Below are 72,089 nucleotides of genomic sequence, written 5' to 3' on the forward strand. Positions count from 1 at the left end.
AAAAATGTAAATATGTGAAAATACACAGAAGCTTTATAATTTACTTAAAAGCACAGTTGCTGATAATTAAAGAACAGCACTTAAATTCGAGACCAGGCACAATTGTCTTTTTTCCAATTTGAGGTTGTACAGCATTTTCACTGACAGCTTTGCTAATCCTGGTTCTGTCTTTTCAGCCAAATATGATTTTTCTTTCTTCATAACAGCAGCAGCTATGTTTTTGTTTTATTCTGCCCACACATTTGCATATTGATTTTTCAGATGGCCCTGTTGGCCCTGGTACCAAAATGTCCACCATGGTTGTGTCCTGCTGGAAAAAGACTAGTGTTTTGCCAGCCACTCCCACGATGGCTGGCCCATACACCCACCCCACATCCATCCAACACAGGCATCACCAGTCATGTGAAACTACGAATATAAGAGCCCGAGTGCATGTGCTCGTGGCCAGTTTTGAGTACCCTACTGACGGTGTCTTTGACAATCATTTACCAGAATGTGGGCAAAGGGCCCACAATACAACAACCATGATGAACTTTCTTGGCAAAATGTGGATTCTGCTATGAACTCCTCTTGTGGCCTGAATGTAAGGAAGTTTCAAATTGGAAAGGAGAGATTTCCTATGATGCCAAAGCCCAAAGAACTCGAGATGGTGGAGGGTTTTAGGGTGTTGAAAAGTTGGAAGCAGATGGTTTTGGTGGAACTACAGGCTAGATTTATCAAGGCTATGTGTCGCCCTTGCATCACACTAGGGGCACAAGGGCGATGCAAAACCGAAGTAAGATTTATCAACCCACGCAAGACCATCTTGCCTGACGATGCATGTCTTGATAAATATGGAGTAACGCAAGGCAGAGCTGCCCTGCGCTACTACGTCCAAGCGAGGCGGTCCATTGATGTTCTCACGCATATCCCCATTGATTTTGGTGAATTCCAAGATTTACGTTTAGTGGTAGACCTGGGAATGCGTCAACATGCTATGTCTCCCCAGATGAGAAGTAAGAAGAAATATGTTTCTTTCTCTCTGTTTTTTCCACACATAAAAATGGAACATGCAGTCTTATAACATTTTAAAGCCGGCAGCATATCTTAGCATGACGTTCCAGGCGTAGTCAAAGAGAAAGCTGTTGGACATCCGGCTAGGGGTCCTGCCGTCTCTGGCCGACCAACCTGCATGGAAACAGAAAGGCCCAAAAGTATTCAGACTATGTGATGCTGCAAAGGAAGATATCATGCATCTGGTTTGCATGTGCCTAGCCCTAAAGAAATCACATATTTTATTACTGAAATCCATCTTTAGTGAAAGGGGGATCCAAACCTGCCGGATAACCATAATAACGAGCCTTGATCCCTCAGATCTCCAGATTAATTGTAAATTGATGAAATGTCTGACACTACATGGAAAACTACTTAAATGAAGTTTCACTCCTCTGGGAATGTGCCGAAGGTGCACCTAAGGCAAGCCCATCTGTGCCCTTCCACGCTTGGACCCCACCGAGCGCCATACCCCCTGGCCCTCACGAACACCACAACACCTGACGCCGCTACGACGCCAGCACCCACCACACACTCAACACCGGCCGATCACACACTTGCTTCTGGGCAACCGCGAAGGGCTCTCCTGTCGGAATTGCAGCTACACTAACCTCCAAATCACCACCACGCCCACCGGTGTAGGATGCACCAGCCTCTAATGCATTCTACTCAACACCCGCTGCGCCTGCAAACACGTCATCGAACTCTGGGACCAACTCAACTCCTCCTCCCCAGACGTTGCCTTCCTTACGGAGACCTGGATGAACCGCTCCTCGGCACCGGACATCGCTATACCCATCCCTTACGGCTACAAGATCACCAGCAGGGTCCGCACCAATGGAACAGGAGGAGGATTCTCCATCATCCACAGACACACCCTCAGAATCTCGACGAGCACCGATGACATGCTTATCGCCGCCGGACACCTGCACTTCCAGATCAACACCGACCCCAACACCACCCACAGAGAAACCTTCATCTACAGACCTCCCGGCCCCCTGCTGCAGTTCAGCGACTCCAACGCCGACTTCGTCAGCATGCACGCCCTTGCATCCACGGACTATATCTTCCTTGGAGACCTGAACTTCCACCTCAAGAACAACACCAACAGCAACTCTACCACCCTGCTCAACACCCTCGCCAACCTCAGACTCAAACAACTTGTCATGACTCCCACCAACTCCGCCGAACCCACGCTTGACCACATCTTCTCCGCCAGCAACCATATCACCTACTGCCACACCACCGAACTCCACTGGACCGACTACTGCTGCATCCACTTCACCTTGGAGAAGCCTACCACGCACCACCATACACAATGGGCCCCCCACCACAGCTGGAACAAAGTCACCAAAGACCAGATAGCCACCACCCTTGCCTGAAACCCACCAACGGCCACTGCCAAGTCAAGTCAAGTCAAGTCATAAAATTTGTATAGCGCACTACATACCCAGAGGGTTTCGAGGCGCTTAGGAAGGGGAGGAGGATTATTTGTCAAAAATCCACGTTTTAAGCTGCTTTCTGAACGCTAGGTGGTTCTGGGTGAGGCGAAGGTAAGCGGGGAGTGAGTTCCATGTTTTAGCAGCCAGGTATGAAAAGGATCTGCCTCCCATGGTGGTCTTGTTGATGCGAGGTACAGTGGCGAAGGCTTGGCTGGAAGAGCGAAGTTGGCGGGAGGGGGTGTAGAAGGACAGTCGAGAGTTGAGGCAATCTGGTCCGATGTCGTAGAGTGATTTGTGTGCGTGGGTAAGCAGTCGGAAAGTGATCCTCTTATTGACGGGTAGCCAGTGGAGGTCTTTAAGGTGACCAGAGATGTGTTCGTTGCGTGGGATGTCTAATATCAACCTGGCTGAGGCGTTTTGGATTCGTTGTAGTTTCTTCTGGAGTTTAGCGGTGGTACCTGCGTAGAGGGTGTTTCCGTAGTCCAGCCGGCTCGTGACTAGAGCGTGGGTGACTGTTTTCCTTGTTTCGGAGGGGATCCAGCGAAATGTTTTTCTGAGCATGCGAAGAATGTTAAAGCAGGAAGAGGATACGGCACTGACTTGTCTGATCATTGAGAGTGAAGAATCCAGGATGACGCCAAGGTTCCGTGCGTGGTCTGTCGGGATGGGTGCTTTTCCGAGGGCTTCCGGCCACCAGGAGTCGTCCCATGCAGAGGGGGATGTACCTAAGATGAGGACTTCTGTTTTGTCTGAGTTCAGTTTCAGACGGCTTTGTTTCATCCATTCGGCGACTTCTTTCATTCCTTTGTGTAAGTTAGTTTTGGCGGTGCTGGGGTCCTTGGTGAGAGAAAGGATCAGTTGAGTGTCATCCGCGTAAGAGATGATGTTGAGGTTGTGTTGGCGGGCGATGGCCGCGAGGGGGCTCATGTATACGTTGAAGAGGGTGGGACTGAGTGAGGATCCTTGAGGTACGCCGCAGATGACTTCAGAGGCCTCGGACTTGAATGGTGGGAGGCGGACTCTCTGGGTTCTTCCGGTGAGGAACGAGGTGATCCAATCAAGTGCTTTTCCTTGGATTCCGATGTTATTGAGGCGTTGTAGAAGGGTGCTGTGGCAGACTGTGTCGAATGCTGCAGAGAGGTCGAGGAGGATGAGGGCGACTGTGTCACCATTGTCCAGTAGAGTTCGAATGTCGTCTGTTGCTGCGATGAGGGCGGTCTCAGTGCTGTGTTTGGCTCGGAAGCCAGATTGTGAGGGGTCGAGGGATTTGTTGGCTTCGAGGAAGGCGGCGAGCTGGTTGTTGACGGCTTTCTCGATGACTTTGGCCGGGAATGGAAGAAGCGAGATGGGGCGGTAGTTTTTGAGTTCGGTGGGGTCTGCTGTTGGTTTTTTCAGAAGGGCGGTGAGTTCAGCGTGTTTCCAGTCTTCAGGGAAGGTGGCGGAGTTGAAGGAGCAGTTGATGACGTCTCGGAGGTGCGGTGCTATGACGGAGTCAGCTTTGTTGAAGATGTGGTGAGGGCATGGGTCTGTGGGGGATCCAGAGTGGATGGAATTCATCAGGCGGATGGTGTCCTCAGTGGAGATTGGGTTCCAGGCGTTAAGGGTGTTTACGGGGGGAAGATGGTCAGCAGATGGTAGGGTGGGTTGGCTTCCGGGTTGGTTGTCAAAGCTGTTGTGGATGTCAGCAATCTTGTTGTGGAAAAAAGAAGCTAGGGAGTCGCAGAGGGTTTGAGAGGGGGTGATGTCGTTGGAGTTGGCCGATGGGTTGGAGAATTCCTTGACGATGTTGAAAAGTTCCTTGCTGTTGTGGGCGTTGTTGTCAAGTCGATCCTTGAATGCTGTTTTATTGGCTTTTCGGATCAGTTGGTGGTGAGTGCGGGTGGCGCTTTTGAAGGCGTCCTTGTTGCTGGTGGATGGGTCTTTTTTCCAGGCCTTTTCAAGGGAGCGGCATAGTTTCTTGGACTTCTTGAGATCATCGTTGAACCATGAGGCCTTCTTGTTGCCAAGTTTGTGTTGACGTTTTTTCAGTGGTGCTAAGGAGTCGGCGGTGTTGGATAACCAAAGGGTGAGGTTGGAGGCGGCTTCGTTGGCGTTAGAAGAGAGGGCTGGGGAGGTTCGAAGGAGCGATGCGGAGATCTGATCCGTGGTGATTTTGTTCCAGTTTCTTTGTAGGGTTGGTTGGAGGTGGATGATGGGTTTCGGCTTGTTGTAGGTGAAGTGAACGCAGCTGTGGTCAGTCCAGAGGAGATCCGTAGTGTGGCTGAAGGAGATATGATTGCTGGAGGTGAAGATAGGGTCGAGTGTGTGACCTGCGACGTGGGTGGGAGAAGTGACCAGTTTTTTAAGTCCGAGGTTGGCGAGGTTGTCTAAGAGGGTGGCGGAGTTGCGGTCGTTGATCTTTTCGAGGTGAAAGTTGAGGTCTCCCAGAAGGATGTAGTCTTTGGAGGGGAGCGCGTGCTATGGATCAACGACTGCGCCAACACTCTCGCCTGATCAAGAAACCCCCGAACAGACGCACCAACAGAAAAGCCATCTGGTTCACCGCCAACCTCCAGGCATCCAAGCTGGCCTTCCATAGCCTCGGGAAGAAGTGGCACCACGAACAGACACCGGACAGCAACACAGCCTTCAAGAGTGCCATCCGCAGACACCACCAACTCATCCAAACCGCCAAAAGGACCTCCTTAAAAGAGTGTATTTCACAACAACGTACACAACAGCGAAGAGCTCTTCAACCTCGTGAAGGAAATCTCCAACCCCAGCTCCAACTCCAACGAGACCTCTGCGACTCCCTAACCACTTTCTTCCACCACAAAATTAGAGACATCTATGAGAGCTGCAGCAACCAGGCCACCTCGACAGACATAGACACCTCAGACTCCGCGCCCCCCAGCCACATCGACCTCTGCTCTTGTGGACCCACGTCAATGATGCAGACACCATCAAAATCATGAACACCATCCACTCTGGCTCACCATCTGCCCAGCCCACACCACATCTTCAACAAAGAAAGCTCCACCATCGCACCCCATCTCCACAAGATCATCAACAGCTCCTTCGAGACCGCCACCTTCCCGGAGAGCTGGAAGCACTCTGAGATCAACGCCCTACTCAATAAACCCAAACCAGACCCCAAGGTCCTGCCGGCCCACCAGCAAAAGTCATTGAGAAAATTTTCAACAGGCACCTGACCTCCTTCCTCGAAAAGACCAACATCCTGGACTTGTCCAATTCTAGATTCCCCAGCAACCACAGCACCAAAACTGCCATCATTGCTGCCACCGATGACATCAGGGCCATGATGGACAACAGAGAAACCTCAGCCCTCATCCTCCTAGACCTCCTGGCCGCCTTTGACCCTGTCTGCCACCACACCCTCCGCACACACCTCAACATCACAGGGAACCACGACAAAGCACTGGAATGGACCACCTCCTTCCTCACCGGCAGAACCCAGAGTGTCAGCCTGCCCCCATTCTGCTTTAAAGACACCAAGATCATCTGCGGCGTACCCCAAGGATCGTCCTTCAGCCCAACACTCTTCAACATCTACATGGCACAGCTCAGCAACATCGTTCGATCACACAACCTCACCACCGCCAAATCCAATCTCCAAGAAGGAATGAAGGCCATCGCCGAATGCATGAGGATAAACTGCCTGAAACTGAACTTCTACAAGACAGAGGTCCTCGGCATCGGATCCACCCCCTCCGTCTGGGACGACTCATGGTAGCCGGCTGCACTGGTAGCAGCACGACACCCACTGACTACGCACGCAACCTGGGGGTCATCATGGACTCCGCATTGTCAATGACCCAGCAAGTGAACACCATCTCCTCCTCCTGCTTCAAAACCCTTCTCCGCATAATCTACAGATGGATCTCCACCAAAACCAGAAGGACAGTCACCCAGGCCCTCGTCAGGACCAGACTGGACTATGGCAACTCTCTCTACGGTAACTCTCTCTACGCAGGAACCTCAGCCAAACTCCAGAAACGACTACAACACATACAGAATGCCGCTGCACGCCTCATCCTCAATGTCACACCACAGCCACATCACAGCCCACCTGAAAGACCTGCACTGGCTCCCCGTCAACAAGAGGATCACCTTCAAGCTCCTCATCCACGCTCACAAAGCACTCCACAACACCGGACCAGCGTACCTCAACGAAAGACTCACCTTCTAAACCCTGAACCGTCTGCTTCGCTCTGCTGACCTCGCCCTCACCACTGTCCCCTGCATCTTTCGAACGACCGCTGGCGGCAGATCCTTCTCCCACCTCACCGCAAAAACCTGGAACACCCTCCCCATCCACCTACAACAGACCCAGAACCTGCTGGCCTTCATGAAACTCCTCAAGACCTGGCTGTTCGAGCAGTAGAAGCAACCCCGCCCCCCCCACCTCAGCGCCTTGAGACCCTCACCGGTAAGTAGTGCGCTCTACAAATGAACTGATTGATTGATTGATTGATTGATTGGGAACACCACAAATTATGGATGCTTTGGACAATTTTATCAGCACTGCAGCACTTTTTAATGACCAAGAAATTATATGATCAACGCACTATGGCACTTTAAATATTCCTTAGTGGTTCAGGAGCAGATTTTGGAATGCTCAGATTTCCAACAACATTAGAAGAAAGGAATTTGAATTTAGAGTACTCAGGCCAACAGCAGTTTTAGAAACAATTACCAACCACCTAACATTAACATGTTCTTTATGAAGGCTGGTGTAAATGGTAACTTTGCGGGACATTTAGCAATTATGTATTATCAGCTAAGATTTTATGTGTTTTATGAAATTTTATGTTAATGGTAATATTGTGATGGTTTGTATTAACTTCAAACAATAAAATATTTGCTGGACTGTTCACATGTTTTACCTCAATGGTCACAATCATCAAAGTATTACGTGTCATCTGTAATTGTAGCTCATGCCTTTTATCATAGAAGGCGGTTGCTTCAATACATAGATTGAAAGCTATCCTGCACTTCTTTGTTTGCATTTGCATGTGTGAGACTTTGTGTAACTTAGAGAAAAGTGTACAATCCGTTGACCACAACTTCCATGAGGAGTCAGTGTCATGTTTCTAGGCTGCCACAAATCACCTTAACTTTCTAGGTTTGAGTGAGGTATTGCTAGCTAGCCGAGGAGGTCAGGCCGACCGCTTGCAGTTGGTGTGGGGTTTACTCAGTCAACCACACACGGTGGTGCTACTGCCCGAAACCAAGCCATCCTATCCCTAATGGAAGAGACCTATGATGGAAGGAAGCAGCATACAATTTGTCAAATGTAATCTGGATTTGTGACTAAAACTAACAAAAGTTCTGCTCATTTATGCAGGTGACTTTCCATTTCAATTTACAGCATTCACAATAGGAATACAACAGCAATAACACCAACAGTGAAACTCATGGTAGCACTTCATTTTGTGGCCATGGGATTTTTCAATACACTGTGGCAGTATCTGTTGGTGTGCTACTAGAAGTTTTTTCTTCAATGATGAGTCACATCTGTAGCTTCATCCAGTTTCCACATAAATCCAGCATTTTGCAAATGTGAAGGGATACATTTATTCTTTGGTTGGAATACCACATGTGGTTGGGGCAATAGATTGTATGTATATTGCCTTGGTGCCACAACATGCCAGGGAACAGGTCTACCGCATGTGGAAGAACTTTCATTCAATCAATCTGCAAGTTATCTGCTTAGCCGGTTTGTATATCTCAAGTGTGTGACCATTTCCCAGGGTCAAAACAAGATGTTTTGCACCATACCCCTGCAAATGTCACAATTTGGACCTGAGAGGACCTGGCTTGTTGATAAGTACAATATGATCTGAGGGTCATATGTTTTATTCCCAGTTTAGGAATGTGCAATGGTATTATTTTTTTTCCATTTGTATTTTTTGTAGTTTAAAAGGTAAAATCTGTCTGTGTTCTTATATACAGTGCAAAACATACGTAATTCAACAAAGTAGACAATTTTCCTAAAATGTAAAGATAAAGCATAATTGTGCAATATTAGGCATACATTTTTGTTTAATCCCTTTCATCATTACAAGGGCACTAACCTGACAAGCAGTCATCACGTCCCAATCATACAATTAATCTACAAAAAATACAAATGGATTTTTTTTTTTTTACTAGTACAATAAAATCATAACAGAAGATTACTAAGACAAATAAAATACATGAGTTAATGAATTGATTAATAAACAAGTGTTTATAAAAAGTACAATGAAATCATAACAGAGGATTACAAAGACAAATACAATGTATGAATTATTAAATTGGTGCTTTACTTAGTCATATCTGCAACACAGGGATAGCCCGTACGAGCTACATTTAGCCATTGAGAAAATAATTGTTGTCGAGTGGAGACATAATTTCAAATAAGGAAAGACTGCCTTGTATGGGCTTCCTTGTATGGACATCATGCCTTATAAGGTCTGCAGCCTTTTATGGACTAAACCTTTCACCTAGTTCATGACGAGGGTGGGATCTGCCCGATTGATACTGCTAATAATAACTACACATATGAATAATTAATGAGTACACTCTCCAGGAGGTACACTTTACCATTGACGCACAATGTTTAGTCCCCAAATGTCATCCTCATACTGAACAATGGATAAAAAACATATATAGACAGTATAAATTCAGCACCTCTTTCAATCAGTAAGAAGGAGGGAACCGAGACTTCAAGGCCGACAAACTGATCAGAGAAGCTGCGGTTCTGGCATGACATCGTTCCAGCTGACAGTGGTCTAACCATCCCTTGTGGGGTGTCCAACTGGAGACCAGAACGGAGTCCCACACTCTCACTATTCAGGTATAGGGGTTGGACTGAATCCTAGTGGGATTCTGGATCTTGGATTCTAGGCTATTAGGCTATTAGGCTCATTAGCTCTTTTGCACCTTAGGAGTACACACTTTATTTTATAAATGCCTTCTATATTCATGTATAGGTTCATGACCGTTGCATAATGGTAGAACAATACTATTTCTTCTTATTCACTGTAATGCTGGCTCTATATCTCTGTTACAGTGTTACAGTCATAACAATGCACTTATTCTACATCGGAAGAATTACTGTACAATAAATTCTTATTGTAAACACGTTTGACAGTTTTTTCTCTGTATCTCTCTGGGATCAACAACAAGCAAACACGAGTGAGTGGGTGAAAAGTAATATATTGTTTCCACGAGTTATTGTGTTCTAAAGTTTCACAAACTAATCTCTCTGATAACAGGAGATGCTAGTGGCACTTTGAGCTAGCTAATGCCAACCATAGGCTAATATATGCAGCGGGGGTGTACAGTCAGTCTGCCACCAGACCCACAGTGTGTTATCCGTAATCGTAGTAGGTCCTTTATGACAGGTTAGTTTTTGGAACTACACTACAATGTGAGAGTTTTATCTTGAGAGTGAGGGATTCAAGTATGAAGGGCTTTATGGGTGATAGAAGCAGTCTTGTATATTGATATGGTTGTCTCTTTTGCCCCTGTCGAGGAAACATCCCACTGAATTAAGGATGGATTTTAAAGGAGAAAGGTGGATCTTGGGGAGGCTGACAAGGAGTGAATTACAATAGTCTAAGATTGAACAATGTTCAGCAATGAAGGGCAAAGATAGGCCAGACCTTGGCACGGGAGTGTACCACGCACATCCTGTGTAGCAGGTTCCGTGGTGCATTTAATGGCGGTGTTGATGCTGGCATGTGGGGCCCTCTTCCTACTTTTCACCCCCTTTCTTTGCACATAGTTTTTTGTGGCTTGTAGTCTCTTGTGAGAGCACACCCTACGCAGTGGGGTTTGTGGCACATTTTATCACACAGTTGATGCTGGAGTGCGGGGCTGTCCTTCTTTCAGTCCCCTCCTGGGCAGGCAGTGTTTCTGTAGCTTGTATTTCTTTAACAGAGCAAGTCTCACCCAGCGAATTTAGTGCCATGCTTTGTAAAACTGTAGTTGCTGGCGTGTGAGGCTCTCTTCCTTGTTTCTGCCCCCTCATATCCCTGCTGCAAGGGTGGATCTCTTGCCCAATGCGTAGTCAGAGTATGGTTGATGGTGTCATCCCGGTAATCAAGCTGACTAGGGCGCATTGTCTGATAATATTATTTAAGTGCTTCTGGGCTTTGAAAAAATGACTAAACTTAATTAAAATTAGGAGTGGACGAAGAATTCCGCTCTGCCAGCAGAGTTCACTGAGTTTTTCCTATTCCGGGTTCAGCAAAACTCTACGAAGTGCTTGGAGCTGAGTTTTTTCTCTGGAGTGGCTCGCCATCATTAATTTGGCGAGCGCTTGTGATGAAAAATCAATCTTTAGACCTCCTACAGGTGAGGTTTCTCAGCATTGAGAATTATATTGTTTGAGTTGAAGTAGCTGACGCTTGAATACAATGTCTACTCGAGTGGCCGAAAGCAACAGCACCCTCTGGTATGATGTCGAGTGCCATTCTGCTTATTTTACAGAGCAGGACAAACTGCCAATGCTATAAATCAGTGCTAGCAGTGCAACTTAACAGACTCCGCCGCTGGCGTAACTCCGCAGAGCGCGGCAGTGTTTTTGTGGAACTTCACAAAATTCCGCGGAGTAAAACTCCACAAACAACTCCCAGGCCTAATTAAAATATTTTTGATTGATAACCACTATGCTCCTGACTACATGTTCTTTTTGGAGCAATTGGTTCACAATTTTGTTTACCCACTGCATGAAACACACCGCTATGAAGTCTCTTTCAACAGCCGTTTCTTTGACAAATTTACTGTCACTGGAAACAAACCAAGTGCTAAGGACTCTGCTGTGAAGATATTTGTAGGTTTTATTACCATTCTGAGCTTGCTAGAGGTGATGACTACACACTATGTCGCAGGACAGTTTCCCATGACACTGAAATCCTGTCCTTCTTGCTCACCACCCCATGCTTCTATCAGCTGAAGTAATTTTTTTCTCACCAGCAGCTGTAATGTTTTTGCTGTACTGTGCCCACACATTTGCATATTGATTTTCCAGATGTACCAGTTGGCTCTGGTACCAAATATCCACCTGGCTTACCATGATGAACTTTCTTGGCAAAATCAGCATTCTGCCATGCGCACCTCTTGTGTACCGAATGTAAGGAAGTTTAAAATTGGAAAAACTTGATAAAGCTGGCCTGAAGTTCCACCAAACCCAACTGCTTCCAACTTTTCAAAACCCTCCACCATCACAAGTTCTTTAGGCTTCGGCATTGAAACTGGACTGACTACCAGGCGTTTTGGTGTGCTGCTGAGCTGGGGGCTGATTTTGTTGATGGGGACCTGCGTGTGCTGAAAAAAATAATTTTGCTTTGTTTATATTCGAAGCACACGCAGGTCCCCATCAACGAAATCAGCCCCCCACCACAGTGAAATTGGCCCCCGGCTCGACAGCACACCAAAAAGCCCGGTAGCCAGTCCAGCTCCGATGCCAAAGCCTAAAGAACTTGTGATGGTGGAGGGTTTTGAAAAGTTGGAAGCAGTTGGGTTGGGTGCAACTACAGGCCAGCTTGATGCATCACCTTAACATCACACAAAGCCGACATTAAACCTTAGTAGGATTTATCAAACCACTAAAGGCCAATGCGCATGGTGCTGCATGGCTGGATAAATAAGGAGTAACGCAAGATAGAGAAAATCACTAGTATAGTATGCCTCACTGCTGACATGAAACTGTGGACTCTTCCTTTGGAAATTACTGGGATCACTGACATAATGTCGAGGGATCAATTATCGAGGTACCAAAATATTGACACAAAAATATCGAAGTCAAGAATATCAACATCTTATCTGCATCATGGAAAGTACAAAAATATCCGGAAATAAAAATTGATGTCAAAAATATTGTTGTAAAACATATCGTTTTTTTTAAAAAGTTAAAAAAGTATGTAAAATAAAGTAAATAATACATATATTTAAAAGAAATATAGTTAAAAATATTAAAACATATTTAAAAATGATAAGTAATACATACAATGTTAAAATTAATTAAACATATACGTATAAAAAATAATATATATACTGACTCAACAGAGAGCAACAGTAGGGAAAGTGTTGGATAGCGTAGGGATAAAAATTACTATTCCCACTCCAGAGAGTGCAACAGTAGGGAAAGTGTTGGATAGCATTGGGGTAAAAATTACAACCCTGCGAGGGCGATCCGGCGATCCTATTGGGCCCCTAAGTTTTGTTTTTCAAAACAAATTACCTTAAACTTTGTAGTTTCTTCCACAAACTTCTCAGTAGTACTATCTTCCACCTCTTCTTCAACACCTTCACTTTTCAAACTCTCACTTTGTCTACACTCTTCTTCCGTACTAAAGAAACAAAACTCTATATCATCACAAACATTCTTTACATTCAATACTGACCCATGCAAAAGAGCAGAGTTTATTTCACTTAAAAATAACGCAGGCCTTTTTACATAGTACAATCTTCTTATTAAAAACTGCATTGCAAAGTGATGTACTGCTAGCATTCTCAAATGATGAAAAACACTTTGACACACATTTCTAGAAAGAAAAGCCAGAGAATGACCCTACAAGCCAGTATTTGTTCTCACTTTACAAGGATCTAGTCCTTGCAACATCTTAATCTTTTTGTTTAATACTTTTGTTTTAGTATACTCCTGTAAGAAATGTTGTAAAATATTGATAGACTCCTATTGTATACTACAAATACTACTACAACCCCACGTATACACTGGAGATTGTGAACGTCTCCCTTGAACTTCTTCAGCTATCTTCTACATTTCTAGGAACCATCTTTTATTGTTTAATTGCACAACCATTCTTAACTTCATAAGCACGACCACTGTTATCAACTGCATGAATTTTTAAATTAAAAATAAGGTTCTGAACTAGAAGTGTGCTTCCATTGACCCAATTTTTTTTACCGAAGTTAGGTCTGTTAATTAGCCTTTTCCTTTTTCTTTTCTCCTTCATAGAATGTATTGGTTTATCCAAAGTTCGCATACTTTTCAAAACTTATATAAACAATCTTCTTTTCAATTAAAAAGTCTTTTCAACTAAACTTTCAATCTGTTGTTTTTTTTTGTAAAATGCAGATTTTTTTATAGTCTTGCAATCTTTCAACAAATTTTGAAGTACTCTACTCTTATAAATGCGTTTCCTAATATCGCGATATGGTTTCATCTTTCTTTCAATATAGGTTGTTTTCCTTGGACGTAATTTTCCATTGATTTGTCCATTTTTCATTTCATTCTTCTTTGTTCCACAACTATTCTTTCTATTTTCTGAATTTTTCAAATTATTTCCAGTCCTTAAAAGTCTTTTAACAAATTATTTTGTTTTCTTACCATGAGTCTTTTTCTCCATTGTCACATGTTTTAGTTCATCCAAGTCCTGCGTTTGTCTCTTCTTTAAATAGTACTGTTTTCTTTGTTCTTTTTTCTTTTGTGCTTTTTTGTCGTGGTGAATCTTTCTGAATAATAATGGAAAATATCTGAAAAAAATAATTTTCATGTAATATTATTAAAATAATTATATACAAATATTCTTAGAATATAGAAGAACTTGTTGTGCATTATAACATTGCTTGTTGGAATTAGCGTTTTGTTTCTTAACAGTGTTACATACAGATCATAATTTAAGAAAGAGACAGTGTGACAAAAAACCAACTACATTGTTTTATATGAATGTGAAATTCTCTCTGGAGCATAGTGTTTATGTAATCACGAGATTGTTCATAGAGTCAATATTGTTATATTTTGTGTGGAAAAGTTTAGGAACAGCCATTTCATTCCTTGTGAAGAAGGTATTAGTGTTTCATAAGTAAACTGCTTTTCTTTACAGGTATGTTGTTATTTAACCATGCTAGTTTCGTTCAAGAGTTTATCAGGAAAGCTAACTGAGGAGAACGTCTCGTTCCAGGTCTCTCTCCCTACAGTACCCTTCCCAAATTCCTTCCCCCATATAGCCACTTTTTATCCTCAGTGCAATTAAACTTGAGTCATTATTACTGGAAGGTGGACTTCTTGAGGGTACTGCTCCTGAGCAACCCAACAATATTTATGAGTTCTGACATGTATAATTAGCACCTAAAGGCATAGATGAGTCATTGAGTACTGCCTAGGTGAATGGATGAATGCAACATAAGGGCATGGGTCATTCTACGACCGCAAGGGTAGTGTGCATAGGTACAGCCTGCATGATTGCATGACTGTAGTGGTAGTACATCACTAGACTCTGGGTGATTCCATGCCTGCAAGGGTAATATCTGGGGGATTACTGAAATACATAGCAAGTGAGTGGATGATTTTATAAGTTCATGAGTACCGCCTGGGTGATTACTTAACTACTAAGATACTGTCTCAGTGATTACAGAAGTGCAAAGGTAGTGACTGAGCGATCTTAAAAGTATGTGATAAATTACATAAGTACACAAAAAGAGCTTATGTGATTGAAAGAGTACGAAGGGAATAAAGGACTAAATAGGTAACGCCTTGGTGATTGCATGACTACAGAGATAATGCCTGGGGTTTTACATAAGTACATACCAAGTGACTGAGTGATTTTATAAGTGCATAGGTACTTCTTGGGTGATTACAGGACTATTGAGGTAGAGCCTGAGTAAATAAAACAGTGCAAAAGTAGTGCCTGGGTGATTTCATAACAGCATGACTCCTGGCATATTGATTACATGAGTACAAAGGTAGTGCCTCCATGATTTAAAGAGTGCATCAGTAGTGCCTGGGTGATTATATAGGTAAATAACTAATACCTTAGTGATTGCATAACTGCATAGATAGTGTCTAAATGATTGCATCAGTGCAGCAGTAATGCCTGAGTGATTACAGCGCTGCATATGTAGTGCCTGCAGCATTGTAACACTGCATGGCGAGTACTTGGGTGTTTTTATAGGTGCATGGGAGTTTTGCCTAGCCAAATACAAAACAGCAGACTATTACATAACTCATAAATATATAAATAACAACAAAGGAGTGACTACAATTTATGGCAAAAACACATAAGGGCTAATGTCTTCAACCAAAGAGATAAAAGGCAAAATGAAGAAACGTGAAATGTGAAAAAGTATACGAAAAACCCTAGAGGTTTTTAAGAAAACCCTCACTCACCCACCTAGTGGGTGACATGCTTCATCATCGGATTCCACCGGGCGTGCCGAATGCCTGCCCGGTGTGCTACAACACCTGTAATTGCAGTGGAGCTGGTTTTTCGTGAGTCAATAGTGAAATAGTGATAAGTGTAGTTAAAATAGAGTGAACTGTGGCCAAAAATTAATTTTAATAAAGGCACAGCAAGCTCTAGTTAAAATCAAATGTCGACAAACAATTGGCCATTAGTTTGAGCCAACTGTGTCCATATAGTGATCAAACGGTCGACATGTTTCTGCTCAAAATAGCCAAGTCGGCTGAGCTTTCATCAGGACCACATAAATATTGAAAGAAGAGTCCACTGGGCGGTGTACACACGTTAAGGCGTACCCTTACCTCAGTGGTGAATGTGAAAACATGCAAAAATTGTAAAACTCACAATTTTGTACCGGACTGTCCTGGCAATTCCAGGTGTCCGAAAGTGAAAGCAATTTGCGCTTCACTTCATGGGACCAGTGGTGGGGGTTACTTCACGTTGGAGGCATTCTCTCCAAACGGCTCCCCACATAAGACCTAGCTTGCTCGCATCCACCACCCGAATGACATAACTGAACTATAAGTGTGTCCATATTGTTAAAAGCATGCATATATATGTCTCTACATTTTCAAATCATCATGTTATCAAAAAAAATGTATAAAATATTTCTGAAAGATAGTGAAACCTATAAACTGAGACATATACTACATTAATAACACCTTATATGAGCATCTTTAAAAACGCAATTTTGTGCTGCATCTTCCCTATTCTATCTAAAATTATGTGGCATCATTCAACTATGAAAACAACAAAAGGTACCAGAGGGTCTAAAACCAAACACAGCTCAGAGGTGTACGCTAGTCGCCTAATCCACCACAGTACCCTGATCACCCAGAGTTCAGAATTGATTCGGCACAGAAGGCTCCCAAGGGATGAGGAAAATACCCATCAGTCACCATACGGATCCGCCCTTCATCATTTGGGATTTTATCCGGACCACCCGTCTGAGAAAATCAGTGCCACAATCAAAGGATGACCTGGTGGTAAGGAAGTCCCTTAGGTGGTTTTTGACTACAGTGTGGTCTACCACTCGATCTTAATGAGTGGGAAAGAGACATGGGACTGGGGTGTGCAGTGCAAGTAAATGTGAGTGAAAAAAGAAGAAACCAAGACAAAAGAGTGTGTTAAAATTAGTTAGAAGAGCACGGAACGATATTCATTCTATGTATGCTCTCAATACCAAGGTTAAAAATATATGTGACCTTAGGCAGTCAGGTTATGTAGATTGCCTGAGGTAGGGTTGGTCGACATGTTTCAGCAAACATGGACTATTGCGTCCTTGCTTTCATCAGGACCAGGACTACAATGCTAAGGCTACTGCACAACGTGAATAAATAATAAAGTGAACAAAGTGACAAAAGGAGAAATAAGACAAGTGCAACAAGTCACCTGTATAGTCCAAATGCCATTACAGTCAGTGTCGATCACTGTGGAAAAAAAGGGGGAGTGGGTATCAGGTTAGACTATCTGTATCCTATGGGCTATGGAATAAGTCCATGATCTATGGATCAGTATTGAAATCACACTAAAGAAGTTGATATATACACTCTTATTGTTAGAGAGTCAGTTATCATCCATTCGGAAATACATAATATTATCCAAACGCCATCCAGTTCTTACCTTGATCTGTAAGGTAGACTTGCCTCACCCCACCTGGCAGCGGCTCAGGGGAAAATGAAGCACCGCTCTAAAAAACATGTGAAACACATGTAAGTCATCGTGTGCACAACAAGATACAAGCACCCTCTACTATCAGTAACCGGAAGTCAGTGAGGCTCGCACAGATGTCAAATGCTACCGTTCCCAAGTGCGATGGAGAGAGACCTCCATCGTGTGAAGTGGATTCGTTTGAGAACGGAGCATTGTCGCGAGTGATCAGGAAGAGAGCAGCTCGTCTTAACTATCCGTCGGTACTCCGGGGCCGGCGTCCTGGCTGGCTGGAGAGGTACCAGAAGGCGAGCGCGAAGCTGTATTTAAATGCGCTGCCATTGGTAGTCCGATCACGTGGTGTGCATGGACGCGTGTTGTCATTGGTTCCGCTCGCATCTACAGTAAAACGAGCATGCCCATTGGTTAACCCAATGTAAACCACGGATGTAATTGGTCGATTGTCGGACACATTGTCAAGGGAACCACAGGGGCAGTGTAAATAAACACAGACTTAGACGCATATACGCGAGGTAGAATGGTAGAGGATTTAAAGGCCAGCACTCATTACATTTATAAATTACAGCCTTGTGATATATGTTGTTATGAAAAATACTATAGATGTATATTGGAAAGAATTCTCTATAAGAGAATAATCAACCTCTGCAGATCGAGGTGGTTTGCACAGAAAACCCAATGCGCTCATGCATTAACTAGTAAAAGTGGACAAGATGTAAATATCCTCATTATGGGTCTTAGCCTACAGGGGGCTGGTGATTACTAACCAGGAAAGAACTACGTTTAAGGACCTATTCACGTAGTTAGTGGTATCTCAGTTCATGGAATACATTACGGATAGCAGACTACAGCGTGGACCATGGGATTTCATCATTTAGGCCTTCGTTATGTGTGTTAAGTTTTAGTACCCATCTTTGTTCTTTAATCATTAGGTACTTTGCCACATCCGCTGTGTGTGATGGTATGAAAGGTTGTTCCAGGACAGTCCAATGAAATTCCGTAGCTAGATGTTTTGCTTCCAGGAAGTGGGTGGTTAGTTTCGTGGCCTGTCTGGCACAACGAATGGTGCTTTTGTGCTCCGATATTCTTATTCGGACCTTCCGTGTGGTCATGCCCACATATTTATATCCACAGGGGCAGGTAATCAGATAGATCAAACGGTCACTGTTACAGTTGGTAAACTTTATCTGTTTCCAGGGTCTAGATGCGCCAATATCAATTTCGACCGACTTAGTCGTCTGCGCACACACCTGACAATTGCCACAGGGGTGATGTCCCTGGACTGGAGGGAGGTTCCACAGTGAACCTACGGCTCTTGGTTGGTCTTCACGTGGTCTGGTATGCACCAGTCTGTCTTTTAGGTTTGGACCCCTCTTGAAGGCGACTAAAGGACGAGGAAGGGTCAAACGTCCCGAGTTCAATATTGGCCAATGCTTCCGGACCATACTCTGGATTCTGTTGGAGAGATTCCCAAAGGTGTGGACAAAAGTTAATCGGTCCAAAGTGGCCTTAGGTGCTCTAGGTGCATCATTCAACTATACCTGTCTACAGACTAGAAAAAAGAAGCCTTATTAATAACACCTTATATGAGCATCTTTCAAAACACAATTTTGTATTGCATCTTCGCAATTCGATCTGAAATGATGTGGCATAATTCAACTATACCTGTATACAGACCAGAAAAAAAGCCTAATTAATAACACCTTATGGGAGCATCTTTCAAACCACACTGTTCTGCTACATGTTCATCATTCGATCAAAAATTATGTAGCATCATTCAACTATACCTTTCTACAGACTAGGAAAAAAAAAATTAATAACACCTTATGGGAGCATCTTTCAAAACACAATTTTCTGCTGCATCTTAACCATTCTATCTAAAATTATGCGGCATCATTCAACTATACCTTTCTAAAGACTAGAAAAAAGATGCCTAATTCATAAGACCTTATGGGAGCACTTTCAACCCATCTACTAGTCCTCACAGTCTGGACCCTACCACATAAAAAGCAACAACAGTTCTTTGTTATATATCATGCACCTTCAAATGTATAAGACAAATGAAAATACATAAATAAGTAGAAACATACTTGGGACAGAAATCCATGCACACCGAGAACATTCGGCACAAACTCAACCATCTCGTTTTTAGGAAATGGCTGAAGACTCTCCTGTTTTGCTGAGTTGTGGTTTCATGCCTGGCTCTAAAGTGCTGGGATGCCTTCGGGTAGCCATGCGCTATACCAAGTTTGTAATCATTCATTCACACCTTAAAACTTTTTATTTTTTTATTTTTTTATTTTATTGAAGTTCTTGGTAACATCATGATCAAAACATAAAGAACATATTTCCTAAACATACAAACAAGCCTTCACATTCTTTTCAGATTGAAAATAAATTTTTATACACCGATTAATCAAACTACGATCCTCACATTTTTTCAAACTTTTTCATCCCCCCAGTTCTCTGAGCATAGAGTTGTTCGCTTGTTCTAACATTCTTCATTTTTTGCAACCATTCCTGAAACAGAGGAACCTAAGTTGAACGCCAATTCTGAGGTACTAATGACCTAGCCACTGCCATTACAATATATATCAGTTCTACAGGATGATCTAAAAGTAAAAGATCCGGATCAAAGCCATATAGCATCAATTTAACATTCCAAAAAATCCTAATCTTATAATATAGTTGAAGAAAAGTGAAAATTTCATCCCAAAATAGCTTAATTTTATGGCAATGAACCATTATATGAGACCAGTTGGCTGGATCATAATGTAGACATTTAAAACAATTTGATGAGGCATTGGTATACATTTTGGCAATGGCCGCTGGAGTACGATACAAAAGCCATTTGCCAAATGCGCCAATTGGCTCCCCTTTATAAACTAAAATTAAATTTATTAATGGTTTTCCAGGTATTAAGGGATAACCCATGGTTCTCCTGTTTCTGCCATTTTTTAATTGCTTTAGAGCTCAGACCCCCTCCCTACTCTGTGCTAAACAGCTTTTCCATTCCCCCAGTTTCTTTACCCGTATATCCAAAAAAAGATCCTTATTCAACTCTGTAGGATTGCTAATGTGTAATGGGTCCATTTGTTCCAGACTTTTGTAAATCAGATTGTAGGAACCTATCAACAAAAAATTCCCCTGAAATAAACATACCATTCCTGCCAAGGTTATCCAGTATCCATTCTTAACAAAATCTGACAATGTGGTGAACCCAGCACGCTCCCAATTTGCAAGTATTCCTGAGCCAATTTTAATCCCTATTAATGCAAAAACACTCATAAGGGGAGGGAATATCTTTTAGGCATAACGTTGCGTCTTTTAAAAAAACAATTCAAAGTCTTGTAGCGAACAAATTTAGGTGATTTGGGAACCTGAAGAGGGGAGGGGATTTGGATCTCAAGGCAAATTAAATCGTAAACATTTTCTGGCCAAATACTGTGCAAAATAAGCATTGTAATAATCTTTGAGATTGGGTAGGGAAAGACCTCCGTGCTCCGTGTCCTCATAGAGTGTCCCTATTGCAATTCGAGGCGTCTTTTTTCCCACACAAAGCCTGAAAACATAGATTCTACTTTCGAAAAAAAAGCACCAGGCAAAAAACAAGAAATGGTCGAAAATAAAAAATTAAATAGAGGGAGTACGGCCATTTTTGTCAGTGCTACCCGACCAAGAATTGATAATGGCAACGGGTTCCACCGTGCAAACATTAAGCGCACCTTCTGAAGAAGAGGAACAAAATTAAGTGTATATAAATGTAGAACTGAAGCCTGAAAAAAAAAAGAAATATCTTTTGGGTCTTTGATTAATGCAGCCACCTATATCAGGCTGTTATTCGGGGTCTATCCCCCCACAAACCAGGATTTCCGTCTTTTTTTTGTTAATCCGATGACCCCCTAAGGCCTCGAATTCTTCAAAGATCTGTAAGGCCTGCATTTGTGATTGCATATCAGGTTTAATTAGTAACATAATATCGTCGGCATATAATTTAATTTTGGCCATAGAGGAAATAGGGGGGCGACACTCACACAATTCCAGATTGCGGCTGCTAATGGTTCGATGAAAAAAGATAAAAAAATAGGCGACAAGGGACAACCTTGCCTTTTGTCCCGCTTGACTTAGACTGACCCTACCATGGCTGCATTGATTACCACATTGGCTTTAGCACCTGTATATAGATTCTGAATTGAATTAATAATTTGTTGTGGGATCCCAAAATCCTGCAAAATAATTAAAAAAAAGTGTTGCCCAAACCACCAAATCAAAAGCTTTTTCCGAATCAAATAGTAAAATTAAAAGCCGGAACTCCCCGTGTCTCAAAAATAATCCAAGGCCAATGTGTGTTCATAATTATTTGTCGACCTGCAATAAAGCCACAAATATAGAATTTAACATTAACAAGAGAAAATCAGAAAAGGAACTAAAGAAGACCTTAAAAAACTCGGCGGGAAGCCCATCCGGGCCACAAGCTTTGCCATTTGGGAGGTCCATTATCACCGACTCTTCTTCCTTAGAGAATGGGCTAGCCATTCTCACTTGGTCAGCTTGTGTAAAAGTGGGCAATGCGTATCTACCTAGAAAATCGTATAACTTATGATGATCAATAATATGATGCTTACTATAAATCGTTTGCTAGTGAGAGAACATTATTGAACCAATTTCTGCCGGCTCTGCTGTCTCTCTATGCGTTATTGGGAATTTTAAAGAACGTATCAAATTTGCCGCAGCTTGCTCTTTAGCCTGCCAGGTTAAAAATTTACCTGTGAAGTTACTTTCTTCATAGATTCTTTGTGTTTGTCTATGAAAGATCTCTTCGCTCCGGGCGAAGAAATTGGCACTGAGTTCCCGCTTAGCTTTCTTTAATTGTTTTTGAACGCTACTAGAGGGGTTACATTGTCGTTGCGCATTTAAAACCTGGATTTTTTGTTGTAGTGAATTTCTTATTTCTCTAACAGAAGACCAGTCTGCTGCATCTTTTCCAATAACTATACCCCGGATATACCCCGGATAAAGGCTTTCAGGGAATTCCAGATAATACGGAGAGGAGCCGTGCCAATGTTGCGAGCAATAAAGTCTTTAATCTCTGATTTTAATAGGGAAACCCAGGTTTCATCATGCAAATGTGTCTTAATAAATACCCATTGTTTAAGGACCCCAGATCAAGCTCAATAGCTAACATCGCATGGTCAGAAAAGCCATTATGTAAGAGTTGCCTGGAAACAAGAAAAAAGTCAATGCGGGAGGAAGACTTAAACCTGTCAGACCAACAGTTGAAATCTTTTATTTGTGGATTTGTGTTCGCCAGGGGTCACATAGATCAAGTATTGTCATATTATTGGAAATAGATTTAGGTGATTTAGGTTTAAGCTCTTTTTTTTAAAAAGTTGTAGAATCTAATTTAACATTCATAAGAATATTAAAATCACCTCCGATAACAATATCTCCTCCCACCATTAGCAAAGACTGAAACAAATCATCATAGATCCGGGAATTGTCATCCACTGGGGCATAAAAGCTAACAAAGGTAATCAGCCTTTGTCTATTTTTAACCTTACATGTGGCCCAGCACCAATGACCTGAGCCACAGTCTTCTGTCTGTAGAATGTCAACACCCAAATTTTTATTTAAAAAAAGCGCAACTCCCTGTTGGGATGCTGTAAACGAAGAGAAACCCCGATATGAAGCCCAGATTTTAAACATGGAGAAATCGTCTATTTTGGCAGCTGGGATGTGAGTCTTCTGTAGCATTATTACAGCAGGATTTTCAGTTTTTATCCATGTCTCTATAGCTCGCTTTTTTTTCTTATTGTTTAATCCATTGGCATTAAAGAAGATTATTTTAAGACCCCGACTAATAGACATTCATAATTATACAAATACATTTTTAAAGATGATGCACATTTTCCATTCTACCGCCGTTCCTTATGTTAGCTAAATCTGGCCAATAAGGCCCATAGCACAAAAAGACCAAGCAACGAAAAGCACCGAAAACTTCAGTTTTTTTTCTCCCTTTTCAACCCCTCCACCCATTTTCCCCAACCCCACCTTCCCCTCACCCCGTGGCCCATCTCCTACTCCTATTTTACCACCCCACGCTGGCCACTGAGCCTTAACCCCTAACATTGAGGTGTCTTGTTATTACACCCCTTAACCCCCCAAACACCCTTACCCCAGCCCCATCCCCCACAAGAATAAAAAAAGTTCCTATTCAAATAGGAAAACAAGCTTTTTTTTTGGAATTTTTGAAACCTTTTGGAAAAAAAAGAAATTAAGTAAGGTAAAGTCAAGTCAAGTCCTTCTAGCCACACAAGATCTTATTGAGCAGCTCCTGTCTTTCATCGATATCTGTCAGCATGTAGAATTTGCCCTTGACTAGAACTTTTAATTTTGACTGCTGAGCAATCGTAGCTTGGGCACCCTTGGCTCTGAACAGCTGAAGAATTTTTACGAATTCCTTCCTTCTCCGGGCTGCAGCACCGGACATGTCCGAAAAGATTCGACACATTGTAGTGGCATTGGCGGGGAACTGTCTCTGTTTAATGGCTCTCGATAAAATCGTCTCTTTTACACGGACATCCGCAAAGTTCATCAAAATAGTGCGGGGAGCGTAGAATTGGGAAAGCGCTCGGCCGGAATCCGATGAGCTCGGGTGATCGTTAAGTCTCCCTTGAATTCAGGAATTACTTCATGCTGAAGAAAAGAGGTAACCCGGTGAACCATATTTGACCCCTCTATTCCTTCCAGATCCCCTACTATTTTTAGATTGGATCTTCGGTTATAATTTTCCAAATCATTCAGTTTGGTTTCTAGAGCCTTAGAGGTTTGGATCATGATTTTAGCATCCATCTTAACCTCCGTCATTTATTCTCCAGACCAGAGATTCTACTCTCAGCCTCCTGAAGACGAGCGGGAAAAGTGGACACCAGATCCTCGATTTTGTCCAATCGTTGATGTATCACAGTCAGTTCAGATTTTTTAAACCGTTTCAGTTCCCTCACCTCGTCTAAAATCAAATTGAGCATATCTTTAACTGACATCTGAAGCTCCCCCACAGTCTCAGTATCCATCCCTATAATTGGGCTAAATGGATCCGCAACACCCACAGATTTGAGGTCAAGTTGTGGTACTGTGGATTTTATCAAAACATTCCCTCCTTTACCTACAGGTGGTGAGCTTTTTTCAACAGAAGGTAAGAAGTTAAATGGTATTTTATAAGATGACTTTGATGTTAAGCCCACGATTCCAGGAGGAACCATAACTGCAGATGTCACTGGTATTTCTAAGATATGGCTTGAACCCGTAAAAACTATGGGTTGAACCCGGCTACTGGGTACCACCATGCTAGGCTTTTTCTTGAACAGAGGAAATTGTTTGGGGATTTTAAGTACCGCAGGCGTCTGAGCTTTTCTATCTTCTTTCAGGCCGTTTTGGATAGATAACCCGATCTGAGCCACCTCAGAAGCAGTATGATTATCCATTCCCTCTGCGGGCTCCTCCGATGCCATGTCACCTGAGCTGGTTAAAACAGGTAAAGGTATAGATATGAGGGGATCATCCAGCTCATCTGAGCTCTCAGAGGAATGGGCAGAGACCTCGTCCTTATCCGCCCCTTTATCTGTCTGTTTAGCTACTTCAGCTGCCTCTCTAACTTGTTGGCGATGGGCTCTTGCTTTAGTACGTGCATTCAGTAGTTTGGACATAATGTATTAAGTTCTCTAGCAATATTTTTTGGCAATGTCTTGGGACAACACATAAAGACTCACCCAGAAGCGCCAAACGTTTTGGGAGCGAAGGGCAAAAGATCAGAAAAGAAAAAGGCCTCAAATCTGCTGTCAGCAGTCTCGAATCGATGAATCGACGAATCTTGGAATCCTGAATGCTGTGACAGATGCTTAAGTGCTGCCTCAACTTTCACAGAGCCCCCAAGAGTACACAGGGCATCCCGTTGATGCTAAGCGCGTACGGTCCCGTTGTCCCCCACTCGGCGGCCGGGCCAGTTGACAAGAGGCTTGCGGCGGCAGGGATGAGACCGGCTCTGGACACAAGAAATAAGGAAAAGCAGCAAGCTTTCAGGTAAAGTTCAGGTAGGCTTATTTACACAAAGAAAAAAACCATGACCGGACTTAACTGCATCAGGCTGCCAGTCATCAATAGTCTCTCATCTACGAATTCTCCGTAGATAAATCAACAATGCGCTCAGAAGGGCGAAGCAGGGCTTGTTGTACAATTTTTACCCTTCCCCTCGAGTGCCCGCAATTCCACAGAGTCCTCCGAGGAACAGAGCTTTCGACAGGCTCCTGCCGCTTAGAATGCTGGGACAGGTAGTCCTCTCTACACAGCGGCCGCACCAGATGGCAGAAGGCTTGCAGCGGCAGGGGGAGACCAGCTCCGGATACCAGGAGCGAAAGAGCAGCATCCTCCTGAAGCAGACTATAAATTGCAGGTAGTCTGTCTCTCCAAGCAGTTATAATATAAAATGCGGTAATGCTTATCCTGTGCAGTTACGCCAGCCGGTTTATCCATTTGTTAGCATGCTAGCATCCAAAGACAGAGTCCGCTCAGCAAACACCAGCACAAAAACAGGAGCAGTACTAATGCCAGCCAGCTGCCGCCATCATCCTCGTGGGGGGGAGGAGCGAGGGAACATGATGCTCAGGTGCTACGTGGAGGCGTGGATCTCAACCGTAGCGGCCCCCACACCTTAAAACCTGACAGACTCCACCTCCAAATGTAAACCAACAGCTAAAATGATACGGTATACTACAAATGTACATATCCACATACTAAAACAAACTTACATAATCACTAATCCATCTTCCAAAATACACATATTACTATACAGAGTCTTTTCCAAACAACATTTAAGTACAATACAAACAAATTACTATATACATCTCTACATTTAATAATATATTTCAAACACCGCAGATTTTGAATAATTTTAAAATGTTTAAAATATACCTAATAAATAATACATCCTCACAAATTTAAAACTAGCCTTCCAAAATTGATTTGTAGAATTTAAAATATTACAAACTCTTAAAAGATTTTCTTTTGCACACAATACTTATAAGGCACTAGTCTCAGCAAGGTAAACCCAGTAATGGCAAACTTTACCCTTCTTTCTCCAAACAAATACATGGAACAAATCACACTGCTTCCTAGATTATGTCAAATTGTAAAACATATTTCTAATGGTTACACATATTAACCCTTACCAACTGACTTCTAAAAGTGCTCAAACTGCTTCTAGATTTTTTTAAAGGCACAACTCCACTGTGCACCTCTGCGATGGAGCCGTAAATTCATACAGGAGTTCAAAAATATATTACAAATAAAAATACCACTCTCTTTCAAGAACACACCACTTCTAAATAAACTATGGACTAGGGAAATCCTACTTTAACAACATTTCAGATATATACAAATTACAATTTCACATTTTAAGTCCACAGTGAAGTTTCAATCCTACCCCTTTCTGCTTAGTTCCAGTTTCCATGGTAACAGTTCATGGAACATTCAACTAAACTGACAGGTCACAAGTTCACCATATTTTAAAGTTCATCACACAATGTTGCAAATGCAAACAGCAGGTGTGGTTGACTTTGCAAAATATGACGTTATCCTTTCTACTGCACCTTTCAAACATTTTTTACTAACCAATACGAAACATGCTTTATAAAGAGAATAACATGCACCCTAGTTTTGAATACACAATGGGGCATATTATCAAGGACCGGTGTTAAAATTATCGCCATTTTATCGGCAGGAAACTGTCGATAAAACTGCGATAATGGGCTTGAAAATACGCCCTTGTTAATTCCCATAGAAGCCCATGTTCACACAAGAACACGGGCTTCTATAGGAATTAACAAGAGCATATTATCAAGCCCATTATTGCCGTTTTATCGGCAGTTTCCGGCTGATAAAACGGTGATAATTTTAACACCGGTCCTCGATAATATGCCCCACTGTTCTTGAACAGCCAATCAATTCTGCGCCATGAAACCATCCGGTGTATGTGCGCTTTATAAATCATTTTTAACATTAACATTAACAGTTCTCTACTTTTTAAAAAACAGCATCTTGTCCACCATTTTACATACCTCTCATTTTACCAACTTACTACCTCAGCTACAGACACCTTTTCATTGCTTCCAGACATCCTTTCAAGGCGCTTACAGTATGGATTGTTCGGCACAGCTATGTTTTCTGGTGCAAAAGGTATGCTTAACGCAGAAGTATTGACAAAGACCTATCTGTGCAAAATGAGGATATTAAATGGATTGCACAGAGTTGATTAAAGTGGTAAAAATGGATGCCTTTGGTTAAAACCTTGTTGCAACACCAACCCCCTGACCTCATGAATGTGCACTGTGGTGGCAATGACCTAGGCATATTGACTGGGGTAGGTCTGGAAATGCTTATGAAGGAAACCTTTGCAGAATTGATGTTGCTTTTTCCCTAAACTGTCTTTGTATACTCTAACATATGCCAAAGACAGAAAGGGATCTGGTCCAATCAATCCTGTGCACAGATTGAAAAAGCTACAAAGAATGTCAATAAAGCTGTTTCTGCTTACCTCAGAGACCATATGATGGGCTCCATATATAACAACAATCTACGTTTTGATATGGATGGCATCTATAGGAGTGATGGAGTACACATCACAGATCAGGGAAACAGAGTCTTTCTCAACAATCTAATGCTCTGCATCTGCACTTGCATGTACAACACACTCACAATAAAAACAAGGGCTCTTTTTAGAGCCACCCTATAACTTAACACATTTTTTTTTTTACACATGCAATTCTTTTTTTTTTGAGGGGGGGATTCGCACCCAGCGCAAATTCACAAAACAAAAGCACAAACTCAATGCACTACAACACAACACACTTTTCAAATGTAACTCTTATTTTTAAATGTTATATATTTTTAATAACTCTATCAATTGTAATCTTGTCCTTAACTTCAATCACAGTACCTTTTTAAAAGAACTTTAGAAATACTACCTTCTACATTATATACTACTTAATTATTTATTTAGGTGGGGCAATTACATGGGGGGCTGAGAGCCGTGTTGGAGTCGTGAGTCCAAACTCGAAACAAAAAAAGGAACCCGCTCCAATTCTTTCATTTTCTCACCAGGGACCCTATCCCCTGGGGCCTGTCCTTACCATTGGGGACTTTTGGGGGAGCCCCAATGTCCCCACGGTCCTGCGGCCTCTTGCGGGAGCGGGCATTGCTTTTGAGCAAGGAGATCTGCTGACATGCAGCTCCCCTTGCTCAAAAGCAATCCTGCTTTGCTTCGTTGAAGAGAGAGCAGGTTCTCCTGTGTCAGTCAGTGGGTACGTAGCAAGTCCTTTTGGTTTGTCTATGATTTCAAAAATGGTAGTCTGTATTTTAGAGTGGGTGTTTCAAAGCTTATATTAGGGTGTGAGGAGGTGCATCAAAATTATCGGATGGATGATGTCATCAGTGATGTCATTTGACATGTCATCAGTGATGTCACCAGTGATGCCACTGACCATGTTATGAGCGATGTAATATGTGACGTCATTATCAATGCATTGCGGGGGCGCAAGTTACAGCTAACTCTACTAACTATAACGGTCAAATTTCTCTGGTTTGTAGGAGTGAAATGTCCAACTAACTATAACGTCCCTGAAACCTATGGTTTTTTTCAGTGAATTTCTAAGGTTTCTTAAATGCTAATTTCTAAATATAACGTCCCTGAAACCTATTTTTTTTCAGTGAATGAATATATGAAATCGTTTTTTTGTGCAACTATATTTTTTACATCAATATTTTTTCCTGATATTTTTGTACTTACCTGTTTAGGTATAGGGAGTCGATAGTTTTTCATTCTATATTTTTTCATCAATATTTTTGCATTCTATATTTTTTACATCGATATTCTCTCCATGAACCCTCCGTGAGGGGTGCCCAGTTTGTGTCTAAGAAGGGCTCTTACACTCTTACTAACCAGGTAACAGCGTTAGATCATCCACAAAGGGGTTTCCTGGCAGAACTTACATTTACACCTGAGATGCTTAGGTTTATATTTGCCCTGTAGAAGTACAGTAAATTGCTATAATATTGTGTATAATATTGCATATGCCTTCATATATGAATTGTCTTAGCAAGATGATGAAAGTCTTTGTATTATTCACCCTCTTAACATTTATTATAACGTTTGCCTGCTTCTGATAACCAGTCAACCAACAAGAATAGACAGTATGATGCTGGTGTAATGATGGTGAAATATACACAACCTTTCAACTAACAATAGTGGAAAGTACAATGCTGGTGCAATGATGGTGAAACATACACAACCTTTCAGCTCAGAATAGTCGATAGTACAATGCTGGTGCAATGATGGTGAAACACACACAACCTTTCTGCCTTCCATCTAACAACAGTAGACAGTACAATGCTGGTGCAATGATGGTGAAACATACATAACCTTTCAGCTCACAATAGTTGACAGTACAATGCTTTTCAATGATGGTGAAACATACACAACCTTTCAGCCTTCCATCTAACAATAGTAGACAGTACAATGCTGGTGCAATGATGGTGAAGCATACACAACCTTTCAGCTCAGAATAGTTGACAGTACAATGCTAGTGCAATGATCGTGAAGAATACACAACCTTTCAGCTCAGAATAGTCAATAGTACAATGCTGGTGCAATGATTGTGAAACATACGCAACCTTTCAGCTCAGAATAGTTGATAGTCAAATACGGGTGCAATGATGGCGAAACATACACAACCTTTCAGCTCAGAATAGTCGATAGTACAATGCTGGTGCAATGATGGTGAAGCACACACAACCTTTCTGCCTTCCATCTAACAACAGTAGACAGTACAATGCTGGTGCAATGATGGTGAAACATACACAACCTTTCAGATCACAATAGTTGACAGTACAATGCTGGTGCAATGATGGTGAAACATACACAACCTTTCAGCCTTCCATCTAACAATAGTAGACAGTACAATGCTTATGGGACACCCCCGCGCCGCACGGCCACCAGCTGCTGCGTGTGTTCCCCCTCTGCCTGCCTTCTGCCTCGCCGCCGGCCTCGCTGACGCCGTGGTCGCTCCCCTCTGGTTTCCCAGTTGTTTTGCCCTAAATTTGTGCTTGTCTGTTTCTGCCGTCTGCTCGCGTATTTTGCTGTTTTTCCTTGTTTTGCCCTAAATTTGTGCTTGTCTGTTTCTGCCGTCTGCTCGCGTATTTTGCTGTTTTTCCTCGTTTTGCCCGTAATTTGTGCTTGTCTGTTTCTGCCGTCTGCTCGCGTATTTTGCCGTTTTTATTTGTTTTGCCCTAAATTTGTGCTTGTCTGTTTCTGCCGTCTGCTCGCGTATTTTGCCGTTTTTATTTGTTTTGCCCTAAATTTGTGCCTGTTAATTTCTTTGTATCCCCTGTGCCGTGTCCAGTTTCCTTCCTGATTGGCCGCCTACCTCGCCGCCCTCCGCTCTCGCTTCCCGCCACCGCCATTGGCCCCGCCCCTTTTTCTCTTCTGTTCCCTCCCCGCTCCCGCCTCCCAGCTGCTCCGCCCACCCGCGCACTTCGCCTTAAATGGCGACCGTGCGGACGCGCAGCGGTCACGCGCAGCGGGCGCGCCGATTGTGCGCCGAAGGCGCGCCAAAGGTAAGCCCGTCTACGCCCGTCCGCGACCGGATCGCGACCAGCGCCAGGACCCCTGGCCCACGAAGACCCCGACCGACCCGCCTGACGTACTCCGCCGCCACCCTCACCGCTCTCAACACCGGCCGACTCCCAGAATGCCATCAAGCCTCTCCACGACGTACCCACGGACCCTTCAGCTGCCACGCCTGCAAGTTCACCTGCATCCGGACCTGCCTCGCACCAGCACCCACCAAGCCGAACACCAGCAGTACCCACCTCAAGTGCATCCTGCTCAACACCCGCTCCATCCACAGACATGCCATCGAACTCTGGAACCTCCTCGACACCACAGCTCCAGACGTTGCCTTCCTCACGGAGACCTGGATGAACGCCTCTTCAGCTCCCGACATCGCCATCGCCATCCCAGAGGGCTACAAGATCGTCCGGAGGGACCGAAACGCCAACCAGATGGGAGGAGGCATCGCCATCATCCACAGGAGCACCATCCGTCTCACGACCAGCACCGACAACTCCCTGACCACCGCCGAACACCTGCATTTCCAGATCCACACCAACCCGAACACCACCCTCAGAGGCACCCTGATCTACCGACCCCCTGGACCACGCACACAATTCAGCGAGGACATCGCCGACTTCGTCAGCCCACATGCCCTCCCCTCCGCTGACTACATCCTCCTGGGAGACCTCAACTTCCATCTGGAGAACAACAACGACCGCAACACCAGCACCCTGCTCGACAACCTCACCAACCTGGGACTCAAGCAACTGGTGTCCACCCCCACCCACCTCGCCGGACACACACTCGACGCTGTCTTCTCATCCAGCAAGGACATCAACTTCAGCCACACCACAGAGCTTCAATGGACGGACCACAGCTGCGTCCACTTCACCTTCAAGAAAACAACGACCCACCACCACCAGCAACAGACCGCCCGCAGAAGCTGGAACAAGATCACAGCAGACCAGCTCGCCACCTCCCTGAGCCAGCACCCTCCTGCCAGCTCAGCGAACCCCAGCCAGGCCGCCGACAACCTCACGAAGTGGATCAGCAACTGCGCGGACGAACTCGCCCCACTGAGGACCCCGCCCAGCAGACCCGGCAGCAAGAAAGCCCCATGGTTCACCGACGAACTCAAGAGCTCCAAGAAGAACTGCCGAGCCCTCGAGAAAGTCTGGAGAAGGGAACCGACACCGGACAACAGGACCTCCTTCAAACTTGCCACCCGGAAACACCACCAGCTGATCCGCGCCGCCAAGAAAACAGCATTCAAGGACCGGTTGGACAACAACGCACACAACTGCAAGGAACTCTTCAACATCGTCAAAGAGCTTTCCAACCCCAGCGCAGGAAACAACGACATCACCCCATCGCAAGACCTCTGCAACTCCCTGGCTTCATACTTCCACAACAAGATCGCGGACATACACAACAGCTTCAACAACCAACCAACGCACACCATGACCGAACAACCACCCCCCACCACCACCCTCCACGCCTGGACCCCGATCAGCACCGAAGACACCATCCGCACGATGAACTCCATCCACTCCGGATCACCGACCGACCCCTGCCCTCACCACGTCTTCAACAAAGCCGACGCTGTCATCGCACCCCACCTGCGAGACATCATCAACACATCCCTCGACACCACCATCTTCCCCGAGAGCTGGAAACACGCCGAACTCAGCGCCCTACTCAAGAAACCAACAGCGGACCCCACCGACCTCAAGAATTACCGCCCCATCTCGCTCCTCCCGTTTCCAGCCAAAGTCATCGAGAAGACCGTCAACAAGCAGATGGCCGCTTTCCTCGAGACGAACGGATCCCTCGACCCCTCACAGTCCGGCTTCCGAGCCAACCACAGCACCGAGACCGCCCTCATCGCCGCCACCGACGACATCCGAGCCCTGATGGACAATGGAGAAACAGCGGCCCTCATCCTCCTAGACCTCTCCGCGGCATTCGACACGGTCTGCCACCGCACCCTAGTACGGCGCCTCAGCAACGTCGGAATCCAGGACAAGGCGCTGGAGTGGATCACCTCCTTCCTCGACGGGAGAACACAGAGAGTCCGCCTACCACCGTACAAGTCAGAGGCCACCGAAGTCATCTGCGGCGTCCCCCAAGGATCATCTCTGAGCCCCACCCTCTTCAACGTCTACATGAGCCCCCTCGCGGCCATCGTACGCAAACACAACCTCAGCATAATCTCCTACGCCGACGACACCCAGCTGATCCTCTCCCTGACCAACGACCCCGCCGCCGCCAGAGCCAACCTGCACGAAGGGATGAAAGAGGTAGCCGAGTGGATGACGACCAGCCGCCTGAAACTGAACTCGGACAAGACGGAGGTCCTCATCCTGGGCTCCTCTCCCTCCGCCTGGGACGACTCCTGGTGGCCTCCCGCCCTGGGCACCGCACCCAAACCGACAGACCATGCACGCAACCTGGGCTTCATCCTGGACTCCTCCCTCTCCATGACCAGGCAAGTCAACAACGTCTCCTCGGCATGCTTCAACATCCTACGCATGCTACGGAAGATCTTCTGGTGGATCCCCACCGAGACCAGGAAGACCGTCACCCAGGCCCTCGTCACCAGCCGACTGGACTACGGCAACGCCCTCTACGCCGGGACCACCGCCAAGCTCCAGAAGAGACTCCAGCGGATCCAGAACGCCTCAGCCAGACTCATCCTCGACATCCCACGAACCAGCCACATCTCCGGACATCTGCGAGACCTTCACTGGCTCCCCGTCAACAAAAGAATCACCTTCCGCCTCCTCACCCACGCACACAAAGCCCTACACGACCAAGGCCCGAGCTACCTCAACAGCCGAGTCAACTTCTACGCTCCCAAACGCCACCTCCGATCAGCCAACCACGCCCTCGCCGCCGTCCCCCGCATCCGAAGAGCGACTACAGGAGGAAGGTCCTTCTCCCACCTGGCCGCCAAGACCTGGAACTCCCTCCCGACCGACCTGCGCCTGACCCAAGACCACCTCTCCTTCAGGAAGAAGCTGAAGACCTGGCTGTTCGAGCAGTAGCGGCTCCCCCCCCCCCAGCGCCTTGAGACCCCACGGGTATGTAGCGCGCTTTATAAGTGTCACTGATTGATTGATTGAATGCTGATGCAATGATGGTGAAGCATACACAACCTTTCAGCTCAGAATAGTTGACAGTACAATGGTGCAATGATGGTGAAACATACACAACCTTTCAGCCATCCATCTAACAATAGTAGACAGTACAATGCTGGTGCAATGATGGTGAAACATACACAAACATTCAGCCATCCAGCTAACAAATGTAGAATAGTCACATCCAATATATATGTCTATATGTACAGTGCTGTGCTAGCACAGTGATGATGAAACACTCTTAAATCAATTGCAATGCAGCTAATTAAAGGCACACTTATAAGAAACTAACAAGTCTGGATAGAGCACCCCCTCCTGGAACATAACTTCCCACAGAGCTGGGAGCCCCACTTCAAACTCTCCGACACCCTCCGTGTGAATGGCACAACTGAGTGGAGCGGCAGGTTTGGGCTGATGGCCGCTCAGCACAACTCTGTTGGTGAACTTTACTTTTGCAAACGCATCCCCACTTTTTATATAATAAAACTTGGCTCACACCACATTCAGTTCCTTCCCACAGGATCTGCGCTGTTATCACTGTTTACAACTTGCTCTTACCGATACTGATTGATCTTCCAAACTAGGCTACTCCCAGTCTCGTTCAAGGTTACTACACATGCGTTTACCTAGTGATTAAACACAACACCTGGGGAACACATTTAATTTTGTCTTGTAGAAAATAGCAAAACATGGGCACTCCTGGGCATTCAATATCTGGAGAAATTTGGAAAATACAAAAAATGATAGACTTTGAGGAAATGCAATTATAATATCAAATGTCAGACTCGCAAACGTTCCGGTACATACAACTGAAACATGTTCTAAAGACACACCTGAGCCGGGAGAACAATTACCAGAAGAAGCCATGCTCAAATATAAAATATTGGTAGGCCCAATACCAGATAAGGCAACCTCCCTTATCTATAAAAAAATTATGAATATCACCCCAGTCCTTTTACTAGTCCTCAGGGAGAAGTGGGAATCAGATGTGGGATCCTAGAAAAGGATGACTGGTTGGAAGTTACCCAAAGCCCCAGAGAGGTAGCAATAAGGGTATGTTTTAGACTGATTCAAATCAGAATTATACATAGATCCTACATAACCAGAGCAAGACTCAAGACTCAATAAAATAGGCAAATGCGACTCAAACAAATGCACGAGGGGCTTTGGGGAGGAGGGCACCTTCTTCCATAAAATATGGGGCTGCCCCGGGCTGCATAGATTCTGGAGCACAAATATAGCAGCAATGTCAATTCAAATTAAAAAATATCTTTATTCGATTGTTTCGGTGCAATCATACAAGTACAGATAAAATATCATGTTTATATAAAAATACACAAGTTCATTTATATTCATAAAAATGAATACAAAGGGCGAAAACAATTTCATTTATAAAGTGCAAGTTAAATGTCCCTACGTTTCCTAATAATCATTGCATTTTTTAAAGACAAAGTTGTTGTTGCTACAGATACATGATTGTCTAGGGCTTGAATACTGATCATCGCCACACGACAATGACGAAGTCCTAGTTCTCTTAATAAAGGCAATAAAACAGTTTTCCTCATTTCATCATATAATTTAAAAGAAAGAAATACATGAATGGTACTCTGGGGGGAGATATTATCGCAAGGGCAGAAAGGTAGATCGTGCGTCCAGTTATTAATTGTAGGAAAGCTAACCAGTCTGTGGAAGATATTAAATCTGAAACGTGTAAGCAGAAAACGCTCATAATTATTTGTTACATGGATTAAATAGGGCTGAATCTTAAAAGTTGCTAAAACCAATTGATGCTGCTGGATAGAGGGTTTTAGGACCTCCACAGCAGGCCTATTGGAGTCCAAAAGGGCTAAACACTCTTTCTTCAGATCTTTTCGTGAAGTTGTTGAAATATCAGTGGGATTCAATAAGTATTCTTCTCTCCCAATATCTTTAAGGAAATTAAAAACATACTTCACCCATGGGATTTTTGTTGCACCCTCCAATTTCAAAATATCAGTCAGGACATCTCTGTTTAAGTGTGTCGCTTCTTGGGTCCAGACTCTATGCCATAGTAAAACTTGCTCTATTTTAATGAGATCAGTAATGTAACAAAGGCCAAGTTCAGAGTGACAATTGAAATTAGATGAGCTTTTGGGAAGTGCCAATATATATTTTAAAAAGGAATTTTCAGGAACCTGTATGGGCGCAGGGTTAGCAAAACCCCAGACCCCACTGCAATAGGTAGCGCCAGCTACACATTTAGCTTTATAAATTTTAGTCAGTTCCACAGGGGGTCTAGTTCCTAGCCTACTGGAAAAGATTTTGAGAGCGACCGTAGATCTTAAAAGCTCAAGCTTATTAACAGAAATAGCTTGAGACCACATCTCATTTTGGGCAAAATGTATCCCAAGATAGGAAAAGTGTTTAGCAAATTCCAATTTTTGCCCCGCTATGAAGATTGGTCTCTTGGATTTATTTTGCCTGCCACAATACATAGTGAAAGTCTTTGATGTATTGACTTTCAGGCCCAACTCTTTCATAAAGCGGCAGAAACTGTCGACCACGCGCTGTAGGCCTACCTGAGTACGTGACATGAGTACAGCGTCGTCAGCGTACAAAAGTGCGGGTATTGGGCGGCCACCTGCAAAGGGAGGATCCAAACTATCTTTGCACAAGACACCTTCCAGTCCGTTTATGTACAAGTTAAAAAGGAAGCGGGCCAGGACACAACCCTGCCTGATCCCGCTCCTGATTGGTATTGTGTCTGTGCGCTCTCCGTTTAGGCCAAAACGTACGCGAGCCAACGCGTTACTATAAAAACGTTTAAGAAAATAAATATTGGTGGATTCAACCCCAAGATGTTCCAGTATAGACCACAGTTTAGAATGTACCACACAATCAAAAGCGGCCGAGAGATCCACAAAGGCCAAAAACAAGTTGCCCAGTTTTGCCCTCGTGTATTTCCCGACCAACATGAGCAAATTCAAACCCTGCTCTACTGTCCCCAGACCGGAGCGAAAGCCATACTGGAGATCAGACAGGACAGAGTTTTCCTCAGCCCATTCCAAAAGTCGGTCTAGGATAATTCTGCACGCAATTTTAGTGAAGGAGTCCAATAGGGAAATAGGCCTATAACAGGCAGGATCCTCTCTATTTCCCTTTTTGTAAATCGGGACGATTACAGATTCCACCCACATGGGCAGGAATTCAGCAACGCAACTGGCGTTAAGCACCTGAACCAGAAGGGGCGCCCACAGAGCTGGAATACTCTTAAATAGGTCTATGGGAACCCCGTTTGGCCCAGAAGCCTTTGCGCCCTTACTTCTACTCAGGGCCTTTTCCACCTCCTCTAGGGTAAAAGACAAATTACTATTAAGGGGATAGTCGTCAAGGGAGGTCAAAGACCCCACTTGACCTTCTTCATATTCTTCTCCTTCATAGACTCTTGCGAAGTGTCTGACCCAATCTGAGTTGCATATAGCAATATCTATTTTCGGACCAGTCTCTTCACTAAGAAAGGGAGTTCTCACAATTTTCCAAAAACTCACACTGTTATTTGTTGTGGTGGCTGTATGAAAAGCTTCCCAAGCTTCGGACCTCATAGTATTTTTCCTATCTTTAATTGCCTCTTTGTCATCCTTCCTAAGTCTGCGAATTTCCTCGGCTGATCTAGGATTATTATGCAGGGCCTTTTTAGAGTTGCATAAGCCTTGGTACATCTAGAATCAAACCATCCTCCCTCCTTCTTCCTATTCTTAAATTGTCTAGGAAGGGAGTATTTAATTTCATTCGATATTACCAGGAAGGATGCAAGGCAAGTTTCAGGTGATAAATCTGTCTCTAAACACTTATTAATTTCTAGGGAACATTTTTCAACCACTGTTTTAATTATCTGTGCCTCGTTTATCATGGCCCATTTTAAAGTATATCCATTAGTTTTGCCAATTGCCAAGTCAGCATCTAGGCTATTACATTCTCTATTGTTGATTAATATTGGGGCAGTAGGTAGAAAAATAGACAGGCATAATGGAAAGTGGTCACTCAACGCTATATCAGGAACATTAAAGGAGTGGATTCTGTTCCTGCAGTTATTAGAAATAGTGATAAAGTATATAGTTGTAGAACAACCTTTACCATTAAATGTTGGAACTACTATCGGAGCGGAAATGCACATTTCATTAACGAACCCTAAGTCAAAATTGGCTAACAAAGAATTAAATTGATCCCCTAGAAAATGATGCTTAAAATGAAAATGTCCCTGGCCTTCATCCCGTGCTAGTTAATTCGCACAAATTACAATTAAAATCTCCTTACATGATTACCATCAATTTCTGTTTAAAAAAAACCTTGGTCAATTTCCTCAAAGACACTTGTAACATCGTCAACAGGAATATTATTATATATATTAACAACAACAATCGGAGTATCACAACCCAGATCAAGAACCAAAATTTGAAAGTAAATGTCTTTAACAGGTTCGATGATTTTCCCACACTTTAGTTTGTTAGATAAATAAATACTCAGACCACCCTTAGGTCTCTCATGGGGGACGGCAACAGCTGGGGTACAAAATGTTCTATAGCCTTTCAAGTGCACTGGTTCCAGGGTCCATGTTTCTTGAAAACAAAACAGGTCTTGCAATTCAACGAAGTCCCACTAGATAGGATGATCAATTTTAGATCTGATACCAGCTATGTTCCATGATGAAATTTTGAGAACCGGTGGATCTTTCGAAGGGGTAGACAAGGCTGCTGGGTACAGAGGGATAGCTGGTTGTCCCCCCCAACCCATGTGCTCTTCTGTCGCCAGACCTCCCCCCCCGGGCTCCCTATCTTTACACATAGTTGCCACTGATAATGGTGTATTCTCCCCAAGTACAGCTATTTTTTCCCTCGTGCAGAGTTCACAGTAAGAATCTTTATCTGTGCCTTGGACAGTGGGGTTAATAGTAGTTAACCTCAGTCAGTCAATGTTTTCCAGACCGCTAAGAGTGTCAAAATAATTGAATGTAGGAATTCCATAGCTTCTAGCCCATGGCTCTTCCGAGTTCCTAATCGGGTAATGGACGGGAGTAATGCGTCTATTTGGTCGAGGAGGAGGGTAAAAGTAGCCAAGGGGAAGAATATTGACAAGATGTGGGTCGTAAATCCCTGTGGCTACTCTCTTCATCACAACCAATTGAGGGAATCGAAATGATAGGACCACACAATCACCCCTCAGTGTTTTAGTTGAAGTGCCTGTCCATCTTGCTCGTCTAACCATTTTAAACTCTGAGAAAAGATGGCTTTTAAGTCCTACCCTGGATGACAAGAAGTAAAGGGATTTATTTCTCAAAGTTGCCCAATTTTCATCTGTATTAGGTGAAAGTGGAGGTACATTTGCCAAGACCACAGTATACGGTGTTGCTTCTGGTGGGAGATTTAAATTAAAGAGGTTCGGCATTACTCCTTCCTCAAATTGATCTTCTGATCTTCTATGTTTGTGAGGTGGTATGAGCGAATATGCATTCGAGGCTACAGAAGGTGAGTCAACGGGCCTCTTATCATGAATAATATTATCTCCTCTTGAAGTACTGTGATCAGGTCGATCAGTAGATTTTGGATTGATATGTTTAGTTTTAGCTAGCATTTTGGATGGGGCTGATGTTTTAACTGGAGCTACCACTTTAGGTGGAGCTGGCACTTTTGCAGAAGCTGGGGTGCCAGTTTTAGAACAAGTAGCACTAGGGTGAGGTAGGGGCTTAGTCTTGCTTGGAGACAGCTGTTTATCAAACTTACCCTCAATGTTGGTTAGCCTCAATTCTATATCTTTGACCTTTAGAGTAATCCGTTCCAGAAAAGTCATTAAAAGTGTTTCCATTCTTTGCCAGAATGAGTCATCTGTTACGTCCCTAATAACGACTAAGTGGGGGACAGTCATTGGTTGACCATTATCCTCACTTACACTACTCCCATTAGGATTTCCCGGGACTTTGCTCTCTTTAGATTTAGTGTTCTTTTTATGAGTTGTATTAGTTTTACTATATTGACTTGCTCTAGCAGAGTGTTTTTGCTTGGATCAATCAATCAATCAATCAATCATAACATTTGTATAGCGCACTACTCACCCGGCAGGGTCTCAAGGCACTTGGGGAAGGGGTCGCTATTGCTCGAACAGCCAGGTCTTGAGTTGTCTCCTGAAGGCGAGATGGTCCTGGGTCAGCCGAAGGTGGATGGGGAGGGAGTTCCATGTCTTGGCCGCCAGGTAGGAGAAGGATCTACCTCCAGCGGTGGCTCTTCGGATGTGTGGTACGGCGAGGGCGAGGCTTGTAGAGCGTAGCTGGCAGGTGGACGTGTAGAAGGTCAGGAAGTCATTGAGGTACTTGGGGCCCAGGTCGTGGAGAGACTTGTGTGCGTGGGTGTGGAGCCTGAACGTGATCCTCTTGCTGACGGGAAGCCAGTGCAGGTCCCTCAGGTGGCCGGAGATGTGGCTGCGTCGGGGGATGTCCAGGATGAGTCGGGCGGAGGCGTTCTGGATGCGTTGGAGTCTTTTCTGTAGCTTGGCTGTAGTTCCGGGGTAGAGGGTGTTTCCGTAGTCTAGTCAGCTGGTGACGAGTGCCTGGGTGACCGTCTTCCTGGTTTCGGTCGGGATCCATCGGAAGATCTTGCGGAGCATGCATAGGGTGTTGAAGCATGATGAGGAGACGGCGTTGACTTGTCTGGTCATCGAGAGGGAGGAGTCCAGGATGAAGCCCATGTTGCGTGCATGGTCTGTTGGCTTGGGAGTGGTGCCCAGGGCGGGGGGCCACCAGGAGTCATCCCAGGCGGAGGGCGATGGTCCCAGGATGAGGACATCCGTCTTGTCTGAGTTCAGTTTCATGTGGCTGTTCTTCATCCACTTGGCGACGTCTTTCATCCCTTCGTGTAGGCTAGTTCTGGTGGTGGCGGGGTCTCTGGTGAGGGAGAGGATCAGTTGGGTGTCGTCAGCGTAGGAGATGATGTTGAGGCTGTGTTGGCGTGCGATGGCTGCAAGAGGTCTCATGTAGACATTGAAGAGGGTGGGGCTGAGTGATGATCCTTGCGGTACGCCGCAGATGACTTCGGTGGCTTCGGATCGAAATGGGGGGAGGCGGACTCTCTGTGTTCTTCCGGCTAGGAATGAGATGATCCACTCCAGTGCCTTCTCTTGGATACCGATGCTGCTGAGGCGTTGAACTAGGGTGCGGTGGCAGACAGTGTTGAAAGCTGCAGAGAGGTCTAGGAGGCTGAGGGCCGCTGTTTCCCTGTTGCCAACCAGGGTTCTGATGTCGTCGGTGGCTGCGATGAGGGCGGTCTCGGTGCTGTGGTTGGCTCGGAAACCGGACTGCGAGGGGTCGAGGGATCCGTTCGTCTCGAGGAAGGCGGCAAGCTGTCTGTTGACGGTCTTCTCGATGACTTTGGCAGGATAAGGGAGGAGCGAGATGGGTCGGAAGTTTTGAGGTCGGTGGGGTCCGCTGTAGATTTCTTCAGTAGGACGCTGAGCTCGGCTAGCTTCCAGCTCTCCGGGAAGGTGGCGGTGTTGAAGGAGGTGTTGATGATGTTCCGGAGTTGGGGTGCGATGGTGGAGTCGGCCTTGTTGAAGATGTGGTGGGGGCAGGGGTCGGTTGGAGATCCGGAGTAGATGGTGTTCATCGTGCGGGCTGTGTCTTCGGTGGATCTGGCCTTCTATCCTCTAGTTCTTACGCAGGGACTGTCACTAATATTTAGGATAGAAGTTGGGCTCCCTAGAGTATTGTGTCCCTCGTTTTCTAAATTCTCCTCATTTAGAGGAGTAGAATCATTGTTCTGATTACTGGGACGTAAAGAGGGAGTTACAGATAATGATGTAGTTGAGGGCAGTAGGACATTTACATCAGTTGAATCCCTAAGAGACCTATCATTTATTGGTGTTATGCTATTTCTTCTGGGTAAAGCAACAAATGAGGGGGCTAGCAAGGATTCCTGGGAGTTGGTGGTTAACATAGACAAGTTTGGGTTAGGTAAAAGGGGAGGGAGGCCAGGTGGCAAAGAGAGACGTCTTTCTGTGCTTTCAATAGCAGAGGCGACCACCCCAATTGTCTGCTGCAGCATTCGGTCTATTGCTGTAAGTGTGGGTAAGGGGGGGTTGACAGTAGCTTTAGACTTTCCAATGGTATGGGTAGGAGTATTTTTCCCCATGTTTTTTAGTAGTTGATCTAGGTTTATGTAAAAGGATAATACAATAATCAAAATATGACTAAAACCTTACACTAAGAAGAAACGTGTTACTGCAGTGATTGCATCGAGAAAAGTATATGAATAAAGACAATACGGCATTAACAGGAAAGGTTAAAAACAACAATAGTTACTTCTATATGAGCCGCGGAGTGGAGCAAATGGGATTGTAGGTCGAAGGGGGTTGCCCTGCCTAGCCTTGGCCAGCCCCGGACGGCCACAGACGGCCCGCCCTTTGCCCGGGCTTAGCCCCGGGCGGTCCTGCGACGCGGGGATGAGAGGTCTTTTAATGCGCCTCTGAGGGCTCTAGTGACAGCGTCAGAGTGCGCCGCCGCAGGTGGTGTAGGGATAGCGAGTCCTCCGCTCGGCGGCCGCTAAGATGAAAGTAGCTGCGGCGGGAGGACTCGCAGTGCAGGGCGCTGACGGGTCCCGTGAACAACAACTGGGCAAAAGCAGGTCCTGAAGTCTGGTCCCAGCAACAAATGCGGAAATAAAAGCCCGCCGCAATGTCAAAGGTGGTAGGACTGGCAGTTCCAATGGATGCCTGATGGAACCTACTATGTGTTCTGGGAAAAATATGCTGACCAAAACATTCTAAATGTGGCTGATGCTAGCAGATGTAGTGTTGCCATACAAAATATTGTTAGAGCATGGGTAAAATCACGGCCACCAACAGTGAGGGAGTGGGAAAAAGACCTTGATTGGTGCTGTACAGTGGAGAAAATAGTCTACCACAACCAAGGCAGTCCACGAAAGCGGGGAACATTGTGGGGAGTGAGGGTTACAAACAGAGGACTGTAACTATGGGTCTATATCAAGCTGCAGAATAAGCAGGGGTTGAGAATATTGGGGTGAATGCAATAAAAGATGGGCTGTCAGCAGATCTACCATTGGGATGTACAAATGTGGAAGGGATGAAAAATCCTCCTCCACTGAAAATATCACATGGAAAAATGAATTGATCGGTGTTTGTGTTATTGTAGTAATGATAAATGCAAAATTAAAGTAAATAAGTGTCACAAGATTCTCTGCACGGATGTATGATGATACAACGCATACTTTTACAACGCATGCCTTTACAACGCTGTATTTACAATGAAAACCTTTACAACGCATAGTGCTTTGGGGTGCTGGATAGTGAAAAGTTTAATTTACTATTCCAACTCCAGTCCCCGTGGACACTAGGGAAGGTGTTGGATAGTAAATTAAACGTATTCCCTATCCTAGAGCGCCCCCCAGCGCATTGCGTTGTAATGGTTTTCGTTGTAAATACCGCGTTGTAAAGGCACTGCATTGTAAAAGTTGTGTCGTAAAGGATGTTTCCCTCTCTGCACACTATACCCTTTATACTACAGTGACTCATGCTCACCACACCGGTTTTCCCAACATTCTGTATTTGGCACACTATGCGCCATTGGCATAGATGAGTTTTGAGAAATGGGGATTGGACCAGGACCACCAGAACGTAAGGACAATACCATCTCGACCTACATGGTTGGACCATGCCTTGTCTAACTATAGAGGGCAACATAGAGACAGGTAACACAGGTGACACCCAAACATCGCTGGCATCTTTGGTGCTGCAGCCTTCTTCCACCTTTCCCTCTTAGTTGCTGGGGCTTCAAGGTGTAACTCCTTCAAGTCTTTTAAGGTTTTCCGCAAGTGGTGGAGTATGTTAGGTTGCGCTGCTCACACAGATTTTAAGCACTTGGGGCCTCATTTATGAGGCTATGCATCAATTTTACGCCGCTGGTGTGTCACTTTTTGTGATGCACCAGTGGCGTAAAAAATGCGCCTTCTTGTGCCATGTTTACAAAGTGACGCATCTAGGTAGATGCGTCACTTTGTAAACCCCTGCGCCACATTATACCTGCACCAGGTATAATGTATGCAAGGGGGGAGTATTGACGCAAGAAAGGGTCGTAGAAGTGACGCAGCAAAATCTATGTGATTTCACTGCCCCACTTCGAGGACACAAATGCGTCAATTTCTTACACCTGCCTCACAGCAGGCGTAAGACTGACGCATGCCCTTTCACATGGGGCTTGCCCCATGTGAAAGGATACATTGCTGGAGTTGGGTCACTTTTGAGACACACTCCAGCAATGCGTCACTTTTGCTCCATACAGATACGTCAGAAATACTGATGTATCTGTAACGCCCTGCACAATGATGCGTCATACAGTAAATATGACGCATCATTGGTGTCGCAAGGAGGGCGCAGTGAAAAGTGACGCATCACTGTTTTCACGCAGCGATGCGTCACTTTTCATAAATGAGGCCCTTGGAGTTTATCCTGCAGTCTAAAATCAGCACAAACAGCACGCCGGAGGGCACTGCTTCTTTCAGCTGCTCAAGCAGACATTCCACCCGAGAGGCAGCTTCCTTGTTGTGAGCTGCAGATTTATCAACGCGAGCTGTTGCGACCTGCACCAACTGCCCGCATCACTTCACAGAGATTTGCGGCCTCCTCACAGAGCGCAAAGTGGATAAAACTCTGCAAACTCTGCCGGCGCATGGATTCTTCACCCACCCCTTGTTTTGTATAGTGTTTGGTAAGTTCTCTTGTTCCCTTTCGCTTCTGTCAAACCACATTCCATTGTGTTCTACTTGGAGTACCTGTGACAGTTGAGCCGACTCTGCTTGAGGTTTTAACGTGGCTTCAAGTTGTGCATGTTCGTTCCAATATACGTATCTTCAAGCTGTACCAGTTTCATACTTTTATCAAACAGATAATACATTATGTTTCTCACTGCTTTTGCATGCCAGAGTTCAGAACCTGCAATTCTGATCTTTTTTTTATTAGGAGGGCCCCTTGACTTGAGTGTTTCATTCTTACCCACTTTTCCAGGCACACAGCAACACAGGGCTAATGTCTAATTTTATTCCCTCATTCTCCATATACTTATTTTATGCATCTGAAATTCAGAATTGCAAATGAAAACGTTAGCTTTAGCATTAATCACTTACAATACTTTGAGCATTTACTGTTAGGGCCTCAGTATCTTGGAAGTGGTAAATACGCTTCCCTTCATCACGTGTCTTGTTTCTGTAATTTATTCTCTATGGGCCTCACAGTGGTAGGCGTCCTACTTCAGGGCCATGAAGCACTACATACTTGCTACATAAGGAGCAGCAACATACTCCCCAAACCCATAAAGCGCCTTAGGAACCCCGAGCTGATTAAAATGTATGTATAAATGCAAGTAGTATTCAATGGCTTATACAATGCTTTTTATTTCTTCTTACAGTGCTCATTACGCCACAGTGTTAAAACATTCTGCTGTGGCACGTGTCTGTATGTTCTGACGTCTCTGTAGTCCATTCGGCTGGTGATGACGGCCTGTGTCACGGTGCATCTCGTGTCATTGGGTAGCCACTTGAAGATCTTGCATAGCATGTGCAGAGTGAGGCAGCAGCTGGAGGAGACGGCGTGTTGTAAATGATGATTCCAGAATGGTTGGAGGGAGGGGGTGTGGGTCCCAGGTCTGATGGCCACCAGGATTTGCTCCATGTGTTGCTGGTGTTGCCAAAGATCAGTACTTCCTTCTTTTCTATGTTCAGCTGCAGGCAGTTGTTCTTTATCCCGTCTGCAACATTTGTCATGCATCTGTGGAAGTTGGTTCTGGTGGTGTTGTGTCCGCTGTGGTATTGTTCAGACTGCTGCAGCATGGTTCAGTGTGCTGTGGGTGGCTGAAATGATGTTCTTTGTCACTATCCTACCCACAACCATTAAAGAAGTACATGGAATAACAGAGAGATGAGTGCGGTAGTCATACAGGTGCCTTTATCCTGTGATGCTAAGTTTCTGACTGTGTCACTTTCAGACCTGCATTCCGCTTTCTTCGACACGCCATGGCTCTAATCTTTGCCGTAGAAGAGATCAATAGAAACCCTGAACTCTTACCAAACCTCACATTGGGCTACCAGATTTACGACTCTTGCACCAGTGAGATGAAAGCACTTCACAGCGCTATAAATATATTATCAGCTAAAACAGAAGCAGTTCCGAACTATGGCTGTCAGAAGAAGGACAAACTGTGTGGATTCATCGGAGACTTCTCTTCAGCAACATCCTTACCAATGGCTGAACTTGTGGGGATCTACAGGTATCCACAGGTAGGAGGTGCTGATGATTTTGCATGTTTAGTATTAACAGGAGTTTTCTACTAAACTGAGATGGAATTTTCTAGCATCATAAGAGACATGAAGTGACTGACTACGTATGCATAGTTTTAAGAAGATAATTTGAAAATATTTATTTTTGTTATTAAGAGGGTATAGAAAAAATATGATAATATGTTTGTGTTTCTTAATTGATTTAGTACATAATTTATTGTGTTAATTGTTTTTAAGAATTTGGATATTAATTGATGGCTAGAGGGTTCGACAATCAACGTCCTGTGACTCTGGGCAAATCACATTTAAGATTGCCGACGGATCAAGTCTGCCCACCGCCCTAGTGGTGCCTGGGACCGCCCGCTTGTATGGCGGCAGTCCCACATGTAGCATTAGGATGCGACTGCCACCGTGTCAGTCGCATCTTGCATCTTTACCATTGCGGCAGGAGCTGCTGGCTGCAGCACCCACCTCAATGTTAAAAATGTATGTAGTGCCTTTCTCTGTACTACATGGCGGTCCTCTTTTGCCGCCAGAACCGAACTATTGCCATCTTTGGGGGACTGCATGTCCCAGGACTCTCTTGGCTTCCGCACACCTGGGCCGGACAACCGACACGCCCACAGCCTCAGGCGCCTACATAACACCTTGCAGCACCCGCTAACGCGGGTGCCGCAGCGCTAGAGGTGGAGAGTGGTGTGTTCCCTTTTTTCTCCTGAGGAGCCTATTTGGAGATTGTTTACCCGTTTGAGTGCCCTGAGTGGGAGAGGCGCTCCTGTTTTGCCGCCAGAACCGAACTATCGGCATCTTTGGGGGACTGCATGTCTCAAGCCTCTCTTGCCTGCCGCACACCTGGGCCGGACAACCGACACGCCCACAGACTCAGGCAGCATTTAACCAACTCACCATTCCCGCGACGTGGGAGCGCGCGGGAGTTCGCCGGGAGAAGCATTGTGACTGCATTGTGACCAGAGCTCGTTCTGGTAATTATTGAAATTCCCATTTAGGGGCTACAAAAGGGGAAATATAATTTTGCGATGACCGCTCTAGTGTCTAAGCAAAAGCCAGCCCCAAAACCTCCACTACCCAGCCTGACAGCAATAGATTGTATGCTCCAGAAAACGATTGGGTTGTGGCTAACGCTATAGAACACACAGAACGCCATCTCTCACTCCCCATTGGGTCTCTTCCCCCCTTGCTACCTACCAATATATCCACGACAACTATTAATTTTCAGGATTCTCTACTGGCTCCATCTTTTGTTTCTCTCCCAGGGTTCCACCACGCCCTAACTACTCACACTAGTCCCCCCACCAGGGGCCTAGTATCTCTGGAGTTTTTGCCCCCACCAACCAGGTTATCCCTGAGCCCTACTACCTTTTTAAACAAGTCAACACCTGACCCTTCCTCTCAGGCAGAGGACCTTATACCTAGTGGGCTCTGTGATAAACCTATAAGCCCATTTTCGGTCCCTACTTTTTCTCTAAGTATGAACAATGACAGCCCAAGGGTAACTACTAGAGGGCAAAAAGCTAGGCACATGTCAAAACATATTAACATGGAATCCATACCTACAAGGACCGTTAAAGGGAGCACGGGTGGCCAAAAAAAAAAGAGGCCTGAAGTGAAATTGAATACAACGAGGGGTAAAAACGCTATTAATACCGTGTTAGTAACAGTATCCTCTCCTAGTAATGATGGTGGTCCTCAGGACGCAACCATCGATAACTCAGCTAGTTTTGCACCTTATGAAATCTCTAATGGCACCCCTATTGGAAATGGTAAGGTGTATAGGAGTTAAAATAGATAATTTGGAGAAAGTATTGAATAGTGGCCCAACTACCACAGGTAAATCAATTAGTGTAGTGAACACACTCCCATCTCTCCCATGGAGTCCATTTCTCTGCTACATAGGGTGAGTTCTTGTTCTCCCAATGATTGCTGTCCTCCCCAAATTCTCAAAGATGCTTTCTTGGCCTGCCCTGATCCTACGCTAGCATTGCTTTTTAAATTCCTCGCTACCGGCATAGTCCCGGATTTCTTTAAACAGGCGGTCGTGGTCCCTATACTGAAAAAAACGAATGCCGACCCCACGATCCTAAGTAATTTTAGGCCAATTTCCCTTCTTCCTTATTTAGGGAAAATACTGGAGACATATGTCACTCGTTGTCTGAGTGCGTTCATTGAGAGCTCGTCCTTTTTGGATGATAAGCAAGCTGGCTTTAGGCCAGCCCACTCAACCGAGGCGGTCATTGTGGCTGTGATGGACACATTGAGGAAAGGTGTCGACAAGAACATCTCCCAGGCACTTGTCCTGCTGTATTTGTGAGCAGCCTTTGACACGGTCGACCATGCGATATTGATCGAACGTGTCAACAATGTGGGCATTCAAGGCTTGGCCCTCAAGTGGGTTAGATCTTTTTAACATCGGCGGTCTCAGGCTGTGCACTTGTCCACCTTTTCTGCTTCTTACTCCCCCTTATCCTGCGGAGTCCCGCAGGGCTCCGCCTTGTCGCCGCGTTTATTTAATTTGTATCTGCAACCTCTCATAATTTCCCTCCATAATACCCCGGTTACCATCTTTAATTACGCCGATGATTTGCAGTTGATCTTCCCAATTGACTCTTCTCTTTCCTCTTGTGTCAATTTTCAATCCACCATGCTTGACTTCTCGGAGTGGATGTATCACAGCCAGTTGAAACTGAATCCCACCAAGACTGAGCTAGTGCTGATAGGTGGGCTGGCTAACCCCTGGAATACCAACTTTTGGCCCCCCTCTCTTGGGTCCCCGCCTAGCCCTGTCAATTCGGTAAAGAGCCTTGGTATAATTAAATCCAGCGATCTGTCTATGAGGCCTCAAATTAATGCAGTCACGTCATCCTGCTTTTTCCACCTTCGCATGATTCGTTAAATCAGTAGGTTTCTCACTACGGATACGCTTATTCTTGTTATCATGGCTCTTATCACGTCCCCTATTGACTATGCCAACATTCTTTAAGTTGGGATCCCTGGCTACCATCTTCACCACCTGCAGCTGGTGCAAAACCAGGCAGCTATCGGGTGGTGTTTCACCAGCCTAAACATCAACATGTCTCGACGCTACTTAGGAGCCTTCATTGGCTCCCTGTGGCTAAGCGCTGCATGTTCAAACTTGGTTGTACAGTCTTCAAGGCCCTGTCTGGTCAAGCTCCTGCCTTTATCTCTTCTAGCCTAAATTGCTATGTGCCTCAGAGAGATCTCGGCTCCACTTCGTACAACCTTTTGGTTGTCCCTAAATTCAAACGGAAAAAGCACGGCGGGCTGTGTTTTTCTTTCTTAGCTCCCAAGTTCTGGAATTCCCTCCTGATTTCCTTTCGACTCTGCTCTAGCTATGACTGTTTCCGCAAAATGCTTTAAACTCTTCTCTTTTAGCAAGCCTTCAAGTAACTCCTGCACCTGTTTCCCGTATTTGTTTGAGCGCCATGAAACCGTTGGGTGACCGTGTGCAGTACAAATGATTTTAACATAACATAACATAACATAACATAACATAACATAACATAACATAACATAACATAACATAACATAACATACCATAACATAACATAACATAACATAACATAACATAACATAACACCAAGTCTACTGTCTTGCAACACCGCCCTACTGCACAAAAAACAGGTACCAACAGTATTACTCTCTCATTACCTGATCGCAGACCTCTAACTAAACAAACAACGATCACTGCGGATACCGCGGGCAGGCCCTTGCAGAAAATCCTGAGGTTGGTAGAAAATAAGGAAAAGGAAAGTGTGGAGGGCACCTTAGGCCAGGCCTCGGATGACGTGGGACACACACACGAAAGTGAACCCTAGATTAGTAAAGGACCTTTCCCCGACCACCAACCCAAGGAGGTCTTTTACACGCATTGATCTACCCCCGCAATCACTGCCATATACAGTAGTACTAGTTGGTGTTCGGGAATTATGCCAAGGTAGACAAGAATCCTACCCTGAGTTAAGGATCAAAGCGGCCCACTGGCTGAATAAGAACAGGCCCCTACCCCCTGATTTACCTGGGCAGATATTATTCGCAAGGAGGTTATGTTGGTTGGGTCACAGAAGAAAGGATGTCTCTGGGGATTGCAATGTCATTAGCTTTGGGGATAGACGGGTGGTAGAACACATATGTAATTGGCATGCCTAGCTTAGCGAGAGCAGTATCCTTACCAGGGATTTGAGTTTCTTCTATCCCCAACTTCCCCCCTTACAAACTACTAAACACTACAGGGGATTTGCAAATCCAGACCTGGTGGACGCAGTGGGGCTGAGATACAACATCACGACCTTTAACTATTTTGATAAGCTCTCCGACCTGGAACGGGTGGATTGACTTGATCCTAGGGGCTCGACTCAATTCACAATGGCCAACACACCTGTTCCTTCTCTACCCCTAGCTAATTCGGACTACGGTGGGGCATTAAATGAAGAATTCCTTCCAAATACTACCCAGGCCAGCCACTACGAGGTTGACGTGGGAATTAGATCCCGATCCTGTTACAAGTAGTGCCGACTCATCCCTGAACTTTTTATTTTGGAATGTTGTGGGCCTATACTTAAAGGTTGTGAAAGGCATCTGGTTAGATTTCGTCCACAACTATAGTATCATAAGTTTACAGGAAACATGGGCAACATCTAAGCTACACATAGAGGGCTACAGGAAATTTTTTTCTCCAGTGCTACCTACTCCTTCTGGTAGGGCAAAGGGTGGACTGGTTGCATTAGTTTCCTAGACTTTGCAGTTCACAAGTATAGTCCCTGTTAAATTGGATTCAAACTTCCAAATACTTACTCTTCATCAAAATAACACCAACGCCCTTGAAATTGTGAATTTTTATAACAACTTACGTGTGGATGATTTAGTAAACACAATAAAGGAAATAGGTCTCTGTCTCCACAAATTATACAACAAGGTACGCAAAGAGTTGAATATAATTTGGGGCGGGGACTTTAATCATACCCTTTGCAAACATAGTGCCAATTCAGTCTGTACACAAATTCGCACCTGCAGGCAGGCGGTCACAAGCTGGATGGGTGCTGCTCCGAACATTTTTATATGCCGCGGTGTAAAATTCATGACGCAAGTAGAGACTCTTCTTTCAAAAGTTGAATGTGTTTAAGACTGGGGCCTGGAATGTATGTGTTTTTTTAAAAATATAAATATTTTAGGAATAAGAATTTTAATTCTCTTTTATACCTGATTGTTATTTGTATATGTATAATTTATGATTGTGATAAACCAAATAAAGTTAAATTTGACTGACTGACAGTCTGTGGGATAGTGGACAAAAATGGTGACCCGGTAACCCATTTTCCCCACACCGCAGTCGGGCACTGTCTAAATGAAACCCTGTGTGGACTAGATCTTGCCCTCTCCAATGACTTGGTGAATCCCCCTGTACCCGTTATACCCACCTATAATGGCAGAGGCAGGCCAAGCACTATTGACTTTATATTTATTTCAAGGACAGCGGGAAGGGATCTATTAACTTGTAAAACTCACAATATCATAGTCAGTGACCACTATCTGAATAGCATCTCCTTAAAACTTAATAAGAATCATGTCAGGCCAAACATCAAAACGCTTTTAGCCAAAATAACCTCTTGATGGACAGTTTAAACGGCTACTCACTGAGGTGGGAAAAAGTGGATCCGCTGGCTATTACAACAAGCCTGGTCACACATTTTAGGCAAGTGTTTGCAAACTGTCTTGATCCAACCACTACGAGTGAGGGAATCATGGCTAATTTTTCAAAATTGATTGTATCAATTAGGGAAACCCTTTTTGTTAGCACGAAAACTGGTAAAACTAGACCCAAGGGATGGTTCGACAGTTCCTGTACTAAAGCCTACCAGAATCTAAAAGCAGCTTTAAATAACAAGGACAGAATTCCAAAGGACATAGCAGCTCTCAGGAAGAACTATAACTAGGCCCTAAAATCCAGGAAGAACACTCTTAAAAAAGATATCTGGACACAACTCCACAGGTCAGGTACCCTGAGGGACAGTGTTGCCTTCTGGAAGGTTGTGAAGTCCCCTTTCCTATCAGATGTAACGGCTAATCCCAGCATTGATATTGCGATTGATGAAAAGCTGTGGGTTGATTATTTCGATCGGATATTCAGCCTCTCCTCAACCGCAAACCAACCAACTACAGCTGGGTTAGATCTAACATCCTTCCTGTTGCCCATTCGCATAACACACGAGGAGGTAGAGCATGCCCTAAAGGCCAGCAAAAACGGCAAGGCACCAGGAACCAATGGCGTCCCAATTGATCTTTTTAAGTTCAACATGGATCTATGGTCGCCAATCTTAACTAGGGTTCTCCAAGCATCATGTGGCCTGGGACTCATTGAATCGTGGTCCCAATCAATCCTCGTGCCTATCTTTAAAAAAGGGGATTGCCAATCCCCATCTTGTTATCGGCCTATCTCCCTCCTGGATTCATTAGGGTAAGTGGCCGGCCGTGTTATTCTAAAGCGCCTTCAAAAATGGGCTTCAGACAATAAAGTTTTGTCTGATCTGCAATTTGGGTTCCGTGAGGGACTGGGAACCACAGAGCAAGCCCTCAATCTATCTTTATTGATAGGGAAATACGTTAATGCCAAGGGGGGGGGGGGCTCTGTACATGGTTTACGTTGACCTTTCCGCAGCATTCAACTGTGTTAACCACAATAAGCTGTGGACCATTCTGGCAGATATGGGAGTAGAGTCTTCCCTCATAATATTCCTGCCTGAATTATACACAGATGCCACGGCCAGAGTCAGATATGGCACGGGGCGAGTTAACAAAGTTGTTTAGAGTGGAGCGAGGGGTGAGACAGGGCTGTGTCCTGTCCCCGTTTCTATACAACTTATACACCAACGGCTTGGAAAAAGCCATGTTGACGGGTTGCCAAGATCTCCCCACTATAAACGCGCGCCCCAATCTCACTGTTCCCTAGTGAGACGAGGGTCATTTCTGCGGGATCCCCACCCTCCTGTGGGCACCCCTTCCCCCAAGTGCTACACTCACCAACTCCTTGGTCGGCCCATCAGTGGGGGGCTGTGCCCTTTTGGACACTCGGGGTCCCGCTTCAAGTGACCCACCTGCTCACAGGCAAAGCATGTGCGGGGGCCCTCTCTGCAGGCTTTCTTGAAGAGACCACAGCTTTCTTGTCTCCTGGGGTGGGGTTACCTTTATCCTTGGTGTTAGTTTAGGGCTCTTTAAGAGAACTCCTATGTTTTACCCTTGTCCCCCCACTCTTATGCTGGGGACCCTGCCTGCCTTTGGCTGAGTCACCCCATACACCTTCTTGTGAACCCTGGTACTCAACCAGCAGTCCACCTCTATAGCAAGCTTCCAGGGGTCAGTCAGCTTACTACCAAATAGGTGCTGGTGCAGATCTGCAAAACAGACTAGACAAGTGCTCGCATGGAATCAAAATATAGAGAGCCTGAAAATCTGTCACAGGACTGCCCTTCACCCAGCCATCCAGTGACCTGCAAAATGAATCTACACGTTCCAACCAAGTGTTGGCATCAGTCTTCTTACTGGACCTAAACTGGTCCCTGTACTTTTCAGGAGTGAGTCAATGCCTAGTGAGGAGAGTGTTCTTCATGTCAGTGTAGGTGAGGTTCTTCCCCTTACCTAAAACTTTCAGAGATCCATTGCTTCTTCTGGAAAGAGAGGCCACAGCCTGACCCCCAAATTCCTTTCAGGGACCCCTTCCATGTGAATAGATGATATGTACCCTTGAAACCACCTTTTAATGTCATCTCCCTTTTTGAATTCCTTGCCTACATTCTTGGGAATGCGCACAATCCTGTCTGCCTGCACTGAAGAATTGCTGCCACCATCTGAGCTGGGCCTACTCCTTAAGACATCTATCATGATCTAAGATCATCTTCCTTTCTTTCATGGCTATTCTTTTTCTTTTCTCTCATTCTCCATCCTGAGTTTCTCCAATTTGAACTTCCTTGCTCCGCACCTGTCCTCTAGCTCTTCTGGGGACAGGCCATTGCTGCCAGGTCTGGAGGTTTCCCCGTCCCAAAAGCACATCCACACTAGGAGTAGGCTCCTCCGCCTTTCCACTGAGATCTCCAGATTGCCCACTGGCATGTCTGGCTGGTACCCAGGCCCTCAGTGCCTTTTGTAACTCCTCCTTCCTAGTCAGGCCTCTGACTTGGACCTTTAGATTTTTGCAAATTGCTTTCAATTGTTTCACATTGTAGGATTCCAACCAATCCTCCTCAAAGGCATCCTCCAGGGTTGCAAGAAATGATGATCTTGATTCAGGCATGATGAAGTAGCAAGTTCACAGTGGCAAGATCAAAAATAGGCAAAAAGAAACAGAACCAGTATTTGGCATGTAATGGTCTGCGATATGGTAGTAGTGCACACCAATCACTGTAAGTCAAGTGCAACCACAAGTCCTATCCCACCGCTGCCACCAGTGTTAGAAATGGGGATCTCTAGTTGGCAGAGGTAAGTACCTTTGTCTAAATAGGGTCCTTGCTTCTAGTCAGGGTAAGGGGGATACACTCCTAAAATAACCCCTGCTTACCCCCTTGGTAGCTTGGCATGAGCAGTAAGGATTATCTTAGAGGCAGTGTGAAAAGCATTTGCACATAACCAACAGTAATATAGTGTAAGCACTACAAAAGGACACCATACCAGTTTAGAAAAATATCCAATATTTGTATATACTTAAGACAAGACCAAAACCTAACCCTGGGCAATGAAATCCACTCGGCTAGAGGAAGTTGCAGAGATTTGATAACTACGAATTTCATTGAAAACACAGAATTCATGCAAGAATTCCCACTCTGCTACACTATAGAGTTATCTACTGTACCCACAACCCTTTGGTAAATCAAACTTTACATCTACATGCTAAAAATCATATAACCAATTCCCAAAAGTGAACTTTGAAAAACATCAGGCAATGAGAGAGGTGATGATTTTGGGGTCACCCCTTAACTAGGAAGGGGCAAGCAGATGCCTTGAACACAAAGAGTACATAATGCTGAACGGTTCAGTGGTGTTCCCATTCTTCTAGGACCACACCAAGCAAAGTTATGGGCAAAAATACAATGCTAACCAAAGGCCCAGACAAGCATTATGTGGCGAGATTCTAGAGTTTAGTGAGTATTATAGTATTAGCTCTCAGCTGAGCCCAAGAGCCAGCCCCTTGAGGAGTGTTTTGATATTGGATACTATAATATTCACGGCACTCTAGAATATCATCCCATAATGCTTTGCACGGCCTTTGGTCTATCCTGCCAAACCATTACTCCCATATCCCTGGAAGTGGCATTAAGAGGGGCCTAATTTATTCGGAGATACGAGGCAGAATGAACTTCCATTTTTGGAAGGCTTCCCCAGCCATTGAAAGTCGGGGCCCAATATGTGTTGTCACAGTTTCTTGTAATATTCCAAACGAAAGTCATCAGGTTTTGCCAGAATTCATATCACTAAGGGCATCCTCCAACTCTTCCAGCTCTAGGTCATGATCTAAATGGTACCTGTCAGAGGGAGAAAGAGTCAACAGTAGAATGTCTTCAAGGATGGGCAAGGTGGATTCCCTCTCAGGCCTTGGACACTAACTACAGATGGACCACAAATGTGGAGGCAACGGATGTAGCCGCTGTGTGGGTTGTGATGTCTGGTTCGACCTCACTTGGAATCGCCCGGGACACCAAATTGTGTGTTATCATTGAGTATAGCAACTTGTCAGATTTATCTCTCCATTCATGGGCTCTCTTAGTGTGGTCCATCCAGTATTTTCTGGCCTAATCCAGAGAGAGTTGCCTGAGTGTGGCAATGTGAATAGTTCATGGGGAATAAAACTAATTTCCCAAAAATGTCACTCGCATTTGGGCATGTGTATCTTGGACCAGTTAAATGATCCCTCTCTTTAGTTGAATATGTTCGCACATGTTGCACATTTAGCACAGGTGGGGCACTAGAAACCTCTCAGTGCTCTGTATGTAATCTGGCCACTTATGGGCAGGTGTCTAACATAATGTGTCTATTAAAAATGTCTTGCAATGTTCTTTTGCTCTTGTTTGCAGATCAGCTATGGAGCTCTTGATCCTCTCCTCAGTAACAAATTGAGATTTCCATCCTTCTTCCGTACTGTCCCGAATGAGGTCTCAGTGTACGCAGGAATCACTCAGCTGCTAAAACACTTTGGATGGACCTGGGTGGGGATTTTGGCCTCGGCCGATGACAGCGGAGAGAGAGCGATGCGAGACCTGAAGACGATGGTCACCCAGAGCGGAGGCTGCGTGGAGTTTTCCTATACGTTGCCTACAGATTTACCTTCCCTTAGTGCTAAAAGGATTAATCAAATTATTGATGCCATACAGAACTGCACTGCTCAGGTTATCATCATCTACAGCACCAGCGCATCAATGACAAGACAATTTCTTTATAATTCTTGGGAAAGGGTGCCCCATAAAATTTGGATTGGAACTGTAGGCATGTCTTTTTCTAAAGCGAGGTCCGGATTAGATGACCTGACTGTATTAAATGGGTCCCTGACTTTCTCCATCGAGGAAGGACAGATTCTTGGATTTCAAGATTTTCTCTATGATGTGGATCCAGTGAAGTTTCCAGATGACGATGCCCTGTGGGAGCTCTGGATTTCAATATTCGGATGTATCATGGCCTCTAGAGCTGATTTGGTTCATCCATATATACCACATTTACCTCTATGTTCAGGAAATGAGACCCTCAGAGACTACGACCTGCCCTTCATCAATGCCTTCACTTATCGGTTCACCTACAGTGTGTACACGGCTGTCTACGCCTTGGCACATGCCTTACATGACATGTATGTGTCTGAGTCCAGATCAGGATCTGCTGCTGGGAGCCCCAAGCAGGACTTCAAGCCCTGGAAGGTGAGGGATTGTTGCATGCACTGCTCAAGGCACCATGACCATTCTCCCACAAAAACAGACAATCAGTCTTGATGGCTCTCTCATTCCTTATCTTCTTCAGTTTTCCTTTCATAGTGATCAATTTACTTTTGTAGTTTTGTCACATTTTTGAATTTTCTTTGAATGTCTCTGTTAAGAATATTCTGCATGATTTGAGGATTTCAGAAATGCCTTATGCTTATTCCCAAGGCTGTGCATTCTTTTGGGAAATGATACCAAGTTAAGTTTAACATTTTATCCCCAGCATTACATGAAGGTCTGTGAAGTTACTTTGTTCCCTTCATTTGAACCTCAGTTGACCTTGGCTTTGACCTTTAGATCCACCTTTAACACATTTAATGTCAACAACAGAAGGCAGACAACCTCCAGCTCCTAACTAGCAGAGGAGAGTGGAGAGATGAACAGTTTGTTCTATGGGTATCCCGAGCCCCCTTAACTGATCACTGCTTTCAAGATATTTTGATTTATTAATAGTTAGTAAGTTAAACAAATGAAAGCAAAACATTTCCTGCTATTTTACTAATCATCCATGTAATCCTTTAAAAGATGTTAAAGCATCTTCTGCACTGGACATTAATGGCATGTGCAGGTATTTCCAATAAGACAGAACAGGATAAATAGTAGCTCCTGTATGGGACAAGATTTGTGTGGATTTCCTAAGTGATTGTAACAAAATGCATGAATCTAATGACCAAGATAGAAACAACATGTTCTCATACCTCCTGCATGGGATAGTAACCTCATGCGCATGTTGCTCCTACATGGAACAGTATCAGTTAGTAATAGCATGATTATAAATCCCTCTGTGGGATTGACACCCCATGCACATGTAGCTCCTACATGGGACAATGACAGTCAGTAACAGCATTCTCACATAACTCCTGTGTGGGATGGAAGCCTTATGTACATGTCGCTCCCACATGGGACAGTAACAGTTAGTAAGAGCATTCTCACATGTCTCCTTTGTGGAATGGAAACCTCGTTCACATATAGCTCCTACTTGGGTCAGTAACAGTAAGTACCAGAATGCGCACATGGCTCCTGTGTGGGATAGACACCCTGTCCACATGTAGCTCCGATATAGGGCAGTAACAGTTAATACCAACATGATCAGGTATCTCCTGTGTGCAATAAAAACCTCATGCACCTGTCGCTACTACATGGGACAGTAACTGTTAGCGACTGCATTCTCACATATTTCCGTATGGGATGAACACCCCATGCACATGTAGCTCCTACATGGGACAGTAACAGTTAGTAACAGCATTCTCACATATCTCCGTATGGGATGAACACCCCATGTACATGTAGCTCCTACATGGGACAGTAACAGTTAGTAACAGCATTCTCACATATCTCCGTATGGGATGAACACCCCATGTACATGTAGCTCCTACATGGGACAGTAACAGTTAGTAACAGCATGCTCACATATCTCCTGTGTGGGATAGAAGCCATATGCACAAATAACTCCTACATAGAACAGTAAACACATGCTCAGATATCTCCTCTGTGGGATAGAAACATCATGCACGTGTAGATCTTACATAGGACAGTAATGGTAAGTAACAGCATGCTCGCATATCTCCTATGTATGATAGAAGCCTCATGAACCTGTTGCTCCTACAAGGGACAGTAACAGGTAGTAACAGCATGCTCATATATCTCCTGTGTGGGATGGACACTTCATGCACATGTAGCTCCAACATGGGACAGTGAGAGGTAGTAACAGCATGCTCGCATGTTTCCTGTGTGGGATGGACACCTCATGCACATGTAGCTCCTACGTGGGACAGTAACAATAAGTAACAGCATTCTCACATATCTCCGTATGGGATGAACATCCCATGTACATGTTGCTCCTACATGGGACAGTAACAGTTAGTAACAGCATGCTCATATATCTCCTGGGTGGGATGGACACTTCATGCACATGTAGCTCCAACATGGGACAGTGAGAGGTAGTAACAGCATGCTTGCATGTTTCCTGTGTGGGATGGACACCTCATGCACATGTAGCTCCTACGTGGGACAGTAACAATAAGTAACAGCATTCTCACATATCTCCGTATGGGATGAACATCCCATGTACATGTTGCTCCTACATGGGACAGTAACAGTTAGTAACAGCATGCTCATATATCTCCTGGGTGGGATGGACACTTCATGCACATGTAGCTCCAACATGGGACAGTGAGAGGTAGTAACAGCATGCTCGCATGTTTCCTGTGTGGGATGGACACCTCATGCACATGTAGCTCCTACGTGGGACAGTAACAATAAGTAACAGCATTCTCACATATCTCCGTATGGGATGAACATCCCATGTACATGTTGCTCCTACATGGGACAGTAACAGTTAGTAACAGCATGCTCATATATCTCCTGTGTGGGATGGACACTTCATGCACATGTAGCTCCAACATAGGACAGTGAGAGGTAGTAAAAGCATGCTTGCAGATCTCCTGTGTGGGATGGACACCTAACGCACATTCAGCTCATACATGGGATAGTAGCGGCAATAACAGCATGCTCACACATCTCCTGTGTGGGATAGAAGCCATATGTACTTGTAGTCTTATAAATCCAATCGCCAGACACTGATAGCCTAAATGTTCACAATAAACTCTTCAGTTAAAAGATTCATTTAAATTTCGAACTACACACATCACATTAATATTTCAATTCATGGACTCAACAAGTCATTTATTTTGCTTCTTCACAAAGTTGATTCTTCCCAGTGGCCAACACGTGTTTCGTTGAGATTATCGACTTCATCAGGGCAACATAATGCAAAAGAAAGTTAACAATATAGGTTATTCTAAAATAAATATTGACAAAATGTGCATTATGATGCGACTTTAATTGCCACCACCAATACATGAAGTTGTCTTTTAATGCATGGCTACACTGTGGACATGTGCATGCGCACAACGTGGGCAGACGCGAGAAGACATATCAACATACATTATATCTTTCACTCCAATTCCATTTCCCTTGGTAGAGATCGGACACCAACACCAAGATACGACTCATGTAGAAATTCCTATTGCGCTTTTATTAATCCGCTATAATGCGTTTCGGCATTGCTGCCTTGGTCACACTCGGAGCGTTGTTTGATCATTACTTTTAATAAACCAGAACCTCCAGTCACATGATCCTCAGTAACAATCACAACTGAAAACAGACTAATGTTTGCTATTCCTACAATTGATTTTCTAAAATTCATCAAACACTCCAATGCGGAGAAACAACACAATTAGGTGCATCTTAGTTCTGTGAAAGGAATATGCTACCTACCAGTATGCATCTGTTCTTGGCATGTAGGGCTGCTGACATTCATATCTGTGCATAGATCGCCGCCTAGTGTTGGGTCTGGATGATTGCACATTGTTGTCCTGGAAGAGTCTTTGAAGTATCACGAGCGAGGTGGCTCCTCCCACGGACTACAGTGCGCATGGGCATCCTCTCCATCCCCAGATTGTTTTTCGCCATTGCGGCAAAGATGGAGTATAGTACAGTAAGAGATGTCCATGCAAAGAAAGAATGCAAAGAGTGAATGCTGCAGCCGCGACAGGCACCAGGGAGGCGGGTGGGCGATATGAGTGTCAGCAGCCCTACATGCTAAGAAAAGATGCATACTGGTAAGTAGCATATTCCGTTCGAGGCATGTGGGCTGCTGAATTCATATCTGTGCATAGAATGTATAGCAGTATCTCCCCTAGCAGTGGCTGCCTGTGTCAGCTGCAGCAATCTGGAAAAGAGTTTTGAGAACAGCCTGTCCTACAGCAGCTTGCTGTTTTGAATGTACATCTACACAATAGTGTTTTGTAAATGTATGTGTATTTGACCATGTGGCTGGTCTGCAAATTTCGTGTAACTTAATATTTCCTAGGAAAGCCATGGATGCCCCTAGCTTGCATGTAGAATGCGCTCTAGGGGGAACTGTTAAGTTGCATTTTGCCTTTATATAGCATATTTGTATGCACTTAACTATCCATCTGGCTATGCCTGATTTTGAGATAGGGTTACCTTTGTGTTGAGGTGAGAAGGCAACAAACAATTGTTTTGTTTTTCAAAATGTTTTGGTTCTGTCTATGTAATATAGCGGAGCCCTTTTGACGTCAAGGGTATGCAGGGCCCTTTCCGCTACTGTTTGTGGGTTCTGAAAGAACACTGGCAATTCTATAGTTTGATTTATATGGAAATGTGATACCACCTTAGGCATGAACTTAGGGTTTGTTCTGAGAACTACTCTGTTTGTGTGTACCTGAATGAATGGCTCTTGAATAGTTAGGGCTTGCAGCTCACTAACTCTTCGAAGCGAAGTGATGGCAATAAGGAAAGCCACTTTCCAGGTAAGAAACTGTATCTCGCAAGAGTGCAGTGGTTCAAAGGGTGGGCCCATTAGTCTGGTTAAGACAAAGTTTAGATTCCAGACTGGTGAAGGTGTCTTGGAGGAATTACGCATTTAAGACCTTCCATAAACGCTTTAATTGCTGGCACCCTGAATAGTGAAAGGTGCTGCTTGTTTTGCAAATATGCTGCTAACGCAGCTAGGTGTATTATGATGGAAGAAAAAGCTAAATTGCATCTTTGGAGGTGCAATAGGTAGCAAATGATGTTTTGAGTGGAAGCATCAAGCGGGTTAATGTTGTTGTTATTACAGTAAAGGACAAAACGTTTCCACTTTGCTGCATAGCAGGCTCTGGTAGTGGGTTTCCTTGCCTCTTTGATAATATTCATGCAGTCAGGAGGCAAGTTGAGGTACCCAAATTCTAGGATTTCAGGAGCCAGATTGCTAGGTTCAGCTGTTGGGGATCTGGGTGTTGGATTTCGCCATGGTTCTGCGTCAGAAGACTGGGTGTTAGTCGCAGTCTTTGATGAGGCACCAGTGACAGTTCTAGGAATGTTGTGTACCATGTTTGCCTTGCCCACATGGGAGCAACTAGGATCAGCTTCAGTGAATGTTGGCGCATTTTGCGTGCCACCAGCGGTATTAGTGGAGCTGGGGGAAAAGCGTACGCAAATTTGCCTGGCCAGTTCATCCATATCGCATTGCCTTGCGACTGCGGATGTGGGAACCTGGCGGCAAAGTACTGGCCTTTTGCATTTTTGCTTGTGGCAAACAGATCTATTTCCGGATGTCCCCACTTCCGTAAGAATGGTTGGAGCACTTTGGGATGAATTTCCCATTCGTGCATCTGTTGGCTGTGCCTGCTTAGGAGGTCGGCCACCTGGTTGTCCTTTCCTGGGAGGTGTTCTGCCATGAGAAAGATGTTATTTTGGATAGCCCATTTCCACATTGCTTGAGCTAGGTGCGACAGCTGTGGTGAGTGTGTTCCTCCCTGTTTCTGAATGTAAAACATAGTTGTCATGTTGTCCGTGCGGATAAACACAGCTTTGTTGCGTAAGTGTGTCGCGAAAGCTTTTAGTGCTGGAAAGATGGCCATCAATTCTAGGAGATTGATATGCATTTTCTTTTGCTATACAGTCCAGAGTCCCTCCACTGTGTAGTGTAGGACATGGGCTCCCCATCCTAGCAGGGATGCGTCCGCTGTTAACACTATTTGTGGGACAGGCTCTTGGAACAGTCGACCTTTGCAAAGGTTTTGTGGATTCCACCAATGCAGAGAGTTGTATGCACGACTGGTCACCAACACAAGGTCTTTCAATTGCCCGTGAGCCTGGTTCCACTGCCTTGCTAGGCATTCTTGTAGCGGACGCATATGTAGTCTGGCGTGGGGGACTATAAATATGCATGAGGCCATCATGCCTATTAGTTGCATAAACATTCGAGCTGGTAGTGAGTGTTTGGGTCTGAACTTTTGTATCAGTGTCTGCATTCCCTGGACTCGTGCTGAGTTGGGATATGCTTTTTTTGCTGAGAGTGTATCTATTGTCGCTCCTAGGTACTGTTGGACGTGGGAGGGTTGTAGGTGTGACTTTGGGTAGTTTAGTGAGAATCCTAAACTGTGTAGCAGGTGTATGGTCTTTGACATGGTGTTGGCACATTGCTGGGCTGTTGGCGCGTGTTTTAGCCAGTCGTCCAGATAAGGGTACACATGGATGTGTTGCCTTCTGAGATGTTCTGCTACTGTAGCTAGACATTTGGTGAACACTCTTGGAGTTGTTGTCACCCCAAATGGCAGGACCTTGAATTGGTAGTGTTCCCCTTAAATGGCGAACCTCAAGTACTTTCTGTGAGCAGGGTGTATTGGTATATGAAAGTATGCATCTTTGAGGTCTAAAGTTGCTAGGAAGTCTCCCTGACGAAGCAGAGGCAAGACTTGTTGAAGAGTGAGCATGTGAAAATGCTCTGATAGAATGTAGAGGTTGAGGGGCCTGAGGTCCAAGATCAGTCTGAGAGACCCGTCCTTCTTTGGAATTAGGAAGTATAGGGAGTATACTCCTGTTCCCTGATGTTGCAGTGGGACTGGTTCTACGGCCCCCTTTTGCAGCATACTGATGACCTCTTGCTGAAGGAACGTTATATGTTCTTGTGACATAGGGCGTTGCACAGGTGGTATGTTGGGTGGAGTTGAGGTGAGCTCTAGGCAATAGCCATGTTGGATAATTTGCCTGACCCACTTGTCTGTGGTGATGTTTAACCAGACTTGTTGAAAATGTTGTATTCTTCCCCCGACTGGTGTTATGTGGTCTGGGGGAGTGTCAAGAAGTCACTGCTTTGTGTTAGTGGAGGATCTATAAGGCATTGCCTCCACGACCTCTGCCTTTGATATTGTTTCCTCTATAACCACCCCTACTGGTGTTTTTGTTATATGTGGATTGTGTGTTAGTCTTGTAGTTGGAGGATTGCTGTGATGTTCCTCGCACTCCTCCTCTATAATTGGAGCGACGAAAGGAGCCCCGGTGTTGTTGGGACTGAAGTGCTCCCATGGATTTTGCAGTGTCTGCATCTTTTTTCATTTTGTCCAGAATTGAATCAACAGCTGGACCAAATAAAAAATCTGGGTTAATTGGCTGATAAAGGATTGTAGATTGGACTTCATTCTTAAAGCCAGATATACGAAGCCATGCGTGGCGCCTTATTAGCACGCTGGTATTAATGGATCTGGCAGCTGTGTCTGCTGCGTCTAGTGCACACCTAATAGATGCATTGGTGATGAGCTTTCCTTCTTGTATGAGTTCATCTGCCTGATGTTTGAAGGGATCAGGCAAGTGTTGTAGGATTTTTTCTAAACTGTCTTGGTGCGCCCTATCATATCTGGCCAGCAAAGCCTGTGTATTGGCTATTCTCCAGGAATTTGCTGCCTGAGCCGCTACTCTCTTGCCTGATGCTTCAAATATTTTAGATTCCTTGTCTGGAGGTGCAGCCTCACCAGTAGTCTGTGAGTGGGTGATGGCTTAGTAGGGTATACTGCAGGGTCTGAAATGGGCAGAAAACCCTTCAGTGTCTGGTTCCCCTCCTGTACCCCATGGCTGTGTGTCAGGCTCTGTATCTGGGTTTTGTGGGTAACCAAAACCTACATCTGCATCCTGATCTTCATCAGGATTGCAATCAGAGCGTGTTGGAGAATAAGGAGTAGTAGGCATAGCAGGAGTGATAGGTTGAAAGAGGATAGGAGAGGTAGCACAGTCTCTCTTCTTCTTTAGAGGGATTTTGGAAAAGTCTTCAGTTGGTAGAGGCCTTTTCTTTTTAGTATAGACAGTCACTTTACCAGTTATTGGATCAATGTAGATTTTTGACTGGCTGTCTGTGGAGAGATCTGGGTGAAGAAGCTCCTCTTCCACAGTTTTTGTTTTTGGTTGGACAGCCTTTGCCTTTTCTTTTTTCGGGTCGATGGTCTTTGGTACCTCGACTGTTTTAGGTGTTTGTATTGCTTTTGGTTGTTTTTCAACCGGTTTCGTTGGTTGAACGTCTTTTGTTGGCTTCACAAATTTTTTCGGACTGTGCGGCGTTGTCGGTTCGACAGTCTTTGGATGTTGTTTTGGAGCCTGCTGTTTCGGGTCGACGCCCTTTTTCGGGTCGATGGGCTTCGGCTCGACCGATTTCTTTTCGTCCACCTTTGGTTTTGGTTTCGGTTCGACAATAGGTTTGGGCATAGGCCTTGTCCTGTCGTCGACTTGTTTGTTCCCCTTGTCGATATTTGAGGCTGATTTGCTCTATTCGACGTGCTCCTTTGGGGTCGATTCGACGTGTTTTTGTGTTGGTTCGATGTGCTTTGGCTTCGATGTTGGCTCTACGGCCTTGGCTTGGAGCTCGACTCGACTGCTTTTGTCTTTGATGTCGGCTCGACAGCTTTCGATTTCGAATGTACTGTGGCCTTCGGGTGGACGCCTTTAGGCTTCGATACCTTCGGTTCGACGTAATGCGGTCCGAAGACTGTATTGTCGACTACTTTCGGTTTCGATGGAACCGTTGTTGCGTGACGTGTCTCAGAGTGCTCTTTTGATATGTTCTTAGCTGGGCGAGATGGCGGGGCTGTAGAACGAGGTTGTTGGTCTTGGCCAAGGCCTGCTGGCGATGCCTTGACCCGAGTCTCTGATAAAGGTGTAGTGTTTATATGGGGCGGTGTACTCACGGTTCGCCCCTCGCCGTCATCAGAGTCGTCTTCAACTGCTACAATGTCCTGATCATAGGCTTCGAGATCGACGATTAGTTCTTCCTCTTCGGGGTAATATTCGGAGTCGGGCTCCGAGTATTGTTCATCGTCTCGGTCCGAGTCTTCGGCACTCCATAGATCTTCTTCGTCCCCGAAGATGTTATCGGGCTCTGGTGCCGATCGTAGCATTTCTAGCCTCGCCGCCCGTCGATTGAGAATAGTCTTTTTCGAATGGAACTGGGCACAGGCCTGGCAACTATCCTCATTGTGATCTGGAGACAGGCATTTGTTGCACACTGGATGCTTGTCTGTGTGCGGGAACTTCGAGTTGCACTGAGGACAGTACTTGAAGGGCCTACGTTCCATTGACGGTCGGTCCACGTGGTGTCGAGAAGGCCTCACGGCCCGATTTGACGACTGGAGTGCAACCGAGATGTTAAAAGTGCATCGGCACCGAGCGCTTAACAATACCGACGGTATCCGAAGGCCTTTTGGCCTTTAAAGAAGTTTTGCGATTCCGAACTTGGAGAGTAGGAATGTACATCCGAACCCATTGGGCGGAGAAAAACAATCTGGGGATGGAGAGGATGCCCATGCGCACTGTAGTGCGAGGGATGAGCCACCTATCTCGTGATACTTCGAAGACTCTTACAGGACAACAATGTGCAATCATCCGGACCCAACACTAGGAGGTGATCTATGCACAGATATGAATTCAGCAGCCCACATGCCTCGAATATAAAAATTATAATCATAAATTGAAATTAATTTTATGTAACACCTCCAGTTATTTAACAACAGAAAGTGCAAGTGTAAATTTAAATTAAACCAGAATGTAGCCCTTATTAATGAAAAACACATTTATGAATGCTTTCAACCCTTTTGCCACAAATTGTAAGTCATGTGCAAAAGTGTGTTCTGGACAGCCACAATGAAAAGTGCAAGTGCAGTACATAACCTTACAAATCTTCAAGTCTAAAATATAAATCAAGTGGCATTGTTCCCTATGATTATGGGTTAAGTCACTGGTATAAACATAATTCATTCACTGACATGGGGCTCATTATTAGACCAATTTCTCTCTCTGAGATTGAATTTACCAGCTTTAATATTTGACTGCTTCATACAATTAAAGGGTTTCAAAAACTGTCAAAAGTATTTCATTACATTGATTATAAACATTTTGCCTCATCAATGCCTATGCTGCTAACACTAGGTTCCTTCATTAAATTTAAATTCACCTAAAATTGGACAGCATCTCGTGGGGATACCTATGTTACTAATTGTACAAATAGATCTTCTTCTTCATTGAGACCAAAAGGGGTTTGGATATTAAATAATAAAATGAATGTTGACTCAAACTGCCACAGCTTTTGTTCTCGGTACCATGTGAATTGTGCTGCCCATATAGGCTTTACGACACGTACACTGCAACCATGTAAACAACATATTCACTTCTGCAGTTGAGGAAAGTTATTATATTCCATGGGTTTTTCAATAGGGGTGATATGACCTGTTTCATGTTTTGCCCTATCTTGCAGGCCTTGCACTTTGCACACTTAAAAAAGCCTGTGCCAACCCTCAACCATCCTTCAGCACGCCTATTTCCAGGCTGCTATTGACAAGCTCCTGCCCCAGGGACCCGGCTTTCCTGAAGGTGATTAATGGCTTACAGGAGACAAGACCACACAATTCCGGGTCCCTCTGCACCAGCTGCCAATGTCTGTTCAGGGAGTCCCTCACCCTGCTGTGGTAGGCATTGTAGCCGGTGATCATACGTATGTCATTCTTAGTTTTCTTCTCCTCCCTAGCTTTTTCAATGGGGTGCAATAATGTCATTCACTTGATTTTACTCACTTTGGTTAATGCTTAGTTTAGTACCTTTGAGTTGTAGCCTCTCTGCATGAATCCGGTGGTGAGATCTGTTGGTGGTAATTCCATGGTTGATGCTTCACTGCAGTGTCTCTTTATCCTGAGTTGTTCTGCGTATGGGAAGCTGTTTTTGAGTTTCTTGGGGTTGGAGCTCTCATCAGTGGCCTTCCTAATGGTGTGTGTGTGTAGTGAATCGCCCTTAATATAGACCTCTATGTCTAGAAAGCAATCGTATGAGCTGCTAATGGTATCAGTGAAAGCCAAGTTTAAAGAATTATTGTTCAATTGCCAAAAAAACTGCTTAGCAGTTTCCCTTGTCCCTTCCCACACCAAAAATAGATCATCTATAAACCTCGTCCATAGGATTATATTATTTTCCCATTCCTCAGCATATTGTACCCGGAACACCTGCTCCTCCCGCCAGCCCATATGCAAATTTGCACAGCTGGGGGAGTAGAAGATGCCTATGGCGGTCCCTCTCACCTGTCTTTATGTATATGTACTATACATAAAGAAGTTGTTTTCAAGGCATCCCCAATTCAACCAACATGGCAGAATCCTGGTATAGTGTTATAGATCCTTTGTTTAAGTAGTGCCTCATTGATCTCAAACCATCCTCGTGGAGTATGCTCGTATATAGGGATGACACATCAAGTGTGATTAAGAGAAATGTGTCCCTCCATACAATGTTTTCAATTTTCCTCAGGAAATCCCTTGTGTCTTGTATGTAGGCCAGGAGCTCTTTAACGAACTACTGTAGAAAATAGTCTAAGAATCTCGATGTGGGTTCAAATACACTAACTCTTGCTGAAATTATAGGCCTACGAGGGGGGACCTTTGCATTCTTGTGTACTTTTGGGATGAGATATAGTATAGGTGTCATAGGGTTGTCTACATTAAGAAACTGATACTCTTCTTGTTATACCATGCCTAACTCTCTACATCTGGCAAGGTCTTTGTGAAACTTGTTCTTAGACTCTACCCGGTTACTGTTGGGCACTTTCTGATAGCATCTAATATCCCTTAATTGCAGCCTAGCTTCCTTGTTATACATATCAAGCGGCCAAAGAACCAATTTACCCCCCTTGTCAGATTGACAGACTACAACTACCCTTCGGCTATTGATCTGTTGCACAACCATAGCATTTTTTTGTCATTTTGGCTGTTCCCCCTAAAGAATCCTTCAACTCATCAGATCCGCCAAAAGGGCCTTCTTCGTGGACCGCCTAGACAACAACGCGAACAACAGCAAAGAGCTCTTCAACATCGTGAAGGAACTCTGCAACCCCAGCTCCAACATCGACGACATCCCACCTTTGCAAGACCTATGCGACTTGCAGACATCCACAACAGCTTCAACGCCACAACTTCCACTGCAACCACTGAGACCCCCGCCCCCACGACAACCATCTGCACCAACCGCCTGCTCTCCTGGACCAAAATCAACGATGATGACACCATCAAGATCAATAACACCGTCCACTCCGGATCCCCGTCAGACCCCAGCCCACACCACATCTTCAGGAAGTGGAGTGGTGTGGCTCACTGGTTAGAGGCGACTGACCCGGAAGCAGAGAACGGCCCGGGACCAGGGTTCAATTCCCGACGCGGCAGGGTCGTGGACCAGGGTCAGCGAACTCGATAATTCTCGCCTTGGTGCCTACTTTAACCAGGGATCACACTCGGCAACTCTGGGCAGTAGCTTGCCTCATCTCTACAACAGCCCCCCACATTCACCGGGGATGCCTGGTTTCACCTTGGAGATACCCAGTAGGGACCATCTCACAGGGATAGCCAGGACGGGTTCCCCAGCAATCTACAACGCCACGACGCCTCAGGGCAGAAGTGCGCTTTACAAGACACATACAATTACAATTACAATTACAATTCAACAAAGCCAACACCACCATCGCACTCCATCTCCGGAAAGACATCAACATCTCCCTCGAGACAGCTACCTTCCTGGAGAGCTGGAAGCACGCAGAGATCAACACCTTACTCAAGAAACCCAAGGCGGACCCCAAAGACCTCAAGAACTTCTGACCCATCTCCCTGCTCCCGTTCCCGGCAAAGGTCATCGAGAAGGCCATCAACAAACAACTGAACAGCTTCCTCTAGGAGAACAGCATCCTAGACCCTTCCCAGTCTGGGTTCCGCAGCAACCACAGCACCGAAACTGCCCTCATTGCCACCACCGATGACATCAGGACCCTGCTAGACAACGGAGAAACCGGGGCCCTCATCCTCCTGGACCTGTCAGACGCCTTCGACACGGTCTGCCACCACACACTACGAACACGCCAAAACCATCCTCGACGAAGGAATTAAGGCCATCACTTACTGGATGAGGAATAGCTGGCTGAAGCTGAACTCAGATAAGACAGAGGTCCTCATCCTCGGATCCAGCCCCTCAGCCTTGGACGACTCCTGGTGGCCGACTGCACTAGGAACAGCCCCAACACCCACCGACCACGCACAAAACCTAGGGGTCATCCTCGACTCCACCCTCTCTATGACGAATCAGGTCAATGCTGTCTCTTCCTCCTGCTTCAACACCCTCTGCATGCTCCGCAGGATCTACAAGTGGATCCCGACCAAAACAAGAAGGATGATCACCCAGGCCCTCGTCAGCAGCAGACTGGCCTACGGAAATGCCCTGTAAGCAGGAACATCGGCCAAACTCCTGAAACGGCTCCAACGCATCTAGAACGCCTCCACACGCCTGATCGTCGACATCCCCCACCACAGCCACATCACACCCCACCTGAGAGACCTACACTGGCTCCCTGTCAACAAGAGTATAGCTTCCAAGCTCCTCACGCATGCACACAAGGCACTCCACAACACTGGACCAGCATAATCAATAGCCGACTCAGCTTCTACACCCCACCTGCCAGCTCCGCTCCGCAGACCGTGCCCTCCTCACTGTCCCATACATCCGAAGAGTGACCGTCGGAGGCAGAGCATTCTCCCACCTCACCGCCAAGACATGGAACAACCGACCCATCTGCCTATGGCAGACCCAAGACCTTCTGACCTTCAGAAGACTTCTCAAGACCTGGCTCTTTGAGCAGTAGCAGCGTTTCCCCCCCCTTAACGCCTTGAGACCCTCACAGGTATGTGGTGTGCTTTACAAATGCTATGATTAATTGATTAAGTGACTGTATTCAATTGATAATGCTTTCAGATCTTTCACCACTAAGTCTGTAAATACATCAATTCAGTATTTAGGTATACTGGGGTCAAATGTGGATTTGGGCTTAAATGGGGTTTTGATGCTATTGTAAATATCCAAGCCCAACATTTTGGCACTGTCTCTTATGGAGTCAGAAAGTCCCATATCTTTACAGTCCCTCTCTAGTTGGCGTCATTCATGCAGAGGGTTTAAATCCTCAGCTTCAAGGGGGACGGTTGCTCCCTGTTCTAGTTCTCTTTCTGCTTGTTTTTCTGTTTGATTGTAGAAAACGTTTTTCAACTTTAAATTCCTCATAAATTTATAAAAGCCTATACAAGTCTGGCTGCAGTTAAAATTAGTTCTGGTGCAGAAAGACAGTCCTTATGATACTACATTATTTTATTCTGAATGGTGTACCTGAAACTGTGTCTCTGTGAAACTGTGAGGTGAGTTAGCGTGGCATAGTAGTAGCGTTTAAATAGGATAGAAACATGGAACTGGTTTTAAATCGCTTATTTCACGCTTTGTGTTCATTCAGAGCTTTGGAGCGGTGGCATTCTGGCCACAGACTCAGGAGTGCATACGTTGCGTAGACCCTGAGGTAAGATGGGAGGAACTAGGTGTATTATAAGACTCAGTTTTCTCTCGCAATTTGGAAAATGTATCTAGAATATTGTACCCCACAGGAGTTGGTATTTTGTGAACTACGAGGGTGCGAATTCTTAGACGGGACCTGAAAACCTCCCTTTATATGGTATGTAATATGGGTGCTCAGAGTTTGTTTACGAAGTGGACTGAGCTTGGAAACTTACTGACAGTGCCATTATTTTGGTATAGGTGATGATTCACAGAGACACAGTTCAGGTACACTTATGGGTTAAGAGTGTAAATGTAAAATGTAAATGTAAATGTAAAAGAGTGTGGCACTGGTATTATTGTGGTACTGTTACACGTTAAAGGAATGATTTGCTGGATGGGCTCTAAGGAGCCAGTTAGGACTATTATTTGTTTTATCACTTTTTTTATCATTCTTTTTTCACTACTACTACTATATATCTCGAAATT

The 72,089-nt window shown here is 44.9% G+C and overlaps 1 protein-coding gene across 1 annotated transcript; it reads left to right on the forward strand.

The window, feature by feature from the left end:
- Positions 1–25,364: 25,364 nt before the first annotated feature.
- LOC147725233 (extracellular calcium-sensing receptor-like) lies at positions 25,365–57,786 on the forward strand. Its single transcript, XM_086918220.1, has 4 exons — positions 25,365–25,414; positions 46,155–46,446; positions 56,541–57,371; positions 57,655–57,786. The coding sequence occupies exons 1-4, from the start codon at positions 25,365–25,367 to the stop codon at positions 57,784–57,786; spliced, it is 1,305 nt and encodes a 434-aa protein (XP_086774346.1).
- Positions 57,787–72,089: the final 14,303 nt, after the last annotated feature.

The sequence above is a fragment of the Lissotriton vulgaris genome, chromosome 4_1 (assembly GCF_964263255.1).
Source record: "Lissotriton vulgaris chromosome 4_1, aLisVul1.2, whole genome shotgun sequence".
NCBI lineage: Eukaryota > Metazoa > Chordata > Amphibia > Caudata > Salamandridae > Lissotriton > Lissotriton vulgaris.

Coding starts and splice junctions, on each gene's coding strand:
- LOC147725233 (XM_086918220.1), top strand. CDS start 25,365: ATGAGACCGGCTCTGGACACAAGAAATAAGGAAAAGCAGCAAGCTTTC. Junction 25,415..46,154: donor GAAAAGCAGCAAGCTTTCAG/GTAAAGTTCAGG, acceptor TGTCACTTTCAG/ACCTGCATTCCGCTTTCTTC. Junction 46,447..56,540: donor GGATCTACAGGTATCCACAG/GTAGGAGGTGCT, acceptor TCTTGTTTGCAG/ATCAGCTATGGAGCTCTTGA.